At 42.4% G+C, this 64331-nt stretch overlaps 1 protein-coding gene across 1 annotated transcript; it reads right to left on the reverse strand.

The window, feature by feature from the left end:
- Nucleotides 1–57143: 57143 nt before the first annotated feature.
- On the reverse strand, nucleotides 57144–60477 carry LOC119304295 (metalloendoproteinase 4-MMP-like). The gene has a single exon (XM_037581475.1). The coding sequence runs from the start codon at nucleotides 58765–58767 to the stop codon at nucleotides 57409–57411; it is 1359 nt and encodes a 452-aa protein (XP_037437372.1). The 5' UTR covers nucleotides 58768–60477; the 3' UTR covers nucleotides 57144–57408.
- Between the last annotated feature and the right edge of the window lie 3854 nt (nucleotides 60478–64331).

Below are 64331 nucleotides of genomic sequence, written 5' to 3' on the forward strand. Positions count from 1 at the left end.
GTCCTAAAGAAGTAGTGGGAGCAGGACTGGTCCTGAGATTTCGGGGGCCCGGGGCGAAACTGAAACTCGGGGCCCTTAATACAAACACCATAACAACAACTATCATTATATGTAGGCTGCGGATCTTTGAAACATAGGTCAAATGCACCTAAATTGGAAAAAACTATTAAAGAACTAAAGGAGTAACAAAAAATTGAAACTTTTTTGTAACTAACATGGCCTAATGTAATACTCATGTGAAAAGTTTCTGGCAGGAACGACTCTCATGGTATTCTCAGCAAAAATAAATACTTGCAAGCCCATATTCATTTGTGAACCTTTTCATGTGAGCATTACGAAAAGTCAGCTTTGTTAGAAGAAAGTTTCATTTTTTTGAGTCTTTACATTACTTTTAAAATAATAAATTCAGTTCGGGTGCAATGGGACCTGAGACGCATTTGCTACTCTATATATTTCTGTTATATATGGGACCATTACCAATTAACACTTGGATGCATCTAAAAGTAATATTTATATCACATAACCTTTACATATTACCTTAATATAATCCTAATGCAAAGCAACATATGATGCAAAGTTAACCTAAAATTAACTAGCGGACAGTGCCGTGCATCCAATGCATTAAGAGTGTTCTCAGTGTTTCTCCCTGTATTCCATTAGCCGGCGCATCCATACCTACTGTCGCAAAATCTATATTCGTCCAAGCATCAGTGGTATTCTCTAAATACCTATATAGATAACGAATTAGTGATTAATGGTATTACCGTGTACGTACAAATGTTTCGGCCGGCAAGACAAGAAGTGGTTAACTGCTGATCGATTGATGCCCTGGTTCTGATTGGATCCAAGGAGGCCCCTAGAGCCCTAGGCGAAGCATTAGAGAAGCGATCAGATCACACTATCACACAAAGAGGCGCGAAGCCGGAGCACTAGAGTAGCAAATCTCTCGCGGTTGGCCGTCACTCTCCGATCTCTGCACCGTAGCCGCCGCCGGTCGCCGCTTTCGTCGCGTACAGGTAGATCGTAGTCGTGTAGTTGTATCGATGATAGGCCACGAGCGAAGGAAAATCTTAGGAAAGGAGCGAAAGAAGATGGGAGGACGACCGGTCGACTGTAGATTGCTCCCGGGCTCCCGGAACGTGTGCCCTTTGACTATGTGATTTCCATGAACTGACAATCGTACGTCGTAGCAGCCAAAAATTAGGCCATGGGCTACCGGCCACATGCAAGCATACTAGGCGTGGGGGGCCCTGCAAAGGTGGGGGCCCGGGGCGGCTGCCCCTCCTGCCCCCCCTCAGGACCGGCCCTGAGTGGGAGTGCATGGTTATATATAAAGGAAGGCATAAGTGTATTACGGAGCGAAGAAGCTTTAGTGATAGTTCTACCTCGCGGGTGAAACCATAGATTGGAAGGTGTAGGTCACTTTCCATGTAAACAAAGCGAAATCATAGAGCATAGCTTATTTGTAATGCACGTGTCCGAACTTACCACAAGATTTAAGATGTCCGGGCCCTCTTCATGGCCCATTAGCTATTTGTTAGCTTTGAACCGAGAAGGTCCTTCAACCATAGCGTGATACGAACCGATGGCTTCCTTACTGAGGGGGTCCTGGATTAAGGGGTCCTCGGGTTTCCGGGCTGTGTAGCACGGGTCGGACTAATGGGCCATGAAGATACAAGATAGAAGGTCTTCCCCCGTGTCCGGATGGGACTCTCCTTTGCGTAGATGGCAAGCTTGACGTCCGGATGTGTAGTTTCTTTTCTATGTAAACTGACTCTATACAACCTTAGGCCCCTCCGGTGTCTATATAAACCAGAGGGTTTAGCCCGTAGAGGTTATCACAAATCACATAGGCTAGACATCTAGGGTTTAGTCATTACGATCTCGAGGTAGATCAACTCTTGTAACCCCTATATTCATCGAATACAATCAAGCAGGATGTAGGGTTTTACCTCCATTAAGAGGGCCCGTACCTGGGTAAACATCGTGTCTCCCCTGCCTCCTGTCACCTTCGACCCTCAGACGCACAATTCGGGACCCCGTACCCGAGATCGGCCGGTTTTGACACCGACATTGGTGTTTCATTGAGAGTTCCACTGTGCCATCGACGGTGGGATCGATGGCTCACCTCGTCATTAACGACAACATCACCTCGGGAGAAACCCTAGCTTCGGGGCAGCTCCTCCAGCTCGGCGGTTTCACCATGGGCGCCCATACGGCCTTTAAGTAAGGGCGGCCCTCGAAATCGCTAAACATCGTCTTCATGTCGGCCTCGAACACCCCGAAAAGATGGATCCAACAAATATTTCGTCTTTAAACGAACTACTTGATAGCATCGCCGCCCTGGGAGTAGCAACAGACTACGATCGGATTGGGCTTAAACCCGATCAGAGGGAAATCAGGTCCCCGCCGATCACCCATATGGTAGCGGTCATGGAAGAACAGGCCGATGATACTTCGCCCCCCAAGTTGAGAACAAGCTATGTTCGGATTTCCGAGTCACACGAGCCGGATACCCATCTCCGGGAATAGTCGTCTTGTCCTCCGAACATAGAACCGGGCGTTGAGCCCGAAGACCGCTAGGACGCTCCGGACCCTGGACCGGTGACTTCGCAGATTCCTCAAATTCCGGATGCAATAATGGGCCAGGATTTGGATTTCCGCCCGCCCACCCACCACATACAATGCTCCCCAAACAACTCAGGTCCTCCAGATGTATGCGACCTAATGTACGTGCGGTAGCAACCCGAGGAAACAGTCCACCACTTTTGGGTCAGGTTCCTCCTTGTTAAAGACAAGATCAAGGACTATCGTGATGACAATGCGATTTAGATATTTCACTAGAATTGCATTGGCGAGGGAATCCTTAATGCCCTCTACCGCACTTTTCAGATCTGGCACATATCGTCCAGAAGTTTAGTGCAATGGAAAGCACCTGGAAGGCACAAATAGCTCGGTCGGATCCTCTGGCCTTCAAGCAGCCCACCGGACGGACAAAAAGGATGCACCCCTATGGGGCACCCAATCATCATCCCATGGACAAAAAAGTGAAGCCCTTTACGGGACACAGAACTGTCCTCGACGACCTGTTCGATAGACCTTGCCAGATACACACAACGTCGAATACCGAACCAACACATAGCCTTCGGGCATGTCGGTTACTACGGCAGGTGGCCAAGAGTGGTGAGGCCATCCTCACAAGCATTCCTCAAGAGAGGCACTCTTCGGAAAACGCCGATCTCAACGTTTTTACGGTCTTCGAGACCTTTTCTTCCAACAACTAGCGCAAGAGGGCGTTGCGCAACCTTGCCGAAGTCAACCAGGTAGCAGCAGTAAATCCTTGGAATGACATGGCGATAACCTTCACTGCCGATGACAAGCCAAGGGCCAGATCTGTCCGAGCACCAGCCGCTTTTGTCTTAAACCCAATAGTAGATGGCTTTCGGCTCACAAAAGTACTCATGGACGGTGGCAGCAGATTAAACCTCATCTACGAAGACACACTCCAAAAAATGCAGGTGGACAAAAGTCGCATTGAGCAAAGCGGCACCACTTTCCGAGGCATCATCCCCAGTCGAGAAGCAATAAGCTCGGGGAGGATCAAACTTGACGTCGTATTCGGCACGCCGGAAAACTATAGGTCCGAAGGGTTGCTCTTCCACATGGCACCTTTCCACAACGGATATCATGCCCTGTTAGGGCGAGAAGCATTCATCCGCTTTCAAGATATACCCCATTACGGGTACATGAAGCTCAAAATGCCAGGGCCCAATGGAGTTATCACTATCACCAGTGATCCGGATATAGCACTCCGCGCCGAAAACAAAACCGCATCACTAGCCCTCGAGGCGCTATTCGAGGCCTTGGCGGCCGAGGAACTGACTACTCTGCGCTCTACAGTGGACAAGGACGATGTAATCCTTGACAAGAGGCCCAAATCCACTTCCTTTAAAACAGCAGACAAAATAGTCAAATTTCAAGAGCACCCAACGGATCCTAATAAAACTGCAGCCATTGGAGCACAGTTGGATCCAACGATTGACGCTGCCTTAAGAGCGTTTTTGCGTGAAAATTGGGACATCTTTGCCTGCATACTTTGGATATGCCAGGAATCCCACGTAGACTGGCCGAACACAGCCTCAATACAATTAAGGGTGTTAAACCAGTCAAGCAAACGCTGCGGCGCTTTTTCGAACCCAAGCAACAAGCCATGGGGGAAGAGCTAGCCAAACTACTTGAAGCCGGATTCATTAGAGAAATCAAACACCCGAACTAGCTAGCAAACCTGGTCATGGTGCCAAAGAAGGATAAGTCCCGGCGCCTCTGTGTCGATTTCAAAGACCTAAACAAGGCTTGCCCTAAGGACCCCTTCCTACTGCCCCGCATTGACCAAATCATTGATGCAACCGCAGGGCACGACTCACTGTGCTTCCTCAAAGCATACTCCGGATACCATCAAATTAAGATGAAGGAATCCGATCAGGCCATGATGGCATTCATCACTCTGTATGGGCCTTTTTGCTTTAACACTATGCCTTTCGGGCTCAAAAACGCCGGTGCCACCTACCAACACATGATCCAAACATGCCTGGAAAAACAAATTGGCAAGACGGTGGAGGCATATGTAGATGATGTCGTCATCAAAACCAAACATGTCGAATCATTGGTGGACGACTTGTGCCTCACATTCGACAACCTCCGAACATCATACGGCTCAACCCGGAAAAATGTGTTTTCGGCATCCCGGCGAGAAAACTGCTCGGGTTTATTTTTTCCAATAGAGGAATCGAAGCAAATCCGACCAAAATCCGAGCCTTATCACAATTGGCGACACCAATAGACCTAAAGCAGGTCCAAAAACTAGCTAGGTACGTGGCAGCCCTGAGCCGCTTTATCTCCAGACTGGGAGAAAAGGCACAACCACTTTATCGCTTGCTCCGACGTACCGATCACTTCGAGTGGATGGATGCGGTGACGGCTGGTTTGGAAGAAATAAAAACTTTGTTAGCAAACAACCCAATACTGGCTGCACCAAACGTCGGTGAACCCATGCTTCTGTACATATCAGCAACTCACCAAGTAGTGAGTGATGTGCTAGTTGTCAAACGAGAGGAAGAGGGACACGAATTCCCACTCGAAAAACCAGTATATTACGTGTCGGAGGTCCTTACACCATGCAAATCCTGATACCAGCACTATCAAAAGATAGCATATGCGGTCTTCATGGCATCTCAAAAGCTGCGGCACTACTTTTGAGAGTGCTCGATCACGGTGGCCTCTGAAGTACCACTCAATGATATCATAAACAACTGAGATGCCACCGGCCGCATTGCCAAATGGGCTATAGAGCTCTTACCATTCGAAATAACATACAAGCCACGCCAATCTATTAAATCTCAGGTGTTGGCTGACTTCGTCGCCGAATGGACAGAAGCTGAACTCCCTAAAGAGTACAACACATACTCCAACTGGGTGATGTACTTCGACGGCTCCAAAATGTTAGCCAGACTGGGGGCTGGTGTCATCCTAATATCCCCTACAGGGGACACAATCCGTTATGTATTACAAATCATGTATACGGATTCCAATAATGCAGCTGAATATGAAGTGTTCCTGCATGGACTCCGGATGGCCTTTTCTATGGGCATACAACGCCTCGAAGTGCGTGGGGATTCGAACCTCATGATATCCCAAATAAATGGAGAATTCGACGCAAAGGATCCAAAGATGGCGGCCTACCGCAATGCCATACTTAGAATATCCGCTCGATTTGAGGGGCTCGAGTTTCATCATGTGGCTCGAGATAGTAATCAAGAAGCAGACACCCTTGCTCGTCTGGGCGCTAAGCGCGACCCCGTCCCGCCTAACACCTTTTTGGAGAGACTTCTCAAACCAGTCATGGTATGGCAGGACGAGAGTGGAAATAATAGTCCGGCACCGATCATACCCCCGGACGCCGAACATGATTCGGATATCATAGGGGGCTCGAGCACTGAGCCAACACATTTCGCTCATGTAATCATAGCGGTTATTGCTCCATGGACCGAACCCTTCTTGGCCTACCTTAATAGGCAGGAGATCCCTAATGATCAGAATGAGGCCTGTCGCATAGTCCGACGCTCTAAAGCCTATAAAGTCCACGAGGGAGAGCTCTACAAGAAAAGCACCACCGGAGTCCTTTAAAGATGTATCTCCGAAGAGGAGGGGCGGCAGCTCTTGGCCGAAATACATGCTCGCCTCGGTGGCCATCACGCCGCAGCCCGAGTCCTAGTAAGTAAAGCCTTCCATACAGGCTTCTTCCGGCCCACGGCCCGAGCAGATGCATAGGTCCTTGTTCAGCACTCTGTAGGATGCCAGCTCTTCGTCAATCAAAGCCATATGCCGCCCAATGCCCAAAGAACTATCCCCATTACCTAGCCTTTTGCAGTCTAGGGGTTAGATATGGTCGGGCCCCTTAAAGGGGGAAGCCATAAGAAAAAATACCTGCTGGTTGATAACCCACAAGTATAGGGGATCGCAACAGTTTTCAAGGGTAGAGTATTCAACCCAAATTTATTGATTCGACACAAGGGGAGCCAAAGAATATTCTCAAGTATTAGCAGCTGAGTTGTCAATTCAACCACACCTGGAAACTTAATATCTGCAGCAAAGTGTTTAGTAGTAAAGTAATATGATAGTAGTGGTAACGGTGGCAAAAGGTAATGGTAGCAAAAGTAATATTTTTGGGTTTTGTAGTGATTGTAACAATAGCAACGAAAAAGTAAATAAGCAAAGAACAATATATGAAAAGCTCGTAGGCATTGGATCGATGATGGAGAATTATGACGGATGCGATCGATCATGTAACAGTCATAACCTAGGGTGACACAGAACTAGCTCTAGTTCATCAATGTAATGTAGGCATGTATTCCGAATATAGTCATACGTGCTTATGGAAAGAACTTGCATGACATCTTTTGTCGTACCCTCCCGTGGCAGCGGGGTCCTAATGGAAACTAAGGGATATTAAGGCCTCCTTCTAATAGAGTACCGGACCAAAGCATTAACACATAGTGAATATATGAACTCCTCAAACTACGGTCATCACCAGGAGTGGTCCCAATTATTGTCACTTCGTGGTTGCCGGATCATAACACATAGTAGGTGACTATATACTTGCAAGATAGGATCAAGAACTCTCATATATTGATGAAAACATAATAGGTTCAGATCTGAAATCATGGCACTCGGGCCCTAGTGACAAGCATTAAGCATAGCAAAGTCATAGCAACATCAATCTCAGAACATAGTGGATACTAGGGATCAAACCCTAACAACACTAACTCGATTACATGATAAATCTCATCCAAACCATCGCCGTCCAGCAAGCCTATGATGGAATTACTCACACATGGTGGTGAGCATCATGAAATTGGTGATGGAGGAAGGTTGATGATGACGATGGCGACGGATTCCCCTCTCCGGAGCCCCGAACGGACTCCAGATCAGCCCTCCCGAGAGAGTTTAGGGCTTGGCGGTGGCTCCGTATCCTAAAATGCGACGAATCCTTCTCCCTGATTTTTTTTCTCCACGAAAGTGAATATATGGAGTTAGGGTTGAGGTCGGTGGAGCATCAGGGGGCCCACGAGGCAGGGGGCGCGCCCAGGGGGGTAGGCGCGCCCCCCACCCTCGTGGAAAGGTGGAGGCCCCCTGACGTGGATCTTTCTTCCAATATTTTTTATATATTCCAAAATAATTCTCCATTGAATTTCAGGTCATTCCGAGAACTTTTATTTCTGCACAAAAATAACACCATGGCAATTCTGCTGAAAACAGCATCAGTCCGGGTAAGTTCCATTCAAATCATGCAAGTAGAGTCCAAAACAAGGGCAAAAGTGTTTGGAAAAGTAGATACGACGGAGACATATCAACTCCCCCAAGCTTAAACCTTTGCTTGTCCTCAAGCAATTCAGTTGATAAACTGAAAGTGATAAAGAAAAACTTTTACAAACTCTGTTTGCTCTTGTTGTTGTAAATATGTAAAGCCAGCATTCAGGTTTTTAGCAAAGATTATGAACTAACCATATTCACAATAACACTTAGGTCTCATGTTTACTCATATCAATGACATAATCAACTAGCGAGCAATAATAATAAATCTCGGATGACAACACTTTCTCAAAATAATCATGATATGATATGACAAGATGGTATCTCGCTAGCCCTTTCTGAGACCGCAAAACATAAATGCAGAGCACCTTTAAAGATCAAGGACTGACTAGAGATTGTAATTCATGGTAAAAGAGATCCAGTCAAGTCATACTCAATGTAAACTGACAGTAATGAATGCAAATGACAGCGGTGCTCTCCAACTGGTGCTTTTTAATAAGAGGATGATGACTCAACATAAAAGTAAATGGATAGGCCCTTCGTAGAGGGAAGCATGGATTTGTAGAGGTGCCAGAGCTCAGTTTTGATATAGATATGAATAATATTTTGAGCTGTATACTTTCATTTTCAACATAACAACCAAGAGATCTCGATATCCTCCATGCTACACACATTATAGGCGGTTCCTAAACAGAATGGTAAAGTTTATACTCCCCCTCCACCAACAAGCATCAATCCATGGCTTGCTCGAAACAACGAGTGCCTCCAACTAACAAGAGTCCCGGGGGAGTTTTGTTTGCATTTATTTTGATTTGATTTGCATAAAGCATGGGACTGGGCTTCCTGGTGACCAACCATTTTCTCGTGAGTGAGGAGCGGAGTCCACTCCTCTTGAGAATAACCCGCCTAGCATGGAAGATACATACATCCCTAGTTGATACACGAGCTATTCGAGCATACAAAACAGAATGTTTATTTGAAGGTTTAGAGTTTGGCACATACAAATTTACTTGGAACGGCAGGTAGATATCGTATATAGGTAGGTATGGTTGACTCATATGGAACAACTTTGGGGTTTATGGAATTGGACACACAAGCAGTATTCCCGCTTAGTACAAGTGAATGCTAGAAAAAGACTGGAAAGCGACCAGCTAGAGAGCGACAACAGTCATGAACATGCATTAAAATTAATCAAGACCGAATGCAAGCGTGAGTAGGATATAATGCACCATGAACATAAATATCGTAGAGGCTCTGTTGATTTCGTTTCAACTACATGTGTGAACATGTGCCAAGTCAAGTCACTCAAATCATTCAAAAGAGGATACCACCCTATCATACCTCATCACAACCATTTTAATAGCATGTTGGCACGCAAGGTAAACCATTATAAGCTCCTAGCTAATTAAGCATGGCATAAGCAGCTATAATCTCTAATTGTCATTGCAAACATGTTTATTCATAATAGGCTGAATCAGGAACGATGAACTAATCATATTTACAAAAACGAGAGAGGTCAAGTTCATACCTGCTTTTCTCATCTCAATAAGTTCATTATATAATCATCATTATTGCCTTTCACTTGCACGACCGAATAGTGTGGATAATAATAATAGTACACGTGCATTGGACTAAGCTGGAATCTGCAAGCATTCAATTCAAGAGAGAAGATAAGGTAATATGGGCTCTTTGTTAGATCAACAATAATGCATATGAGAGCTACTCAACATTTTCATTATGGTCTTCTCCTCTTGACCCCCAAAGAAAAGAAACAAAACTATTTACACGGGAAAGCTCCCAACAAGCAAAAGAAGAACGAGAAATCTTTTTGGGTTTTCTTTTTAATTATTACTACTACAGGCACGGAAAGTAAACTAACTAAAAGCTACAACTAATTTTTTGTTTTTCTTAAGGTTTATCAAACACACAAGAAGAAAGCATAAAAAGGAAAATAAACTAGCACGATATTACAATGAAAAAGTATGAGCACCGACAACTAGCATGAGTGTGTGAACATGAATGTAATGTCGGTGAGAAATATGTACTCCCCCAAGCTTAGGCTTTTGGCCTAAGTTGGTCTATGGCCACGGCTGGCCTGGCGGATATCCAAAGTAATAGTTGGGGTCGTACTGAGAAGAATCCCCCTGGTGCCACTGCTTGGCGATCTCTTCCGGATTCCACTGATAAACAGACTGCCGGTGAGGATCAAATTGTTGTTCCGGCTCTGGCTCTGTAGCTGGTGTGGGGTTTTGGTAGGCGTGAATGGCCTCCGGCGGAACAAGGTACTTGCCTGCAGATAAGTCAAACAAGGAAGGAGCAGGCAAAGTAATAGTCTCAGGGTGATTTTTATCAAATATCAGCTTGTACTTAAGCATCTTTTCCTTATTCTTAACTACAAAATCATGCGCTACCATACTCTTATAGTCTAGAAAAACATGAGGCAGCAATTTCTCTTCCTTCTCATAATGCCTAATAGGTATGTTAAAGTGTGCAGTGAGGCGCGAGGCGAAGATGCCTCCAAGGACAGGGCCCTTAGTACGGTTAAGATTTAACCGCTTTGCAACAATAGCTCCCATACTAAATGTGTCATCACGGAACAAGGTATGGCACAAAATAACAATATCAGGGGCACTAAGGTTGCCACAGTTTCCGTGACCAATTAAGCATCTACTAGCAAATATTGCGAAGTAACGTAAAATAGGAAAATGTATGCTAGTGATTCTTGCATCAGAAACTCTCCTCGTTTCCCCTATAGAAATTGTATCAATAAAACCTTCCACATCGTCACGATGCGGTTCCTCTACACTGCCCTCAAAAGGGTTCAAACAAATCCGACAAAAGTCACGAAGTGACATCTCCTTATGCCCATCATATAAATAAAATTCCACCGTAGGTGGTGAGCTCCTAGAATGGAAACAAAAGTTTTGCACAAAGATATTGGTGAGTAAGAGATATTGTTCGCATTGGTCGTGGAGGAAGGCGGTGAGGCCTGCATTCTCAGCCAACTCATAGAAATCATCATAAATCCTGACTGCTCTCAAGAAATCATCAGAAGGCCATTCACATGGCCAAACTTCTGCGGTGCAAGGGAGAATATATTTGGGCCTCTTATTCAGTAGGTTTCAACTTATTCAAATCAAGTCTACACTATAAAGAGAGGGGCATAACACTAACACCGACTCCAACATCACATAAAGCAGTTTTAACATAGTTTCTTTTAATGGAGCATGGTATAGTTGGTACTCCTGGATCTCCAAGTTTCTTTGGTATTCCACCCTTAAAAGTATAATTAGCAAGCATGGTGGAAATTTCAGCTTCCGGTATCTTTCTCTTATTTGTAACAATATCCTTCATATATTTAGCATAAGGATTCATTTTAAGCATATCATTCAAACACATACGCAAAAAGATAGGTCTAATCATTTCAGCAAAGCGCTCAAAATCCTCATCATCCTTTTTCTTGGATGGTTTAGGAGGAAAAGGCATGGGCTTCCGAACCCATGGTTCTCTTTCTTTACCGTGCTTCCTAGCAACAAAGTCTATCTTATCATAACGTTGATTCTTTGATTGTGGGTTATCAAGATCAACAACAGGTTCGATCTCTACATCATTATTGCTAGGTTGAGCATCAACATGAACATCATCATTAACATTATCACTAGGTTCATGTTCATTACCAGATTGGGTTTCAGCATCAGAAATAGAAATATCATTGGGATTCTCAGGTGTGTCAATAACAGGTTCACTAGAAGCAGGCAAAGTCCTATCATTTTTCTTTTTCTTCCTCTTAGAAGGACTAGGTGCATCTACATTCGCTCTTTGAGAATCTTGCTCAATTCTCTTAGGGTGGCCCTCGAGATACAAAGGTTCCTGAGTCACTTTACCTCCTCTAGTTGCGACTCTAATAGCAAAGTCATTATTTTTACTATTCAATTCATTGAGCAAATCATTCTGAGCTTTAAGTACTTGTTCTACTTGAGTGGTAACCATAGAAGCATGTTTACTAATAAGTTTAAGTTCACCTTTAACATTAGCCATATAATCACTCAAGCGTTCAATCATATAAGCATTATGTTTCAATTGTTTACCAACATAAGCATTGAAATATTCTTGCTTAACCATAAAGTTATCAAATTCATCCAAACATTGGCTAGCAAACTTAGCAGGAGGGATTTCAGCTTTATCATATCTATAGAGAGAATTTACCTTTACTACCTGTGTCGGGTTATCGAGACTGTGTGTTTCTTTAATAGGTGATGAATTAAGACCATGTATTTCTTTAACAGGGGGTAAATTCTTAATATCTTCAGCTTCAATACCCTTTTCATTCATAGATTTCTTTGCCTCTTGCATATCTTCAGGACTGAGAAATAGAATACCCCTTTTCTTCGGAGTTGGCTTAGGAGTTAGTTCAGGAAGTGTCCAGTTATTTTCATTGGTCAACATATTATTCAATAGAAATTCAGCTTGATCAACAGTTCTTTCCCTGAAAACACAACCAGCACAACTATCCAGGTAATCTCTGGAAGCACAGGTTAGTCCATTATAAAAGATATCAAGTATTTCATTCTTCTTGAGAGGATGATCAGGCAAAGCATTAAGTAATTGGAGAAGCCTCCTCCAAGCTTGTGGGAGACTCTCTTCTTCAATTTGCACAAAATTATATATTTCCCTTAAGGCAACTTGTTTCTTATGCGCGGGGAAATATTTAGCAGAAAAGTAGTAAATCATATCCTAGGGACTACACACACAACCAGGATCAAGAGAATTGTACCTTATCTTAGCATCATCCTTTAATGAGAACGGAAATAATTTAAGGATATAATAGTAGCGAGTTTTCTCATCATTAGTGAACATGGTAGCTATATCATTTAATTTAGTAAGATGTGCCACAACAGTTTTAGATTCATAGCCATAGAAAGGATCAGATTCAACCAAAGTAATTAACTCAGGATCAACAGAGAAATCATAATCCTTATCAGTAATAAAGATAGGTGAAGTAGCATAAGCAGGATCATATTTGATTCTAGCATTCAGAGTTTTTTCTTTCAGCTTAGCTAATAATTTCTTAAGATCACTTCTATTAGTGCAGGCAAGAAAGTCTCTAGCAGTTTCCTCATCCATAACATAACCCTCAGGAACAAGAGGCAATTCATATCTAGGGGGAGAATCTTCATCATCACTTTCATCAATATTATCAGTTTCAATAATTTCATTCTCTCTAGCCCTAGAAAGTTGTTCATCAAGAAACTCACCAAGTGGCACAGTAGTATCAAGCATAGAAGTAGTTTCATCATAAGTATCATGCAAAGCAGGAGTGGCATCATCAATAACGTGCGACCTATCAGAATCAATAGCATGTGTAGGTGTCGCAAGTTTACTCAAAATAGAAGCTGAATCAAGTGCAGAGGTAGATGGCAGTTCCTTACCTCCCCTTGTAGTTGAGGGGAAAATCTTGGTTCTTTGATCTTTCAAGTTCTTCAAAATGATAAGCAGATATAAATCCCAAGTGACTCAAAGAATAGAGCTATGCTCCCCGGAAACGGCGCCAGAAAATGTTCTTGATAACCCACAAGTATAGGGGATCACAACAGTTTTCGAGGGTAGAGTATTCAACCCAAATTTATTGATTCGACACAAGGGGAGCCAAAGAATATTCTCAAGTATTAGCAGCTGAGTTGCCAATTCAACCACACCTGGAAACTTAATATGTGCAGCAAACTGTTTAGTAGCAAAGTAATATGATAGTAGTGGTAACGGTGTCAAAAGGTAATGGTAGCAAAAGTAATATTTTGGGGTTTTGTAGTGATTGTAACAATAGCAACGGAAAAGTAAATAAGCGAAGAACAATATATGAAAAGCTCGTAGGCATTGGATCGGTGATGGAGAATTATGCCGGATGTGATCGATCATGTAATAGTCATAACCTAGGGTGACACAGAACTAGCTCCAGTTCATCAATGTAATGTAGGCGTGTATTCCGAATATAGTCATACGTGCTTATGGAAAGAACTTGCATGACATCTTTTGTTCTACCCTCCCGTGGCAGCAGGGTCCTAATGGAAACTAAGGGATATTAAGGCCTCCTTTTAATAGAGTACCGGACCAAAGCATTAACACATAGTGAATACGTGAACTCCTCAAACTACGGTCATCACCGGGAGTGGTCCCGATTATTGTCACTTCAGGGTTGCCGGATCATAACACATAGTAGGTGACTATAGACTTGCAAGATAGGATCAAGAACTCTCATATATTGGTGAAAACATAATAGGTTTAGATCTGAAATCATGGCACTCGGGCCCTAGTGACAAGCATTAAGCATAGCAACATCAATCTTAGAACATAGTGGATACTAGGGATCAAACCCTAACAAAACTAACTTGATTACATGATAAATCTCATCCAACCCATCACCGTCCAGCAAGCCTATGATGGAATTACTCACGCATGGCGGTGATCATAATGAAATTGGTGATGGAGGAAGGTTGATGATGACGATGGCGACGGATTCCCCTCTCCGGAGCCCCAAACGGACTCCAGATCAGCCCTACCGAGAGAGTTTAGGGCTTAGCGGCAGCTCCGTATCGTAAAACGTGATGAATCCTTCTCCGTGATTTTTTTCTCCCCGAAAGTGAATATATGGAGTCAAGGTTGAGGTCAGTGGAGCATCAGGGGGCCCATGAGGCAAGGGGCATGCCCAGGGGGGCAGGCGCACCCCCACCCTCGTGGACAGGTGGAGGCCCCCTGACGTGGATCTTTCTTCCAGTATCTTTTATATATTCGAAAATAATTCTCCGTTGATTTTCAGGTCATTCCGAGAACTTTTATTTCTGCACAAAAATAACACCATGGCAATTCTGCTGAAAACAGCGTCAGTCTGGGTTAGTTCCATTCAAATCATGCAAGTTAGAGTCCAAAACAAGGGCAAAAGTGTTTGGAAAAGTAGATACGACGGAGACGTAACACTGGTCATGGTGGATAAATTCACTAAATGGATAGAGGCCAAACCAGTAAAAACAGCTGAATCCGGACGAGTGATAGATTTCATATCCGGCGTCGTACACCGTTATGGTGTCCCACACAACATTATCACTGACAACATTTCTAACTTTACAGCCGATGAGGTAAAAAATGGTGTGCTAACCTGCGCATCAAGCTCGATTACGCCTCTGTATATCACCCTCAAACAAACGGTCAAGTCGAGCGGGATAATGGCCTGATAATGAGTGGCATCAAACCCAGACTAGTGCGATCCCTAAGGGAATCAGATAAGCACTGGGTTGAGGAACTCGATTCCGTACTCTGGGGGCTGCGGACCACGCCCAATTGCACGACCGGATACACACCATTCTTTATGGTGTACGGCGCAGAGGTTGTCTTGCCTTCCGACATTATTCATGACTCACCTCGAGTGCGCATGTATGAAGAGAGAGAGAAGCCGAGCTTGATCGGCAGGACGATCTAGACGGCCTGGAGGAGGAGCGCAATGTTGCGAAGGCACGTTCCACATTTTATCAGCAACAGGCTCGGAGATATCAAAGAAGAGAAGTGTGGGCAAAGACTTATAATGTCGGTGAGCTCGTTCTACGCCTACCAGAGAAGAAAAAGGACAAGCTCAAACCCCAATGGGACGGTCCCTTCATTATAGATGAAGTTCTCACTGGAGGAGCCTATCGCCTTCATAATGCATTGGATAACCGCTTAGAGTCGAACCCATGGAACGCTGCTCGGCTCCGAAGATTCAATGCCTAAGTCCGGAGATATACCTTTGTTCTTCCCTTTTTCTCCTTTTCAATTTTTCCTTTTTTCCTTTTTATACGATTTCTAACATGTGTTCGGGTAAGCCGCATTCTTGCCGGGTATACATCCTTAAATGTACACACCCCACCACAATTGGCGGCTTCTCTGAATAGAAGCTTATTATTATTTTGAGCATAGATCTCACCATATTTATGTGTCGTCTGCTCATATATGTCCTTTCTCCGCCATTATATGCACCTCTATGACTTAAATTTTTGCCAAGCTGGGTTGCCTGGCTCCTGTGCTTATGCCCTACGTTCCCGCTTGTTCGGCTAGGGCATAAAGGGAGCACCTCTGTCATTTTTACAACTGGGGTATCCGGACATGTACCTCAGATGGGTGAAGCCTAAAGCTAGCATTCTTAAGAGAATAATAGGTCGGCGGACAAACGACGAACTGCCTTCATTGCAATATAAAACTCCCAAAATAAAAAAGCGTCCTGTGGGTTTTTAGCATAACAGCCTAGGCATGCATAAATAATGCATGATGACCCAGGGAGAGGAACCCTTAACGAAACTATTCTCTCTGTAAGATGTTTCTTACGTTAAAAAGTAATATAACATAACTCCCCGAATACAATTTGTCTGTTCAAGCCCCATGACTGGATTGTCTGGTTTCCTAACATACTTGGTGTTTACCACATGTATAGTATTCAGAAACACTCCAACCCTTGAGTTTCGAAGGTTGAAGCGGAAGGTCTGCCATGATAATCTTTTCAAACTCAGCCGGAGATAAGTTTGGTGATAAAGTGCATTGTTACATGGAATCAAATGCCTACTCTTTATCTATACCATCTATAAGGCTGTCTAGTTTACAGTCCCGTTGGGAAAATTTGGCGGTTGTCTTTACTTGGTCGTACACCAAGCTAACCAGAATTTCTTGTCCGTCTGGTCCTCGAGGTCCGACCCAGGCCATATGATTCGGATCAAGTTCGGTATACCGCATTTTCACCATGGCCCAGGCTTCTCGTGCACAATCTCGACATGCTGATGCCTTCCATAGTTCAAAGCGGTGTTGAGCTCCTTTGAATGAATTCATGAGCTCCTCCATAATTTTCGGAGAAGAATCGGATGGCCACAAAGCCTTAGCCATGTTCCTCATGGCTTTCCGAGCTCGCTCATGCACTTGGGATAGCTCATGCAGCAAGTCGCCTTGAAATCCGAACGCTTCTCCCTCGGGCCGCTCGGCTAGCAAACCTACAGGAACAATTTCCTAAAACTTTCCATCAGGGGACCGTATGAAAGTCAGGATAAAGGACATACTAAATATGCAGCCTTTCAGTTTTTTGTTCTCCTTCAAGGCATCCGACAGTTGGGCTCGTACGTCCTTTAGCTCTTCGGCTTGCTTAATGTTTGCATCCTGTAATTTGTTCCTCTCATCAATGGTTCGTGTTAATACACGTTGATCAGTGGCTTCTTGCCCTTCGGTATGTTGTTTATCCGCCTGAGCATCCCTTAGCCTCTCCTCTAACTGCTCTGTCGATCCTGCCGCTGAAAACAAAACAATGCATATTTAAAACTCATTGTTGGCGCAGAATCGTATTTTTGAACACTATTGTGCTTACCATCAAGTGCCTTTTTGGAATTCTTCAATTTTTTTAATTCGGCGGTGACAACAGTTAGCTTAGTCCGACATTCTTCAAGCTCCTTGGACAATGTGTTATTCTTCTCCTTGAGTACCTGATGATATAACAACCCTTAAATTAGTTGGGCCAACTGCTTCAAGTATCGGGGGCTACTGGCATACGACCATGCAAAATTGTGTCAAACTTTACCTGTATTTTCGTTAAGAACAGCCGTATAACTCCGGCAAGGCCGTCTCGAGCGGCTCGGATATAAGCATCTGTCGAACTCAATGCGGTGAATTCTGGTTCAGACAAGGCAGAACCACGCATAGCTTCCTTCAAGTGACGGTGGTTCATCACGCTCTCCACTTCGGAATTCGTGACCGACACATCATCTGAATCCTCTTGAGGAGGCGAAACGGGTGCGTCATTTGCTTGCGTCCTAATCGGCGAGTTCGGCACCGGATTAGTGGGCATTTGGCTAATTGGGTGTTTTCCCACTGTTTGCCGCGTACTCCTCCTAAAAATAAAAAGGGGGAGACTCTTAACAATCCAGACTCATGCCTAGGCATGCATCAAGTATACATACCTCTTGGAAGACTGTGAAGTCTCCATGGTACTCCCGGTCATTTTCTGTTTTGAACGACAGCCTTGTGGGGGGGCACCCTCAAGGAGACAGGGTCCCTGGAGCGTCGATCCTGTTAAAGATCCATGTCAGTACAAATGAGCTGAAACTTCATGAGGAATTTTTATGGAATAAATAAGAAATACTGTAGAAAATAACTACCGGAGGGGGGGGGGCACCTGGTGAGCATAAGACACCAGGGCACGCCTGGTCCCCCAGGCGCGCCCTGGTGGGTTGTGCTCAGCCCAGCCCACCTTTGTGTTGGGTTTCCTAGTAATTTCAAAAAATTTCCTACGCACACGCAAGATCATGTGATGCATAGCAACGAGGGGAGAGTATTGTCTATGTACCCAACGCAGACCGACTGCGGAAGCGATGACACGACGTAGAGGAAGTAGTCGTACGTCTTCTCGATCCAACCGATCAAGCACCGAAACTACGGCACCTCCGAGTTCGAGCACACGTTCAGCTCGATGACGATCCCCGGACTCCGATCCAGCAAAGTGTCGGGGAAGAGTTTCGTCAGCACGACGGCGTGGTGACGATCTTGATGAACTACAGCAGCAGGACTTCGCCTAAACTCCGCTACAGTATTATCGAGGAATATGGTGGCAGGGGGCACCGCACACGGCTAAGGAATAGATCACGTGGATCAACTTGTGTCAACTTGTGTGTCTTTGGGGTGCCTCTACCTCAGTATATAAAGGAGCCAAGGGGGGAGGGGGCGCCGGCCAAGAGAGAGAGGCGCAGGAGGAGTCCTACTCCTACCGGGAGTAGGACTCCCCCCCCCCAATCCTATTCCAACTAGGATTCCCAAGGGGGAAAGAGGGAGAGGGGTGGCCGGCCACCTCTCCTAGTCCTAATAGGACTAGGGGAAGGGGGGAGGCGCGCAGCCCCCTTGGTCTGCCCCTTTCTCCTTTCCACTAAGGCCCATGAAGGCCCATATGGCTCCCGGGGGGTTCCGGTAACCTCCCGGTAACCCGGTAAAATCCCGATTTCACCCGGAACACTTCCGATGTCCAAACATAGGCTTCCAATATATTAATCTTTATGTCTCGACCATTTCGAGACTCCTCGTCATGTCCGTGATCACATCCGGGACTCCGAACAACCTTCGGTACATCAAAATGCATAAACTCATAATATAACTGTCATCGTAACCTTAAGCGTGCGGACCCTACGGGTTCGAGAACAATGTAGACATGACCGAGACACGTCTCCGGTCAATAACCAATAGCGGGACCTGGATGCCCATATTGGCTCCTACATATTCTACGAAGATCTTTATCGGTCAGACCGCATAACAACATACGTTGTTCCCTTTGTCATCGGTATGTTACTTGCCCGAGATTCGATCGTCGGTATTCCAATACCTAGTTCAATCTCGTTACCGGCAAGTCTCTTTACTCGTTCTGTAATACATCATCTCGCAACTAACTCATTAGTTGTAATGCTTGCAAGGCTTATGTGATGTGCATTACCGAGAGGGCCCAGAGATACCTCTCCGACAATCGGAGTGACAAATCCTAATCTCGAAATACGCCAACCCAACATGTACCTTTGGAGACACCTGTAATGCTCCTTTATAATCACCCAGTTACGTTGTGACGTTTGGTAGCACCCAAAGTGTTCCTCCGGCAAACGGGAGTTGCATAATCTCATAGTCATAGGAACATGTATAAGTCATGAAGAAAGCAATAGCAACATACTAAACGATCGTGTGCTAAGCTAATGGAATGGGTCATGTCAATCAGATCATTCAACTAATGATGTGACCTCGTTAATCAAATAACAACTCATTGTTCATGGTTAGGAAACATAACCATCTTTGATTAACGAGCTAGTCAAGTAGAGGCATACTAGTGACACTTTGTTTGTCTATGTATTCACACATGTATTATGTTTCCGGTCAATACAATTCTAGCATGAATAATAAACATTTATCATGAAATAAGGAAATAAATAATAACTTTATTATTGCCTCTAGGGCATATTTCCTTCAGTCTCCCACTTGCACTAGAGTCAATAATCTAGTTCACATCGCCATGTGATTTAATAGCAATAGTTCACATCACCATGTGATTAACACCCATAGTTCACATCGATATGTGATCAACACCCAAAGGGTTTACTAGAGTTAGTAATCTAGTTCACATCGCTATGTGATTAACACCCAAAGAGTACTAAGGTGTGATCATGTTTTGCTTGTGAGATAATTTTAGTCAACAGGTCTGTCACATACAGATCTGTAAGTATTTTGCGAATTTCTATGTCAACAATGCTCTGCACGGAGCTATTCTAGCTAATTGCTCCCACTTTCAATATGTATCCAGATTGAGACTTAGAATCATCTGGATCAGTGTCAAAAAACTTGCATCGATGTAACCCTTTACGACGAACCTTTTTGTCACGTCCATAATCGAGAAACATATCCTTATTCCACTAAGGATAATTTTGACCGCTGTCCAGTGATCTACTCCTAGATCACTATTGTACTCCCTTGCCAAACTCAGTGGTAGGGCATACAATAGATCTGGTATACAGCATGGCATATTTTATAGAACCTAAGACTGAGGCATAGGGAATGACTTTCATTCTCTTTCTATCTTCTGTCGTGGTCAGGCTTTGAGTTTTACTCAACTTCACACCTTGTAACACAGGCAAGAAACCTTTTTCTTTGACTGTTCCATTTTGAACTACTTCAAAATCTTGTCAAGGTATGTACTCATTGAAAACTCATCAAGTGTCTTGATCTATCTCTATAGATCTTGATACTTAATATGTAAGCAGCTTCACCGAGGTCTTTCATTGAAAAACTTTTATTCAAGTATCCCTTTATGCTATCCAGAAATTTTATATCATTTCCAATTAGTAATATGTCATCCACATATAATATCAGAAATTCTACAAAGCTCCCACTCACTTTCTTGTAAATACAGGCTTCTCCGAAAGTCTGTATAAAACCAAATGCTTTGATCACACTATCAAAACGTTTATTCCAACTCCGAGAGGCTTGCACCAGTCCATAAATGGATCGCTGGAGCTTGCACACTTTGTTAGCACCCTTTGGATCGACAAAACCTTCTGGTTGCATCATATACAACTCTTCTTCCAGAAATCCATTCAGGAATGCAGTTTTGACATCCATCTGCCAAATTTCATAATCATAAAATGCGGCAATTGCTAACATGATTCGGACGGACTTAAGCATCGCTACGGGTGAGAAGGTCTCATCGTAGTCAATCCCTTGAACTTGCCGAAAACCTTTTGTGACAAGTCGAGCTTTGTAGACAGTAACATTACCATCAGCGTCAGTCTTCTTCTTAAAGATCCATTTATTCTCAATTGCTTGCCGATCATCGGGCAAGTCAACCAAAGTCCATACTTTGTTCTCATACATGGATCCCATCTCAGATTTCATGGCTTCAAGCCACTTTGCGGAATCTGGGCTCACCATCGCTTCTTCATAGTTCGTAGGTTCATCATGATCTAGTAGCATGACCTCCAGAACAGGATTACCGTACCACTCTGGTGCGGATCTTACTCTGGTTGATCTACGAGGTTCAGTAGTATCTTGATCTGAAGTTTCATGATCATTATCATTGGCTTCCTCACTAACTGGTGTAGGTGTCACTGAAACAGTTTTCTGTGATGAACTACTTTCCAGTAAAGGAGCAGGTACAGTTACCTTGTCAAGTTCTACTTTCCTCCCACTCACTTCTTTCGAGAGAAACTCCTTCTCTAGAAATGATCCATTCTTAGCAACGAATGTCTTGCCTTCGGATCTGTGATAGAAGGTGTACCCAACAGTTTCCTTTGGGTATCATATGAAGTCATATTTCTCCGATTTGGGTTCGAGCTTATCAGGTTGAAGCTTTTTCACATAAGCATCGCAGCCCCAAACTTTAAGAAACGACAACTTTGGTTTCTTGCCAAACCACAGTTTATAAGGCGTCGTCTCAACGGATTTTGATGGTGCCCTATTTAACGTGAATGCAGCTGTCTTTAATGCATAACCCCAAAACGATAGTGGTAAATCAGTAAGAAACATCATAGGTTGCACCATATCCAATAAAGTACAATTATGACGTTCGGACACACCATTGTGGTGTTCCAGGTGGCATGAGTAGTGAAACTATTTCACATTGTTTTTTAACTGAAGGCCAAACTCGTAACTCAAATACTCTTCTCTACGATCAGATCGTAGAAACTTTATTTTCTTGTTACGATGATTTTTCACTTCACTCTGAAATTCTTTGAACTTTTCAAATGTTTCAGACTTGTGTTTCATTAAGTAGATATACTCATATCTGCTCAAATCATCTGTGAAGATCAGAAAATAATGATACTTGCCACGAGCATCAACACTCATTGGATTGCATACATCGGTATGTATTATTTCCAATAAGTCAGTAGCACGTTCCATTGTTCTGGAGAACGGAGTTTTAGTCATCTTGCCCAAAAGGCACGGTTCGCAAGCATCAAATGATTCATAATGAAGTGATTCCGAAAATCCATCTTTATGGAGTATCTTCATGCGCTTTACACCGATATGACCCAAACGGCAGTGCCACAAATAAGTTGCACTATCATTATTAACTTTGCATCTTTTGGTTTCAATATTATGAATATGTGTATCACTACGATCGAGATCCAATGAACCATTTTTCATTGGGTGTGTAACCATATAAGGTTTTATTCATGTAAACAGAACAACAGTTTATTTTCTTACTTAAATGAATAACCGTATTGCAATAAACATGATCAAATCATATTCATGCTCAACACCAACACCAAATAACACTTATTTAGTTTCAACACTAATCCCGAAAGTATAGGGAGTGTGCGATGATGATCATATTAATCTTGGAACTACTTCCAACACTCATCGTCACTTCCCCTTCAATTAGTCTTTGTTTATTCTGCAACTCCCGTTTCGAGTTACTAATCTTAGCAACTGAACTAGTACCTAATACTAAGGGGTTTGCTATAAACACTAGTAAAGTACACATCAATAACATGTATATCAAATATACTTATGTTCACTTTGCCATCCTTCTTATCCGCCAATCACTTGGGGTAGTTCCGCTTCCAGTGACCAATCCCTTTGTAGTAGAAGCCCTTAGTCTCAGGCTTAGGACCAGACTTGGGCTTCTTCACTTGAGCAGCAACTCGCTTGCCGTTCTTCTTGAAGTTCCCCTTCTTCCCTTTGCCCTTTTCTTGAAACTAGTGGTCTTTGTCTACCATCAACACTTGATGTTTTTCTTGATTTCTACCTTCGTCGATTTTAGCATCACGAAGAGCTCGGGAATTGTTTACGTCATCCCTTGCATTATAGTTCATCACGAAGTTCTACTAACTTGGTGGTGGTGACTAGAGAATTCTGTCAATCACTATCTTATCTGGAAGATTATCTCCCACTTGATTCAAGCGATTGAAGTACCCAGACAATCTAAGTACATGCTCACTAGTTGAGCGATTCTCCTCCATCTTTTAGCTATAGAACTTGTTGGAGACTTCATATCTCTCAACTCGGGTATTTGCTTGAAATATTAACTTCAACTCCAGGAACATCTCATATGGTCCATGACGTTCAAAACGTCTTTGAAGTCCCGATTCTAAGCCGTTTAAGCATGGTGCACTAAACTATCAAGTAGTCATCATATTGAGCCAGCCAAACGTTCATAACGTCTGCATCTGCTCCTGCAATAGGTCTGTCACCTAGCGGTGCATCAAGGACATAATTCTTCTGTGCAGCAATGAGGATAAACCTCAGATCACGGATCCAATCCGCATCATTGCTACTAACATTTTTCAACACAATTTTTCTCTAGGAACATATCAAAATAAACACAGGGAAGCAACAATGCGAGCTATTGATCTACAACATAATTTGCAAAATACTATCAGGACTAAGTTCATGATAAATTAAAGTTCAATTAATCATATTACTTAAAGAACTCCCACTTAGATAGACATCCCTCTAATCTTCTAAGTGATTACATGATCCAAATCAACTAAACCATGACCGATCATCACGTGAGATGGAGTAGTTTTCAATGGTGAACATCGTTTATGTTGATCATATCTACTATATGATTCACGCTTGACCTTTCGGTCTCCGTGTTCCGAGGCCATATCTGCATATGCTAGGCTCGTCAAGTTTAACCTGAGTATTCTGCGTGTGCAAAAACTGGCTTGCACCCGTTGTAGATGGACGTAGAGCTTATCACACCCGATCATCACGTGGTGTCTGGGCACGACGAACTTTGGCAACGGTGCATACTCAGGGAGAACACTTCTTGATAATTTAGTGAGAGATCATCTTATAATGCTACCGTCAATCAAAGCAAGATAAGATGCATAAAAAGATAAACATCACATGCAATCAATATAAGTGATATGATATGGCCATCATCATCTTGTGCTTGTGATCTCCATCTCCTGAGCACCGTCATGATCACCATCGTCACCGGCGCGACACCTTGATCTCCATCGTAGCATCGTTGTCGTCTCGCCAATCTTATGCTTCCACGACTATCGCTACCGCTTAGTGATAAAGTAAAGCATTACATCGCGATTGCATTGCATACAATAAAGCGACAACCATATGGCTCCTGCCAGTTGCCGATAACTCGGTTACAAAACATGATCATCTCATACAATAAAATTCAGCATCATGCCTTGACCATATCACATCACAACATGCCCTGCAAAAACAAGTTAGACGTCCTCTACTTTGTTGTTGCATGTTTTACGTGGCTGCTACGGGCTTAAGTAAGAACCAATCTCACCTACGCATCAAAACCACAACGATAGTTTGTCAAATAGACTCCGTTTTAACCTTCTCAAGGACCGGGCGTAGCCATACTCGGTTCAACTAAAGTTGGAGAGACAGTCGCCCGCAAGCCATCTATGTGCAAAGCACGTCAAGGGAACCGGTCTCGCGTAAGCGTACGCGTAAGGTTGGTCCGGGTCGTCTCGTCCAACAATACCGCCGAACCAAAGTATGACATGCTGGTAGGCAGTATGACTTGTATCGTCCACAACTCACTTGTGTTCTACTCGTGCATATAACATCAACATAAATAACCTAGGCTCGGATGCCACTGTTGGGTTTCGTAGTAATTTCAAAAATTTCCTACGCACACGCAAGATCATGTGATGCATAGCAACGAGGGGAGAGTGTTGTCTACGTACCCAACGCAGACCGACTGCGGAAGCGATGACACGACGTAGAGGAAGTAGTCGTACGTCTTCACGATCCAACCGATCAAGCACCGAAACTACGGCACCTCCGAGTTCGAGCACACGTTCAGCTCGATGACGATCCCCGGACTCCGATCCAGCAAAGTGTCGGGGAAGAGTTCCGTCAGCACGACGGCGTGGTGACGATCTTGATGAACTACAGCAGCAGGGCTTCGCCTAAACTCCGCTACAGTATTATCGAGGTATATGGTGGCAGGGGGCACCGCACACGGCTAAGGAATAGATCACGTGGATCAACTTGTTGTGTCTTTGGTGCTAGCCCTGCCCCTCTATTTATATGTTGAGCCCCGGGGTCGAAACTTGGAGCAAAAGCCTCCTCAAAATCGGTTTTGCCCGAAAGGCAAGAGTCCCACTCGGACTCCAGGACCAAACGCCACAATCCTTGGCGTCTGGCCCAGACGCCATGGGCCTCAGCGTCTGGCCCAGGGCCAGACGCCAGGGTCTCCGGCGTTTGGCCCCCTGGCCTCCGCAAAACTCCTTTTTGCATCGATCTAAAGCCTCATGGGCTTGACCCCTTGGCCTAACCATATCATCCAATATATGAATCTTTACGTCTCGACCATTTCGAGACTCCTCGTCATGTCCCCGATCTCATCCGAGACTCCGAACTCCTTCGGTTCATCAAAACATGTAAACTCATAATATAACTGTCATCGTAACCTTAAGCGTGCGGACCCTACGGGTTCGAGAACAATGTAGACATGACCGAGACACGTCTCCGGTCAATAACCAATAGCGGGACCTGGATGCCCATATTGGCTCCTACATATTCTACGAAGATCTTTATCGGTCAGACCGCATAACAACATACGTTGTTCCCTTTGTCATCGGTATGTTACTTGCCCGAGATTCGATCGTCGGTATCCAATACCTAGTTCAATCTCGTTACTGGCAAGTCTCTTTACTCGTTCCGTAATACATCATCTCACAACTAACATATTAGTTGCAGTGCTTGCAAGGCTTATGTGATGTGCATTACCGAGAGGGCCCAGAGATACCTCTCCGACAATCGGAGTGACAAATCCTAATCTCGAAATACGCCAACTCAACATCGACCATTGGAGACACCTGTAGTACTCCTTTATAATCACCCAGTTACGTTGTGACGTTTGGTAGTACCCAAAGTGTTCCTCCGGCAAACGGGAGTTGCATAATCTCATAGTCATAGGAACATGTATAAGTCATGAAGAAAGCAATAGCAACATACTAAACGATCGTGTGCTAAGCTAATGGAATGGGTCATGTCAATCAGATCATTCAACTAATGATGTGACCTCGTTAATCAAATAACAACTCATTGTTCATGGTTAGGAAACATAACCATCTTTGATTAACGAGCTAGTCAAGTAGAGGCATACTAGTGACACTTTGTTTGTCTATGTATTCACACATGTATTATGTTTCCGGTCAATACAATTCTAGCATGAATAATAAACATTTATCATGAAATAAGGAAATAAATAATAACTTTATTATTGCCTCTAGGGCATATTTCCTTCACTTTGGTGCCCATTTTCTGGTATATAACTTCACGGAGGACTTTCGGGATGAAGCACCGGCGTCTCGAGGTGGAACTTTGGAAGGAGCACTTTTGCCCTCCGACGGAGCGATTCCACCGGAGGAGCTTCCCTCCCGGAGGGGAAAATCATCCTCATCATCATCACCAACAACTCTCCCATCTTGGGGAGGGCAATCTCCATCAACATCTTCAACAACACCATCTCCCCTCAAACCCTAGTTCATCTCTTGTGTTCAATCTTTGTACCAGAACTATAGATTGGTACGTGTGGGTGACCAGTAGTGTTGATTACATCTTGTAGTTGATTACTATATGGTTTATTTGGTGGAAGATTATATGTTCAAATACAATATGCTATTTAATACCCCTATGATCTTGAGCATGATTATCATTTGTGAGTAGTTACTTTTGTTCTTGAGGTCACGGGAGAAATCTTGTTGCAAGTAGTCATCTGAATTTTATATGTGTTCGATATTTTGATGGTATGTATGTTGTGTTTCCCTTAGTGGTGTCATGTGAACGTCGACTACATGACACTTCACCATATTTGGGCCTAAGGGAATGCATTGTGGAGTAGTTATTAGATGATGGGTTGCGAGAGTGACAGAAGCTTAAACCCTAGTTTATGCACTATTCCGTAAGGGACCGATTGGATCCAAAAGTTTAATGCTATGGTTAGAATTTATTCTTAATAATTTTCTCATAGTTGCGGATGCTTGCGAGGGGGTTAATCATAAGTAGGAGGTTTGTTCAAGTAAGAACAACACCTAAGCACCAATCCACCCACATATCAAATTATCAAAGTAGCGAACACAAATCAAACCAATATGATGAAAGTGACTAGATGAAATTCCCGTGTACCCTCTAGAACACTTTGCTTACCATAAGAGACTGTTTTGGCCTGTCCTTTCACTCAAAAGGATTGGGCTACCTTGCTCCACTTTTGTTACTATTATTGTTACTTGCTCGTTACAAATTATCTTGCTATCAAACTACTCGTTACTTATAATTTCAATGCTTTGATGACCCACAAGTATAGGGGATCTATCGTAGTACTTTCGATAAGTAAGAGTGTCGAACCCAACGAGGAGAAGAAGGAAATGATAAGCGGTTTCCAGCAAGGTATTCTCTGCAAGTACTGAAATAAGTGGTAACAGATAGTTTTGTGATAGGATAATTTGTAACGAGCAACAAGTAACAAAAGTAAATAAAGTGCAGCAAGGTGGCCCAATCCTTTTTGTAGCAAAGGAAAAGCCTGGACAAACTCTTATATAGAGAAAAGCGCTCCCGAGGACACATGGGAATATCGTCAAGCTAGTTTTCATCATGTTCATATGATTCGCGTTCGGTACTTTGATAATTTGGTATGTGGGTGGACCGGTGCTTGGGTACTGCCCTTACTTGGACAAGCATCCCACTTATGATTAACCTCTATTGCAAGCATCCGCAACTACAACAGAAGTATTAAGGTAAACCTAACCATAGCATTAAACATATGGATCCAAATCAGCCCCTTACGAAGCAACGCATAAACTAGGGTTTAAGCTTCTGTCACTCTAGCAACCCATCATCTACTTATTACTTCCCAATGCCTTCCTCTAGGCCCAAATAATGGTGAAGTGTCATGTAGTCGACGTTCACATAACACCACTAGAGGAGAGACAACATACATCTCATCAAAATATCGAACGACTACCAAATTCACATGACTAGTAATAGCAAGACTTCTCCCACGTCCTCAGGAACAAACATAACTACTCACAAAGCATAAACATGTCCATAATCAGAGGGGTATTAATATGCATATAGGATCTGAACATATGATCTTCCACCAATTAAACCAACTAGCATCAACTACAAGGAGTAATTAACACTACTAGCAACCTACTAGCACCAATCCTGGACTTGGAGACAAGAATTGGATACAAGAGATGAACTAGGGTTTTGAGAGGAGATGGTGCTGATGAAGATGTTGATGGAGATTGCCCTCTCCCGATGAGAGGAGTGTTGGTGATGACGATGGTGATGATTTCCCCCTCCGGGAGGGAAGTTTCCCCGGCAGAACAGCTCCGCCAGAGCCCTAGATTGGTTCCGCCAATGTTCCACCTCGTGGCTGCGGAGTTTCATCCGAGAAGATGGCTTGTTATTTGTTTCCCATTGAAAGACTTCATATAGCAGAAGATGGCCACCGGAGGGCCACCAGGGGCCCACAAGGTAGGGGGGCGCACCCAGGGGGGTAGGGTGTGCCCCCACCCTCGTGGGCAGGGTGTGGCCCCCCTGGTGAATCTCTTCCGCTGACTATTTTTTATATATTCTGAAAACGTCTTCCGTGAAGTTTCAGGACTTTTGGAGCTGTGCAGAATAGGTCTCTAATATTTGCTCCTTTTCCAGCCTAGAATCCTAGCTGTCGACATTCTCCCTCTTTATGTAAACCTTGTAAAATAAGAGAGAATAGGCATAAGTATTGTGACATAATGTGTAATAACATCCCATAATGCAATAAATATCGATATAAAAGCATGATGCAAAATGGACGTATCAACTCCCCCAAGCTTAGACCTCGCTTGTCCTCAAGCGAAAGTCGAAATCAAAAAATATGTCCACATGTTTAGAGATAGAGGTGTCGATAAAAATAAAATACGGACATGAGGGCATCATGATCATTCTTAGAACAACAACTTATATAATTCTTGTCATATAATCTCTTATGCCAAAGTAATAATTCAATCACAATTTCAAGTATGAATTGTAAACTTCATTGAAAACTAACAAACTATAATCTCAGTCATTGGAGCAATTGCAATTTATCATAACATAGGAAAGAGTCAATATATAAGAGCTTTTCAACAAGTCCACATACTCAACTATCATATAATCTTTCACAATTGCTGACACTCACGCAATACTTATGGGGTATGGAGTTTAAATCGGACACAGAGAAAGATAGGGGCTTATAGTTTTGCCTCCCAACGTTTTACCTCAAGGGTAATGTCAACAATAATAGTTCATGAAAACTCACATCCAATTAGCCATATATACCAGGATCTTTCCAACATACCGTGCTTGCGAAAGGTTAAAATGTAAAAAGGAAGGGTGAAGATCACCATGACTCTTATGCAAGGTAGGAAGTGAAAGTAAAAGATAGGCCCTTCGCAGAGGGAAGCAGAGGTTGTCATGCACTTTTATGGTTGGATGCACAAAATCTTAGTGCGAAAGAACGTCACTTTATATTGCCACTTGTGATATGGACCTTTATTATGCAGTTTGTCGCTTTTATTTCTTCCATATCACACGATCGTATAAAGTTTATTTTCTCCCACACTAATAAGTCATACATATTTAGGGAACAATTTTTATTGTTTTCACCGATGACAACTTACTTAGAGGATCTTACTCAATCCAGAGGTGGGTATGGTGGACTCTGATGGCAAAACTGGTTTAAGGGTATTTGGAAGCACAAGTAGTATCTCTACTTGGTGCGATGAATTTTGTTAGCACGAGGGGGAAAGGCAAGCTCAACCATGTTGGATGATCCATGACAATATAATTTATCTCAGATGTAAGAAAACATAACCCATTACGTTGTCTTCCTTGTCCAACGTCAACTCTTTTAGCATGTCATATTTTAATGAGTGCTCAGGATCATAAAAGATGTCCAAGATAGTATATCTATATGTGAAGACCTCTCTTTCTTTATTACTTCCTATTAATTGCAACGATGACCAAAACTATGTTTGTCAACCATCAACAACTTTTATTCATCATACTTTTTCTATGTGAGCTAATTACTCTCCATAATACTCACATGATCTCTTTGTTTCTTTTTATTTCTTTCTCTTTATTTTATTCCCTTAGGATCATGGCAAAATAATCAAGCCCTTGACTCAACACTAATCTTTATTATATAGCTCACAGACTTGATTACATAGAAGGATTATAAAGCAAAACTCACAACTAGATCATATTAAGAACTTTTATTCTACTAGATCAAGATATTACCAAAAGGATCGAACTAAGAAAAACGGTAAAGATAAAAGTGATGGTGATACGATACCGGGGCACTCCCCCAAGCTTGGTAGTTTCCAAGGAGAGTGCCCATACCAGATACTCAATTCTTCTTTGTTGGTGGAGACGGTGGTGATTTTGTTGATGACGTAGGCTTGTCGTCCTTCTTCCAAGGCATAGGCTCACCATCATAGAAGGATGACCGAGTCTCCTGGAACCTCAAATCTGCAGTCAAACTCATCCTCTTGAATCTATATTCATACTCACAGTTTTGATTTTGCAGGTCATAGATCTGGGCTTGGAGGTGCTCGTTTTTCTCATGAAGCTTCAAGATCGCCTCCCCAATGTCCTTGGCGTCCAACTTGTGGTTATTGGTGAACTCCGTGATCATGATGTGATGGGAATCGAGTCCACGCTCCACCATCTCCTGACACTTGAAAACTTCTTGCTCCAAGGCCTCGAACCTTGCCTCCGTGCTTCCGGTCTTCCTTGGCCCCTCAGCATCGCGGATGTGCAACAACCCCTCACGCATCTCAATGGTTTGAGGGTGTTGCAGCACTTCTGTGAGGTAGGGGTTGATGACCTTCTCGAAGAATTGGTCCTTGGGGGTGCTTGAAGACAACATGACGACCTGGATCTGTCAGGAAAATAGCTCGAAACAAAAACAGGAGATTTTGCGTGATACGGGAGTCAAAACCTCCGGGAGATTATATAATGATTTTTTGCCGACCAAAATACGTGTCGTGTACGAAAACGGAGTCCAAAGAGCACACGAGGTAGGGGGCGCGCCCTCCACCCTCGTGGAGCCCTCGTGTCCTTCCCAGACTGCTTTTTATTTTTTCTATTTTTCTAAATATTCCAAAACTGAGAAATATTGCCTTAAAAACTGTTTTGGAGTCAGTTTACTTACCGTACCACATACCTATTCCTTTTCGGAGTTTGAAACGTTCCGAAAAGTGTCCCTTATGTATTCCTCCGGGGCTACAGTTTCAATAACATCGGTTTCAACATTTATGGGATTACCTGAGATATAATGTTTGATTCTTTGACCGTTCACCACCTTCGGATTTGTGCCTTCGAAGTTGTTGATTTTTATGGCACCGGAACGGTAGACCTCTTCGATAACGTGAGGACCTTCCCATTTAGAGAGAAGTTTTCCTGCAAAAAATCTGAAACGCGAATTCTATAGCAATACATAATCACCTACATTAAACTCACGCTTTTGTATTCTTTTGTCATGCCATCTTTTAACCTTTTCTTTAAAAAACTTGGCATTTTCATAGGCTTCGGTTCTCCATTCATCAAGCGAGCTAATATCAAATAGCCTCTTCTCACTGGCAAGTTTAAAATCATAATTGAGTTCTTTAATGGCCCAATATGCCTTGTGTTCTAGTCCGAGAGGTAAGTGACATGCTTCTCCATAAACCATTTTATACGGAGACATGCCCATAGGATTTTTATATGTAGTTCTACAGGCCCATAATGCATCATCAAGTTTCTTGGACCAATTATTTTTAGACCTATTAACAGTCTTTTGCAAAATTAATTTGAGTTCTCTATTACTCAATTCTACTTGACCACTAGACTGAGGGTGATAAGGGGATGCAATTCTATGATTAACGTCATACTTAGCAAGCATTTTACGGAAAGCACCATGAATGAAATGTGATCCACCATCAGTCATTAAATATCTAGGGACTCCAAACCTTGGAAAAATAACTTCTTTAAGCATTTTGATAGAAGTGTTATGATTAGCACTACTAGTTGGAATAACTTCTACCCACTTAGTAACGTAATCAACAACAACTAGAATATGTGTATAACCATTAGAGGAAGGAAAGGGTCCCATATATTCAAAGCCCCAAACATCAAATGGTTCAATAATGAGTGAATAATTCATAGGCCTTTCTTGACGTCTACTAATATTACCAATTCTTTGACATTCATCACAAGATAGGACAAACTTACGGGCGACCTTGAAGAGAGTAGGCCAATAAAAACCAGATTGCAATACCTTATGTGCAGTTCTATCTCCAGCATGGTGTCCTCCATAAGCTTCGGAGTGACACTTGCGTAGGATATGTTCCTGTTCATGCTCAGGTACACAACGTATAATAACACCATCTACTCCTTCTTTTTAAAGATGTGGGTCATCCCAAAAGTAATACCTCAAATCATAGAAGAACTTTTTATTTTGCTGGTATGTGAAACTAGGTGGTATAAACTTAGCAACAATGTAATTAGCATAATCAGCATACCATGGAGCAGTATGAGAGGCATTTATGACATTTAATTGCTCATCAGGAAAGCTATCATCAATAGGAAGTGGGTCATCAATCACATTTTCTAACCTAGACAAGTTGTCTGCAACGAGGTTCTCAGCTCCCTTTCTATCAACAATATGCAAATCAAATTCTTGTAGCAAGAGAACCCATCTAATAAGTCTAGGTTTAGCATCTTTCTTTTCCATAAGATATTTAATAGCAGCATGATCAGTGTGAATAGTTACTTTAGAATCAACAATATAAGGTCTGAACTTATCACAAGCAAATACAACTGCTAAGAATTCTTTTTCAGTAGTAGCATAATTTCTTTGAGCATTGTCTAGGGTTTTAATAGGATATTGAATAACATTTAATTTCTTATCAACTCTTTGTCCTAGAACAGCACCTACAGCATAATCACTAGCATCACACATAATTTCAAAGGGTAAATTCCAATCAGGTGGCTAAACAATGGGTGGAGAGATCAATGCTTTCTTAAGTATTTCAAATGCTTCTACACAATCATCATAAAAAACAAATGGTATATCTTTTTGTAATAAATTAGTCAAAGGCCGAGAAATTTTTGAGAAGTCCTTAATGAACCTCCTATAAAATCCGGCGTGACCAAGGAAACATCTTATACCTCTGATGTCCTTGGGACATGGCATCTTTTCAATAGCATCAACCTTAGCTTTATCAACCTCAATACCTCTTTTAGAAACTTTGTGCCCCAAGACAATACCTTCATTAACCATAAAGTGGCACTTTCCCAATTCAAGACAAGATTAGTTTCTTCACATCTCTGTAAAACTCGATCAAGGTTGCTCAAGCAATCATCAAACCATAGACAGAGAAATCGTCCATGAAAACCTCACAAATCTTTTCAGAAAAGTAAGAGAATATAGCCATCATGCATCTTTGAAAGGTAGCAGGTGCATTACATAAACCAAAAGGCATACGTCTATAAGCAAAAGTACCAAAAGGGCAAGTAAAAGTAGTCTTTGATTGATCTTTGGCTGACACAGGTATTTGAGAGAAACCAGAATAACCGTCTAGAAAGAAAAAATGTGTATATTTGGATAATCTTTCTAGCATTTGGTCGATAAAAGGTAAGGGGTAATGATCCTTTTTAGTTGCCTTATTTAATTTGCGGAAAGATAATCTTTCTAAATCAATTACCATCCTATAACCTGTAATAATTCTTTGAGGAATCAATTCATATTTATCATTAGGAACAATAGTAATACCTCCCTTCTTAGGGACACAATGGACAGGACTTACCCACTGACTATCAGCAACGGGATAAATTATACCTGCCTCAAGGAGCTTTAGTATTTCCTTTCTTACCACTTCTTTCATTTTAGGATTCAGCTATCGTTGATGGTCACGAACTAGTTTAGCATCTTCTTCCAAATTAATTTTATGTTGACATAGAGTGGGACTAATGCCCTTAAGATCATCAAGAGTATACCCAATAGCAGCATGATGCTTCGTCAGAGTTTTCAATAATCTCTCTTCCTCATGCTCTGAAAGGTTAGCACTAATAATAATAGGATATATCTTTTTCTCCAAGATAAGCATATTTAAGAGTATCAGGTAACGGTTTAAGCTCAAACACGGGATCACCCTTGGGTGGAGGAGGATCCCCTAGGATTTCAACAGGCAAATTGTTTTTCAGAATAGGTTCCTGTTTAAAGAATACTTCGTCTATTTCCCTTCTTTCATTCATAAACATATCATTTTCATGGTCTTGCAAATATTGTTCTAAAGGATCACTAGGAGGTACGGCAATAGAGGCAAGACCAATAGTTTCATCCTTACTAGGTAATTCTTCTTCACGGTATTGTCTACTAAATTTAGAAAAGTTAAATTCATGAGTCATATCATCTAAACTGATAGTAGCAACATCCCTTTTGCAATCTATGGTAGCATTAACAGTGTTCGGGAAATGTCTACCAAATATAATGGGACAAAAGCTATCTTGTGGGGAACCAAGAACAAGAAAATCAGCAGGATATTTAGTTTTCCCACACAAGACTTCAACATCTCTAACAATTCCCATTGGTGAAATAGTATCTCTATTGGCAAGTTTAATTGTGACATCAATATCTTCTATCTCAGCAGGTGCAATATCATGCATAATTTCTTTGTATAAGGAATAAGGTATTGCACTAGCACTAGCACCCATATCACATAAGCCATGATAACAATGATCTCCTGTTTTAACAGAAATAACAGGCATGCCTACCACCGGTTTGTTTTTATCTTTAGCACAAGGTTTAGCAATTCTAGCAGTTTCATCAAGGAAATGAATGACATGCCCATCAATATTATCAGACAAGAGATCTTTAACAATAGCAATATCAGGTTCAACTTTAATTTTCTCATGAGGTGTATAAGTTTTAATATTGCTTTTACGAACCACAGTTGACGCTTTAGCATGATCTTTTATCCTAACAGGGAAAGGTGGTTTCTCAACATATGCAATAGGAACAATAGGATCATTATAAGTGACAATCTTTTCTTCAACTTTAATAGGTGCAGCTACTTTTACTTCTATGGGAGGATGATATTTAAACCACTTCTCCTTGGGGAGATCAACATAAGTAGCAAAAGATTCACAGAAAGAAGCTACTATCTTAGAGTCAAGTCCATATTTAGTGCTAAATTTATGGCAAACATCAGTATCCATACAAGATTTAACACAATGAAAACTAGGTGTCATACCTGACTCCTTACCTTTGTCGATGTCCCAATCTTCAGAGTTGCATTTAATTCTTTCCAATAAATCCCATTTGAATTCAATAGTCTTCATCATAAAAGAGCCAGCACAAGAAGTATCGAGCATGGTGCGATTGCTATCAGAAAGCCGAGCATAAATTTTTTGAATAATCATTTTTCTTGAGAGATCATGATTGGGGCATGAATATAACATTAATTTAAGCCTCCCCTAAGCTTGAGCGATGCTTTCTCCTTCGCGAGGCCAAAATATATATATATAATTGCGATCACGATGAACAAGATGCATAGGATAAAACTTCTGATGAAATTTCAATTTCAATCGTTTGTAATTCCAAGACCCCATATCATCACATAGCCTATACCATGTCGATGCATCTCCCTTCAAAGATAAAGGGAAGACCTTCTTCTTAACAACATCTCCGGATACACCTGCAAGCTTAAATAATCCACAAACTTCATCCACATATATTAGATGCTCATCAGGATGTTTTGTTCCATCTCCTAAAAAAGGATTAGTTAGCAGTTTCTCTATCATACCCGAAGGAATTTCAAAGCAGACATTTTCATTTTCAGTAGGTTCAGTAGGTTGAGGAGCAACTCTTTGCTCTACTGGTCGGGGTGAAGATACCCCAAACAAGCCCCTCAGAGGATTACTTTCCATAGTAACAAGTGACAGTAAATTTCAGCACACTATATAAATTTTTCCTTACCAAATTCCACCTACCAAAGGCGGATCACTCCCCGGCAACGGCGCCAGAAAAGAGTCTTGATGACCCACAAGTATAGGGGATCTATCGTAGTCCTTTCGATAAGTAAGAGTGTCGAACCCAACAAGGAGCAGAAGGAAATGATAAGCGGTTTCCAGCAAGGTATTCTCTGCAAGTACTGAAATAAGTGGTAACAGATAGTTTTGTGATAGGATAATTTGTAACGAGCAACAAGTAACAAAAGTAAATAAAGTGCAGCAAAGTGGCCCAATCCTTTTTGTAGCAAAGGAAAAGCCTGGTCAAACTCTCATATAGAGAAAAGCGCTCCCGAGGACACATGGGAATATCGTCAAGCTAGTTTTCATCACGTTCATATGATTCGCGTTCGGTACTTTGATAATTTGGTATGTGGGTGGACCGGTGGTTGGGTACTGCCGTTACTTGGACAAGCATCCCACTTATGATTAACCTCTATTGCAAGCATCCGCAACTACAACAAAAGTATTAAGGTAAACCTAACCATAGCATGAAACATATGGATCCAAATCAGCCCCTTACGAAGCAACGCATAAACTAGGGTTTAAGCTTCTGTCACTCTAGCAACCCATCATCTACTTATTACTTCCCAATGCCTTCCTCTAGGCCCAAATAATGGTGAAGTGTCATGTAGTCGATGTTCACATAACACCACTAGAGTAGAGACTACATACATCTCATCAAAATATCGAACGAATACCAAATTTACATGACTACTAATAGCAAGACTTCTCCCATGTCCTCAGGAACAAACGTAACTACTCACAAAGCATAAACATGTTCATAATCAGAGGGGTATTAATATGCATATAGGATCTGAACATATGATCTTCCACCAATTAAACCAACTAGCATCAACTACAAGGAGTAATTAACACTACTAGCAACGTACTAGCACCAATCCCGGACTTGGAGACAAGAATTGGATACAAGATATGAACTAGGGTTTTTAAAGGAGATGGTGCTGATGAAGATGTTGATGGAGATTGCCCTCTCCCGATGAGAGGAGCGTTGGTGATGACGATGGCGATGATTTCCCCCTCCGGGAGGGAAGTTTCCCCGGCAAAACAGCTTCGCGAGAGCCCTAGATTGGTTCTGCCAAGGTTCCGCCTCGTGGCGGCGGAGTTTCGTCCGAGAAGATGGCTTGTTATTTGTTTCCCATTGAAAGACTTCATATAGCAGAAGATGGCCACCAGAGGGCCACCAGGGGGCCCACGAGGTAGGGGGCGCGCCCAGGGGGGTAGGGTGCGCCCCCACCCTCGTGGGCAGGGTGTGGGCCCCCTGGTGAATCTCTTCCGCTGAGTATTTTTTATATATTCTGAAAACATCTTCCGTGAAGTTTCAGGACTTTTGGAGCTGTGCAGAATAGGTCTCTAATATTTGCTCCTTTTCCAGCCCAGAATCCCAGCTGCCGGCATTCTCCCTCTTTATGTAAACCTTGTAAAATAAGAGAGAATAGGCATAACTATTGTGACATAATGTGTAATAACAGCCCATAATGCAATAAATATCAATATAAAAGCATGATGCAAAATGGACGTATCATGCTTGCAGACATTACCTTGCTGAAAACCACTTGTCATTTCCTTCTGCCCCTCGTTGGGTTCGACACTCTTACTTATGGAAAGGTCTATGATTGATCCCCTATACTTGTGGGTCATCAGTGCTCACTTTTGTTACTTGTTGCTTTGCTGTTTTTTGCTGTTCCAATTCCAAAAATCAATATCTACTATCCATATTACACTTGTATCACCATCTCTTCGCCAAACTAGTGCACCTATACAATTTACCATTGTATTTGTTGTGTTGGGGACACAATAGACTCTTTGTTATTTGGTTGCAGGGTTGTTTGAGAGAGACCATCTTCGTCCTATGCCTCCCACAGATTGATAAACCTTAGGTCATCCACTTGAGGGAAAATTTCTACTGTCCTACAAAACTCTGCGCTTGGAGGCCCAACACGAGTCTACAAGAATAAAGTTGTCTAGTAGACATCAAGCTCTTTTCTGGCGCCGTTGCTGGGGAATTGAGTGCTTGAAGGTATATCTTTAGATCTTGCAATTGAATCTTTTAGTTTCTTGTTTTATCACTAGTTTAGTTTATAAAAGAAAACTACAAAAAATGGAATTGAGGTTGCCTCATATTATTCATCTTTATCATGTCTTTCTTTAAAATGATGGAAAGAGAAATTGTGCTCAATTATTAGAAGAAGAATTCAATAAAATGTTTGGCATAAAATGTTTGAATGATGAGCATGATTGCAATGTTGTTAGTATGAATTCCTTGAATATCCATGATGCTAATGATACGCAAAGCCATAAGCTTGGGGATGCTATGTTTGATGAAGACGATATTTTTAGTCCCCCAAGTTTTGACTAGAAATTTTATTATGATGAAAGAATGCCTCCTATTTATGATGATTATATTGATGAAAGTAGATTTGTAGAGGTCATGACTTTATTTAATGATGATTCCACTATCTTGGAAGATGTTTCAATTGATTATGAAAACAAAGTTCCTATCTATGATGATTATGGTGATGACATGTATGATATAAAGAATAAAGATATCCATGAAACTTGTCATCATGATTTTAATGTCAAATTGATTATGTCAATCAAGTATCTCATGATAGTTATTTTGTTGAGTTTGCTCCCACTACTATTCATGAGAATAAATTTGCTTATGTGGAGAGTAATAAAAAATATATGCATGTGGATCATGAAAAGAATGCTTTATGTGATAGTTATATTGTTGAATTTCTTCAGGATGCTACTGGAAATTATTATGAGAGAGGAACATATGCTTATATACATCTCAATAATATCAAATTTCCTCTCTTTATGTTGAAAATCTTGAAGTTATACCCGTTTTGCCTTCACATGCTAGTTGATTCTTGCTCCCATAAATTGTTTTCTCACAAAATCCCTATGCATAGGAAGTGGGTTAGGCTTAAATGTGCTTTCCATGTGCTTCATGATGCTCCATTACGTTTCAATTCTTTACATTTATGTGAGCATCATTGAAATCATCATGCCTAGCTAAAAAGGCATTAAAGAAAACCGCTTGTTGGGAGACAACCCAACACTTTTACCTATTGTATTTTTGTGTTCACATGATTAGTATACTGTAGTAACAATGTTTTATTGCTTTTGTTTCAACAAAGTGCCAAGTAAATCCTTTGGGATAGTGTGGATGATAGTTGACTTGATTCTGTGCAAAAACAGAAACTTTTGCCTCCAGTACAGAATTATTTAAATTCAGTGGAGCGTGATAAAATTCTGAATTTTTGTACAAATGATTGATATACGAATTTCCTACGTTGCCCTGATTTTTCAGAATTTTTGGAGTAACAGAAGTATAGTCATTGTCTAGATCATTACAGACTGTTTTGTTTTTGACTGATTCTGTTTTCAATGCATAGTTTGATTTTTTTTCTAGTTTCTATGGCTTATGTTGCTCAATATAAATTGATTAAATTATAAGGTACAGTAGGAATTATGTGAGAACAATTATTAATCTTGTCTTTGACAGTACCAAAGTGAACGATTTGCTTTATCATACTAGCCTATCTCACGAAGTTCCGTTAAGTTTTGTGTGGTTGAAGTTTTCAAATTTTGGGTGAGATATCGATATGAGGAGAATACGGATTGTAAAGACCCTAAGATTGGGGATTCCCAAGGCACCCCAAGGTAATATTCAAGGAAGACCCAAGCAACTAAGCTTGGGGATGTCCTGGAAGGCATCCCCTCTTTCATCTCCAACATTATCGGTAACCTTACTTGGAGCTATATTTTCATTCTTCAAATGATATGAATTTTGCTTGGAGCATCATTTTCTTTTGTTGGGATTTTCTTGTTGTTATTTAGAATAATGTTTTGTATCTTTTACTTCAATAAAAATGTCAATTATAGCCTTTGCCATGCTTATTTTGCAAGTCTATATGTGGCTGTTTGAAAATAGAAAGTTGCACGCTAGTGTGTGAATTCTTGAGAAAATTCAGAATGTGATAAAATGTTGAAAGTTTTTGCAAAATAAGCTATGATAAATTTTCTATGGTGTGGTAATTTTTCAGAATTTTTGGAGTCAAAATAAGTATGAATATTCTTGCATTCTTTATAGACTGTCCTGTTTAGACAGATTGTTGTTATGTTTGCATATGTTTGCTTGTTTAATGATTCTATTTGAGGATAGGAGTATTAAATATGCAGAGGCATTCAGTGTGCAATGTTGAATTATAATTTTAGTGATTTGCTACAGTAGAGAACGATAAGGTTATTGCATTGGTTTATACTAACTTATCTCACGAGTTCTTGTTGAGTTTTGTGTGAATGAAGCTTTTAAGATTTAGGGAAACAATGATATAAAAGGAATTAAGGGCATCCCAAGATAATATTCCAAGAAGTCTCAAGCATCTAAGCTTGGGGATGCCCCGGTAGGCATCTCACCTTTCTTCTTCAACAATTATCGGTTAGTATCGGTTGAGCCTAAGTTTTTGCTTGTTCGCATGATGTGTGCTATTGTTGGAATGTCATTTTATTTTGTTTTGCTTGCTATTTTAGTAAAATACTTAGATCTGAAAGTTTTTAAATGAGAGAGAGTCCTCAAATAGCTACCCATTTACTTAACTACTCGCTTGATCTTCACTTATATCTTTTTGGGGTAGTTTGTCATTTACTCTTGTGCTTCACTTATATCCTATGAGTAAATTGTTGAATGAATTGAATATTATGAAGTTGTTATATGTTCATATAATCCTAGTAGTAGCTTCACATTGGGTTTAGAAAGTGAAATGTATTGAAGCTTTACAATCACAATATTGGTCATACAAGCAATTCATGAATGATTAGTATAAGGAAGAGAACTTTCACATACAAATATATTATCTTGGACATCTTCTATGATTATGAATACCCATTAATTATTTTAAAACTTGAGCAAATTAGTTGAAGTTGGACAAGGAAGACAACGTAATGAGTTATGGTTGTGTATATTTGCATAGAAGTTATATTGTTATGGATCCTCCAACATGTGGTGTTTGCTTAGGATCTTTTGCCAGCCAAAAATTCGTACTAAGTAGAGATACTACTTGTGCATCCAAAAACCCTTAAACCCAGTTTCTAGCCATGAGAGTATGATATGTCTCCGTCGTATCTACTTTTCCAAACACTTTTTCCCTTGTTTTGGACTCTAACTTGCATGATTTGAATGGAACTAACCCAGACTGACGTTGTTTTCAGCAGAATTGCCATGGTGTTATTTTTGTGCAGATATAAAAGTTCTCGGAATGACCTGAAAATCAACGGAGATTATTTTTGGAATATATAAAAAAAATACTGGAAGAAGAATCCATGTCAGGGGGCCCACACCCTGTCCACAAGGGTGGGGCGCCTACCCCCCTTGGGCACGGCCCCCTGCCTCGTGGGCCCCCTGACGCTCCACCGACCACAACTCCAACTCCATATATTCGTGTCCGGGGAGAAAAAAAATAGAGAGACGCATTCATCGCGTTTTATGATATGGAGCCGCCGCCAAGCCCTAATCTCTCTCGGGAGGGCTGATCTGGAGTCCGTTCGGGGCTCCGGAGAGGGGAATCCGTCGCCATCAGCATCATCAACCTTCCTCCATCACCAATTCTATGATGCTCACCACCGTGCGTGAGTAATTCCATCGTAGGCTTGTTGGACGGTGATGGGTTGGATGAGATTTATCATGTAATCGAGTTAGTTTTGTTAGGGTTTGATCCCTAGTATCCACTATGTTCTGAGATTGATGTTGCTATAACTTTGCTATGCTTAATGCTTATCACTAGGGCCCGAGTGCCACGATTTCAGATCTGAACCTATTATGCTTTCATGAATATATGTGAGTTCTTGATCCTATCTTGCGAGTCTATAATCACCTACTATGTGTTATGATCCGGCAACCCCAAAGTGACAATAATCGGGACCACTCCCAGTGATGATCGTAGTTTCAGGAGTTCATGTATTCACTATGTGTTAATGCTTTGGTCTGGTACTCTATTAAAAGGAGGCCTTAATATCCCTTAGTTTCCAATAGGACCCCGCTGCCACGCGGGGGGAGGGGGGTAGGACAAAAGATGTCATGCAAGTTCTTTTCCTTGAGCACGTATGACTATATTCGGAATACATGCCTACATTACATTGATGAACTGGAGCTAGTTCTATGTCACCCTATGTTATAACTGTTGCATGATCGATCGCATCCTACATAATTCTCCATCACCGATCCAATGCCTACGAGCTTTTCATATATTGTTCTTCACTTATTTACTTTTCCGTTGCTATTGTTACAATCACTACAAAACCCAAAAATATTACTTTTGCTACCGTTACCACTACTATCATATTACTTTGCTACTAAACACTTTGCTACAGATATTAAGTTTCCAGGTGTGGTTGAATTGATAACTCAGCTGCTAATACTTGAGAATATTCTTTGGCTCCCCTTGTGTCGAATCAATAAATTTGGGTTGAATACTCTACCCTGAAAAACTATTGCGATCCCCTATACTTGTGGGTTATCAAGACTATTTTCTGGCGCCGTTGCCGGGGAGCATAGCTCTATTCTTTGAGTCACTTGGGATTTATATCTGCTTATCATTATGAAGATCTTGAAAGATCAAAGAACCAAGATTTTTCCCTCAACTACGAGGGGAGGTAAGGAACTGCCATCTAGCTCTGCACTTGACTCACCTTATGTTTTGAGTAAACTTGAGACACCTACACATGCTATTGATTCTGATAGGTTACATGTTATTGATGATGCCACTTCTGCTTTGCATGATACTTATGATGAAACTACTTCTATGCTTGATACTACTGTGCCACTAGGTGAATTTCTTGATGAACAACTTGATAGGGCTAGAGAGAATGAAATTATTGAAACTGATAATATTGATGAAAGTGATGATGAAGATTCTCCCCCTAGATATGAATTGTGTGTTGTTCCTGACGGTTATGTTATGGATGAAGAAACTGCTAGAGATTTCTTAGCTTGCAATGATAGATCTGATCTTAAGAAATTATTAGCTAAGCTTAAAGAAAAATCTTTGAATGCTAGAATGAAATATGACCCTGCTTATGCTACTTCACATATCTTTGTTACTGATAAGGATTATGAATTCTCTATTGATCCTGATATAATTACTTTGATTGAATATGATCCTTTCTATGGCTATGAATCTGAAACTGTCGTGGCACATCTTACTAAATTAAATGATATAGCCACCCTATTCACTAATGATGATAGAACTTGCTACTTTTACATCCTTAAAATATTTCCGTTCTCATTAAAGGGTGATGCTAAGATATGGTTTAATTCTCTTGATCATGGTTGTGTGCCTAGTCCCCAGGATATGATTTATTACTTCTCTGCTAAATATTTCCCTGCTCATAAGAAACAAGCTGCTTTAAGGGAAATATATAATTTTGTGCAAATTGAAGAAGAGAGTCTCCTACAAGCTTGGGGGAGGCTTCTCTGATTACTTAATGCTTTGCCCGATCATCCACTCAAGAAAAATGAAATACTTGATATCTTTTATAATGAACTAACCGGTGCTTCCAGAGACCACCTGGATAGTTGTGCTAGTTGTGTTTTCAGGGAATGAACTGTTGATCAAGCTGAATTGTTATTGAATAATATGTTGACTAATGAAAATAATTGGACACTTCCTGAACCAACTCCTAAGCCAACTTCAAAGAAAAGGGGTATTCTATTTCCCGGTCCTGAAGATATGCAAGAGGCAAAGAAATTTATGAAAGAAAAGGGTATTAAAACTGAAGATGTTAAGAATTTACCACCTATTGAAGAAATGTATGGTCTTAAATTGCCACCTGTTGAAGAAACACATGGTCTTGATAACCCTACACATGTAGTAAAGGTAAATTCTCTCTATAGATTCGATAAATGTGAAATCCCATTTACTAAGTTTGCTAGCCCATGCTTGGATGAGTTTGATGACTTTATGGTTAAACAAGAAAACTTCAATGCTTATGTTGGTAGACAATTGAAACACAATGCTGATATGCTTGAACACTTGGGTGATTATATGGCTAATGTTAAAGGTGAACTTAAACTTATTAGTAAACATGCTTCTATGGTTACTACTCAAGTAGAACAAGTACTTAAAGCTCAGAATGATTTGCTCAATGAATTAAATAATAAGAAGAATGATAATGCTGTTAGATTTATGACTAGAGGTGGTAAAATGACTCAGGAACCTTTGTATCCTGAAGGCCACCCTAAGAGAATTGAGCAAGATTCTCAGAGAGCTAATGTAGATGTACCTAGTCCTTCTAAAAGAAGAATCCCAATGATATTTCTATTTCTGATGCTGAAACACAATCTGGTAATGAACATGAACTTAGTGATAATGTTAATGATGATGTTCATGTTGATGCTCAACCTAGTGATGATAATGATGTAGAGATTGAACATACTGTTGATCTTGATAACCCACAATCAAAGAATCAATGTTATGATAAGAGAGACTTTGTTGCTAGGAAGCACGGTAAAGAAAGAGAACCCTGGGTTCAGAAACCCATGCCTTTTCCTCCTAATCCATCCAAGAAAAAGGATGAAGAGGATTTTGAGCGCTTTGCTAAAATGATTAGACCTATCTTTTTGCGTATGCGTTTGACTGATATGCTTAAAATGAATCCTTACGCCAAGTACATGAAAGATATTGTTACTAATAAAAGAAAGATACCGGAAGCTGAAATTTCCACCATGCTTTCTAATTATACTTTTAAGGGTGGAATACCAAAGAAACTTGGAGATCCAGGAATACCAACTATACCATGCTCCATTAAAAGAAACTATGTTAAAACTGCTTTATGTGATCTTGGAGCCGGTGTTAGTGTTATGCCTCTCTCTTTATATCGTAGACTTGATTTGAATAAGTTGACACCTACTGAAATATTTTTGCAAATGGCTAACAAATCAACTGCTATACCTGTCGGTATTTGTGAGGATGTGCCTGGTTGCAAACATTACTATTTTAACGGACTTTGTTATTCTTGATATTCCCGAGGACGATAGTATGTCTATTATTCTTGGAAGACCGTTTTTGAATACTGAAGGGCTGTTATTGATTGCACCAAAGGCAATGTCACTTTTCATGTTAATGGTAAGCATACGGTACACTTTCTGAGGAAACAACCTCAAGTACAAAGTATCAATTCTATTGGAAAATTTTCAACTATTACTATTGGAGGTTTTGAATTTCTTCTTCCTACTGTCAAGAAGAAATATGATATTCTTATTGTTGGGGATGTACATATCCCCGTTGAGGTAACCTAGTGTTATTCGAAAATTCTCCGGTTTCATGTTACTCGAAATGAGTTTGTTAACAAGACCTGATCAACCTTGTTAGTGGATTCCTTTTAATGAGCATGAGATGGATGAATTTAGAAAACACAACTCTCTGTACCCTCTTTTTACTTTCTGTTATTTATATTAAATAAAGAAGAAAAAATAGTATTTTCCGTCTGTTTTCTGAATTTCCATGCAATAAAAAATACCCCGAAAATAAAAGTTCTCAAAATGCCCTGAATTTAAATATGATGTTTTATAGAATATTTTAGAATATCTGGCACTGAAAACACAGCAGGGGGAACAGCCACGTGCCCACGAGGGTGGAGGGCGCGCCCACACCCCTGGGCGCGCCCCCCACCTTGTGGACCCCATGTGGGTCCCCTCCACTTATTCCAGCCACCACACACTCCTTCCTCCCAAAAAAATCACCAACCAGCTCAAACCCGAGTTCTTGCTCATCTTGCTGCCATTTTCGATCTCCTTGCTCAAAGCTCCATTCACAAAACTGCTTTGGGGGATTGTTCTTTGGTATGTGACTCCTCCAATGGTCCAATTAGTTTTTGTTCTAGTGCTTTATTCATTGCAAATTTTTGCTGCTTAGATGACCATGTTCTTGAGCTTGCATGTCAAATTTATATGATCAAAAAGTAGTTTTAATGCATGATATATACTCTAGGCACTTGTAGGAGTAGTTGCTATCAATTTTGTTGAGTTTGGTTCACTTCTATTGTTGAGTTACTAAAAATTTCAGAAATTTTTCAGAGGAAGAAATATGTTTAGGAAAATGTATCAAGGTGGTTCCTCAAGGAAGCAAGGACCCAGGCCTGCAATACGCGAGCCGGACAATGAACCACCAAGGGATGCTCAAGTGCGGCCTTGTGAATGGCCATAAGAGGACTTCATGGTTCGAGCAGAAATCAAGGAGGAATTTGAAGCATATGTGCATAATGCCGATCTTGAGAGCTTCATGGCAGATAAGTGCCGTCAGTACCACTACCTCACTGATTCCTTTGTGAGAAGGTTTGAATTTTCATCATCGTGCAATTCTCAAATTGTCCTGTTTGATCTTTATGATAAATCTTATACCATGGACTTAGAGGACTTTAACACTGCTTGTAAACTCCCACAGTGGGGTAATGTTAGTGAACCTTGCAAATCTGAATATAGAGACTTTCTTGCTAGTATAACTATGGGGGAATCTAGAGAAATCACGCAAGCTACCATAGGGAGCATTCATTTTCCTGCTATACATTATTTTGCTCTCTTTATAGGTAGATGCATAAATGGTAAGGATGAGGCATGTCACAATATAGCTTGGGGGCCATTCTTGCACGCAGGTTGCATAATAACAAAATTAATGGAGATTTCTTCGATGGAATTTATGCAACCCGTTTAGCTGATTTTATTGAGATACCCATACGTGGAGATGATATTGAGTTGCCTCCTGCTTATTTAGATTATAATGCCATGGTTCGTCATCAGTTTGTTGAGAGGAACAATCAGTTCCTTCAGTACCGACTAATCTTTTATAGACGACGCACCTATCATGTCGCTCTCCCTGCTCCTGCCTTCTTTGACTTTCAGGCAAAAGGGAGATATGTTATAACCAGTGAGGAGGTGACCAAGTACGAGAGGAGGACGGAGGCAGCTCGCGTCCAAGCTGCACCTCGTCTCCAAGCTGCAGCTCGTCAGGCAATAGCTGATGCATCTCAGTATGACCCCAGCTTCAACTTCGGATATCCACCAGGCCATCCATGGGCATAGACCAACTTAGGCCAAAAGCCTAATCTTGGGGGAGTACGTATCTCTCACCAACATTACATTCATGTTCACACACTCATGCCAGTTGTCGGTGCTCATACTTTTTCATTGTATCATCCTTGCTAGTTTATTTTCCTTTTAAGCTTTCTTCTTGTGTGTTTGAAAAACCTTAAGAAAAACCAAAAAAAATAGTTGTAAATTTTAGCTAATTTACTTTCCATGCTAGTAGTAGTAATTAAAAATAAAACCCAAAAATATTTCCCGTTCTTCTTTTGCTTGTTGGGAGCTTTCTCGTGTAAATAGTTTTGTTTCTTTTCTTTGGGGGTCGAGAGGAGAAGACCATAATGAAAATGTTGAGTGGCTCTCATATGCATTATTGTTGATCTAACAAAGATCCCATATTACCTTGTCTTCTCTCTTGAATTGAATGCTTGCAGATTCCAGCTTAGTCCAATGCACGTGCACTATTATTATTATCCACACTATTCGGTCGTGCAAGTGAAAGGCAATAATGATGATATATGATGAACTGATTGAGATGAGAAAAGCTGGTATGAACTCGACCTCTCTTGTTTTTGTAAATATGATTAGTCCATCGTTCCTGATTCAGCCTATTATGAAAGAAACATATTTGGAATGAAAATTAGAGATTATAGTTGCTTATGACATGCTTAATTAGCTAGGAGATTATAATGGTTTACCTTGCGTGCCAACATGATATTAAAATGGTTGTGATGTGGTATGATAGGGTGGTATCCTCCTTTGAACGATTCGAGTGGCTTGACTTGGCACATGTTCACGCATGTAGTTGAAACAAAATCAACATAGCCTCCACGAAATTTATATTCATGGTGCATTATATCCTACTCATGCTTGCATTCGGTGTTGATTAATTTTAATGCATGTTCATGATTTTTGTCGCTCTCTAGCTGGTCACTTCTCAATCTTTTTCTAGCCTTCACTTGTACTAAGCGGGAATACTGCTTGTGCATCCAATTCCATAAACCCCAAAGTTATTCCATATGAGTCCACCATACCTACCTATATACGGTATCTACCTGCCGTTCCAAGTAAATTTGTATGTGCCAAACTCTAAACCTTCAAATAAACATTCTGTTTTGTATGCTCGAATAGCTCATGTATCAACTAGGGCTGTCTGTATCCTTCATGCTAGGCGGGTTATTCTCAAGAGGAGTGGACTCCGCTCCTCATTCATGAGAAAATGGCTGGTTACCAGGATGCCCAGTTCCATGCATAAATCAAATCAAAATAATTGCAAACAAAACTTCCCCAGGATTGTTGTTAGTTGGAGGCACCCGTTGTTTCGGGCAAGCCATGGATTGATGCTTGTTGGTGGTGGGGGAGTATAAACTTTACCATTCTGCTTGGGAACCGCCTATAATGTGTGTAGCATGGAAGATATCGAGATCTCTCGGTTGTTATGTTGACAATAAAAGTATACCGCTCAAAATATTATTCATATCTATTTCAAAATCAAGCTCTGGCACCTCTGCAAATCCCTGCTTCCCTCTGCGAAGTGCTTATCCATTTACTTTTATGTTGGGTCACCATCCTCTTATTAAAAAGCACCAGTTGGAGAGCACCGCTGTCATTTGCATCCATTACTGTTAGTTTACATGGAGTATGATTGTGACTGGATCTCTTTTACCATGAATTACAATGTCTAGTCAGTCCTTGATCCTTAAAGGTGCACTGCATTTATGTTTTGCGGTCTCAGAAAGGGCTAGCGAAATACCATCTAGTTATATCATATCATGATTGTTTTGAGAAAGTGTTGTCATCCGAGATTTGTTATTATTGCTCGCTAGTTGATTATGCCATTGATATGAGTAAACATGAGACCTAAATGTTATTGTGAATATGGTTAGTTCATAATCTTTGCTGAAAACTTGAATATTGGCTTTACATATTTACAACAACAAGAGCAAACATAGTTTGTAAAAGTTTTTCTTTATCACTTTCAGTTTATCAACTGAATTGCTTGAGGACAAGCAAAGATTTAAGCTTGGGGTGTTGATACGTCTCCGTCGTATCTACTTTTCCAAACACTTATACCTTTGTTTTGGACTCTAACTTGGATGATTTAAACGGAACTAACCCGGATTGACGTTGTTTTCAGCAGAATTGTCGTGGTGTTATTTTTGTGCAGAAATAAAAGTTCTGGAATGACCTAAAAATCAACGGAGATTATTTTTGGAATATATAAAAAGTACAGGAAGAAGAATCCACGTGAGGGGGCGCACACCCTGTCCACGAGGGTGGGGGCGCGCCTACCCCCTTGGGTGCGCCCCCTGCCTCGTGGGCCCCCTGACGCTCCACCTACCTCAATTCCAACTCCATATATTCGTGTTCGGGGAGGAAAAAAATCAGAGAGAAGGATTCATCACGTTTTACGATACATAGCCGCCTCCAAGCCCTAATCTCTCTCGGGAAGGCTGGTCTAGAGTCCGTTCAGGGCTCCGAAGAGGGGAATCCGTCGCCATCGTCATCATCAACCTTCCTCCATCACCAATTCCATGATGCTCACCGCCGTGCGTGAGTAATTCCATCGTAGGCTTGTTGGACGGTGATGGGTTGGATGAGATTTATCATGTAATCGAGTTAGTTTTGTTAGGGTTTGATCCCTAGTATCCACTATGTTCTGAGATTGATGTTGCTATAACTTTGCTATGCTTAATGCTTATCACTAGGGCCCGAGTGCCACGATTTCAGATCTGAACCTATTATGCTTTCATGAATATATGTGAGTTCTTGATCCTATCTTGCGAGTGTATAATCACCTACTATGTGTTATGATCCGGCAACCCCAAAGTGACAATAATCAGGACCACTCCCAGTGATGATCGTAGTTTCAGGAGTTCATGTATTCACTGTGTGTTAATGCTTTGGTCTGGTACTCTATTAAAAGGAGGCCTTAATATCCCTTAGTTTCCAATAGGACCCCGCTGCCACGCGGGGGGAGGGGGGTAGGACAAAAGATGTCATGCAAGTTCTTTTCCTTGAGCACGTATGACTATATTCGGAATACATGCCTACATTACATTGATGAACTGGAGCTAGTTCTATGTCACCCTATGTTATAACTGTTGCATGATCGATCGCATCCTACATAATTCTCCATCACCGATCCAATGCCTACGAGCTTTTCATATATTGTTCTTCACTTATTTACTTTTCCGTTGCTATTGTTACAATCACTACAAAACCCAAAAATATTACTTTTGCTACCGTTACCACTACTATCATATTACTTTGCTACTAAACACTTTGCTACAGATATTAAGTTTCCAGGTGTGGTTGAATTGATAACTCAGCTGCTAATACTTGAGAATATTCTTTGGCTCCCCTTGTGTCGAATCAATAAATTTGGGTTGAATACTCTACCCTGAAAAACTATTGCGATCCCCTATACTTGTGGGTTATCAGAGTCCACCATATCTACTTATGGATTGAATAAGATCGTTCAAGTAAGTTGTCATGGTGCATAAAGCAATAAAAATTGCCCCCAAATATGTTTGATCTTTTATTGTAAGGGAAAATAAGTGTTGTACAACTTGTGATGGTAAACTAATAAAAGCGACGGACTGCATAATAAAGGTTGCTATCATAAGGGGCAATATAACGTCACGTTCCTTTGCAAGATCTTGGGCATCCAAAAATTAAAAGCGCATGACAACCTCTGCTTCCCTCTGTGAAGGGCCTATCTTTTACTTTTCAGTATTTACTTTTATGCAAAGAGTCAATAGTATGAATTCTCATTTCAACCTCAAATATTCTCTAGTTAGCAAGCATCATGTGGTGGGTATCTCTATTATAAATGAGTAGGGAGGCGAAACATTAAGCCCCTATCATTCTCTGTGTTTGATGGATGCCATTTGTTCTAAAAATATGCTTTGAGTACTAGCAATCATAGAAGACTATGTGATGATTGAGTATGTGGAGCTCTTACTTAGACTTTGTTGAATAAGTTGAATTGCAATTGTTTGGTGATTAAGAACATAGGTTGTTAAGTTTCAAGAGAAGGCATTGTTTGAACCATAACATGTGAATTGACTACTACTTTATCATGATGAGTTTTATGAGAAAGATTTGTTGTTATGATGCTAGGAAAAGTGATTGAAATTATCATTGATCAAACTTATGCACTATGCTAGCATTCACACTTCATAAATTATTTCTTTTATCATTTACCTACTCGAGGGCGGGTAGGAATTAAGCTTGGAGATGCTGATACGGCTCCAACGTATCTATAATTTATGAAGTATTCATGCCATGTTTACAACAATTTTATATAATTTGCATGGAACTAACCCAGACTGACGTTGTTTTCAGCAGAACTACCGTCGTGTTGTTTTTGTGCAGAAATAAAAGTTCTCCAAATGCAACGAAACTTTTTGACGATTTTTTTTGGAACAAAAGAGGCACTAGAAGCTTCGTGGGAGGGCCAGAAGAACCACGAGGTAGCCACAACCCACCAGGGCGCGCCAGCCCCCTCTGTCGCACCCTGGTGTCTTGTTGGTCCCTTGTGGCCCATCTTCGCGTGAAACCGATGCGCCAAAATCCTATATATCAAGAAACTCCCAAAAATAACCCTAGATTATAAGTTCCGCCGCCGCAAGCCTTTGTAGCCACGAAAAACCAATCTAGACCCTGTTTCGCACCCTGCCGAAGGGGGAAATCATCATCGGTGGCCATCTTCGTCATCCCCACAGCCACCATGATGGGGCGGAGTAGTCCATCCTTGGGGTTGAGGGTTTGTACCAATAGTTATGTGTTTAATCTCTCTCTCTCTCTCTCTCTCTCTCTCTCTCTCTCTCTCTCGTTCTTGATTTGGCACGATCTTGATGTATTGCGGGCTTTGTTAATATAGTTGGATCATATGGTATTTCCCCCTCTCTATCTTGTTGAGATGAATTGAGTTTTCCCTTTGATTTCACTTTTATCAGATTGTATACTTTTATGGATCTGAGAACACTTGTATGTCTTGCTATGAATACCCGTGGTAATAATGGAGTATCATATTGATTCACTTGATGTGTGTTTTGGCAATCAACTTGCAGATTCCCGAGATGACATTGGGATAATCTATGCATAGGGTTTGATGCACGTTCTCGTTTTTGTTTCTCCGGTAAAAATCTTGGGGCACTCTTTGAGGTTCTTTGTGTTGGATTGAGTATTGTGAATCTGAAATTGTTTGATGTATATCGTATAATCAACTCACGGATACTCACGATGACATTGAAGTATCTAGGTGACATTAGAGTTGGTTGATGTGTATCATATGGTGTTATTTTAGTGCGAACTCTTAGATAGATTGATCGGAAAGGATAACTTGGTGTTATTTTAGTACGAACTCTTGGATAGATCGACCGGAAAGGATAATTTTGAGGCGGTTTCGTACTCTACAAACAATTTCTTCTTATGTTCTCCGCTAGATAACAACTTTGGAGTGATTCCTCATCGCACATTGAGGGATGGTTATATGATCCAATTATATTAGCATTGTTGAGAGATTGCACTAGAGAAAGTACGGACCCTAGCTAGGCCTCATTTTCAAGCATTGCAATACCGTTTGTGCTCACTTTTGTTACTTGCTACCTTATTTTTTTGTTGTTCCAATTACAAAAATCAATATCTACTATCCATATTGCACTTGTATCACCATCTCTTCGTCGAACTAGTGCACCTATACAATTTACCATTGTATTTGTTGTGTTGGGAACACAATAGACTCTTTGCTATTTGGTTGCAGGGTTGTTTGAGAGAGACTATATTCATCCTATGCCTCCCATGGATTGATAAACCTTAGGTCATCCACTTGAGGGAAAATTGCTATTATCCTACAAAACTCTACGCCGGAGGCCCAACACGAGTCTACAAGAATAAAGTTGCATAGTAGACATCAATCGTCATGCAAAGGTCTGAATCCTTTTACTCCAGATTATGAAGACCCGGTCGTATTTGTGAAGAATGAGCTAAGAACTACAGGGGAAGCGGCTCAGTATCAACATACCACCTACCCGTCTTATCAATGACAATCAGCCGTTTGGATGAGGCCATTCTAAGGGTTGTTTTGGATTGGTATCTGCTCTCTTCCCACGGAGTTCTTATCCCCATGACCAGTATTAGTAGAGGCAAGACCAGTAAGCATCAAGCAAACCAAGAAATAAAAGTTGGTAAAGATGGCACAAACAAAAGACGAAAGGAACTTGGTTGATGAACTGACATACATGAGGCCTTTAAATAGCTATTTTTCTATAGATACTGGGATCGGAAAATGGTAGTGGATGTGGACGCTAAACACGTGGCACGAAATGCTCGTTTAACGGACGGAGTCATACCACCGCCTCCTCCTGCAAACGAGTAAGTTCTAAGCTTTATCGATCTTCTCTGGCTCATGAAACTCTGGTCTAATGCCTGCCTTTAGAAAGGACATGTTTCTTCCTATTATTCATATCTGCTAGGGGTATGAAGGAGAAGGATACCAGATGTGTTAAGCTAGTTGGTAAGAGTTCTTATCATTATTGATAGTGGCCCTAGAGAAAGAGCTTACACTGATTGTTCTAACTTCATTCATGTTTCATTCTGCAACTGAGACATTTTCCCACATTTGTGCGAGGAGGGCAAGCGATCAAAGCAGAATGGGTTCTCGCTTCTCTGTCTGGAAGGACATCAGATGCACCAAATCCTATCGATCTTTCCGTATGACTCGACTTTATAAAAAGACCGCAGAGGGCTAAAGGCGGTATCTTTAGTCTACCCAACTCCCTTGATGCATATTTCCATTTATATAGTCATTCCATGGGGCCACAAGCACCATCAATTGCATTATTCCCAGTACCACACATCACTCCAATCAGAATAATCGGGAATGCTGGTTGGAAAGACAGAGAAATAGAATAATGAGAATCATATGGTCTTGTTGGGAAGATAAACGAAGAAAGCTCTAAGGTTTCCCTTCCTGCATTCAGAGCTTATCAATTCGTCCCACACTATATATTTAAGCAAAGCTATCTATAAATCAATCATATCTTTTATATGCAAGGTAGTGGGCTTTCACCCGTACTCGCCCTTCCAATTCACACATACTAAATTAGGCTGAGTGTATGCGCGCATGAAAACAAATAGAAAACGAGTGAGCACTTTCTTTCTATAGATAACGGTCAAGTCTGCGATCCAAATAGTGATGAAAAGAATTATCAAATCATTCGCAGATGGACGTGAAAGAAGGAAGAACCAAATGGCGCTACTTCCTCAAAGCGAGCTTAGGGTACCTAATCAAGGGACTAATGAAACACCAGTACATGTCATATAGAAGCTCAACTCATCCCTCCGCCAGCCCAACCTAAGTTTCTATTGGACTGAGCTATTCTTCAATCTAGTGCCCTAATCCTTTCGAAATTGGGTCCAGAAAATAATGCTATTGTACAACCTGTGGAAGTCAAAGCACATTTTAAGTGGGACGCATGGGTCGGCCCTTTCACCTCATTCTTTTCTGCTTCCACGCTCTGAAACCGGGTTCTTTCACTTCAATCTCTCTCATAATCAAGTTGAGATATGATGTTGTTTCATCCTAGAATTATGAGAAATCCCTTGTTGGCTGGGACGGGCCCTTAGTATAAGATAAGTCAATACAACAGGTTGTGTCAGATTCTCAAAAGACATGGGCTCGCCTTTCGGGGTGACTAGCTGCATTCATTTGTTTGCTTTCTTCCACCAACTTCACAACCATCCTTCGTTGATAATAGGCAAGCTCAACCACAGTTTTCGTAGTTTGGTTCAATTCATTCGGCATTTCCATTTCCAATTGGGAAGTTATATTTTCTCCGACCCAAGGAAGAAGATCACAAGCGGGAGTCCCTACTAGAAAGAGATGCTTTCCAAAGGTCGCACGCTACTGTTGAATGGCCAAATAGGGATTGAAACAGACTAAATAACTAGAGTATTCCGTCGTAGTGGTAGCTGCATTTACGCGACTGGATCCGAGCCATGGGACAAGACCAAATTGGATTGGATTTGTCACATCAGCGGATGGAAGACTGTAGATTTCTCACTTTACCAACTCGGAGAGCACGTGTATGTAATCTGCCTGTATCTACTTATTTATTCGGAGAGGGCCATTAGTAGGATTCAGAAGTTGGACAAGCTATGGCGGAGCCGTTTACCAATGCACCCAGTTCTCCTCATATTTGATTCTTTTTTTGGTATCATTGGTTCCACGTACGTCTTTTGTGTGAGCTTTCTTCACTGTCATCAAAACAACGCTCAAATTGAACCTTTTCAAGCAGTTGTTTATTTCATCCGAGCCAAGAGATGTTGAGAGCATGAATTCAATACTATAAAGCACGTCTAAACATAATAATAAAAAAATACATCATGGTTCTTGGACCTGCAACGAGCCCACACCGAAGCCGGCCAATACTTTTCGTTGGGAAACAAATTTAGTAAGTCAAAAAAATCAACAAATTTAGCAATTCAGAAGAAAAAAAGTCAAAAAGATCTGAATTTTGTTTGGAACAAACTTGACTTTATTTTGTACTGTATAGAGAATTTCGTCAACAAAAAACTCATGTGGCCTTCTGGAAAAAAAATTGAAGGACAGAAAGTGTGAATAGTGACATGTATATAGTGGTGATTTTTTTCACCCGCAATACCAGGAAATCCGTTCCTTGACGAAACTTTTTACAGGAGTACAAACCCTTGATTATTGTTATCTTTCTTGTGCAGGATACAGTCTCTGTCTCATCGATCTTCCTCACCGGGCCCGTGGATGAAAGGAGGCGGCCACCGCTTCGACGCGTTGGCTCACCACCTGCGGCCGGCGCGCGCACTGCTCAGCGCACGCACCAGAATCGGTGGATGCGGCGGCCGTGCGGACGAAGCCGAAGCCGGCCGGAAAAGTCAGTTTGGACGACACTGACCCGCCATTGCTCAACTGAGGAGAAAGTCCGCCCGTCACTACCGGTTCCATGGCTGCCGGCCTCACTACGCAAACGCAACACGGATTCCACGCGTTTATGCGTGTGTGGAGCATGCGAACGCGACGTCGTTGGTGCAACTTTTTTGATCCTCAACTGAAAGAAAGGATATCGATCCATCCATCGTGTCTGTCCCGTCGTGCATGTTGCTTTCGTCTCATCTCTTTACTTTACCTTTGCTCCTAGCTAGTTGCTACTACACGATAATATATGCCTTCCTCTCATAGTGCATGCATGCTAGCCTAGCCAGGTCCGTGAAATGCAAACCGAGAAAAACTAGTCACACACAACACAAGTGGCTGTGTTTGGTTGAGCTGCAGATTCTGGAAAAGCTGCTGTGAAAAAGCTGCTGTGGAAAAGCTGGAAGCTGGAAAGTTGAGGTACCCCCAGCTTTGAAATTTATACTAGAGAGAAGCTACAGATTCTCAAAAGCTGCTTTGAACATTTACCCCTTTGGTTAGCTTTTGGTTTTTCAAAGCAGAAGTTGGTAAAAAAAGCTAAAGAAAGCAACTTAGTTTCTTCTCCAAAATCAAACCATACTCAACTCATCAATCATCTGTCCATCAACCAAGTCAAGAAAGAAAGAAAATGTTGCTCATCTGTCCTGTTAGCTTCAGAAACAACAAAGTAGTACCACGACATGCTTCTTAACTTGTGCTTTCTCATTTCTCTTTCCCCTTCTTGTTGTATAAATATATCCAATCGGAATAAATTGCTTCTTCAATTCAAAGCAATCTAAACCACCCCACCGGCCCGAAGAAAACACATGAGAAACTCGATCGACCCACCTGATAAAATCCTGGCCGATCGATCAGTCTCACAAATTAATTACGACGTGTCATGCACTCATGTCTACAGTAGCGTATGATATGTATCTACCTAGCAGGCTAGCAGAGCTTAATCAAGCTAGCAGAGGAGTGTGATGGCGACGAGCAATAGGAGCGGGATGGCCGTCGCCGTCGTCGTCTTCCCGGGCGACCTGGTATTGGTGTAGGCCGCCGCGGGGGAGGCGGAGGAGGTGTCGGGCTCTGAGAGGGAGCTGAGGCTGAACCGCGGGTTGGAGCCGTAGAGCGCCTGCACGCCGCGGACGTCGTCCAGGGTCAGCTCCGTCTTCCTGGTCCGCGGCTTGAGGCTCGGGTACATGATGGCGTCCGGGACGGACGAGTGCGCCAGGCCAAGAACGTGGCCGATCTCGTGCGTGGCCACCGACTCGAGGTCCACGGCGCCGGCGTCCGCGTCGGCCATGTCTCCGACGGCCCAGCGCTCGGCGGCGTCGAGGTGCAGCTGGCCGCTGGGCGGGGAGAAGGCGTGGCCGAGCACGCCGAGGGGCCCGTCGAAGGGCTCGCCGTCGCCGTGGTCGCCGGCGAGGAACCCCACGCGCACGTCCGCCATGTTGTAGTCGCGCGTCTCGCGGAACCGCACCGGGATGACGCGCGCCCAGCGCGCGAAGGCGCGGCGGAAGGCCCTGCGCACGGCCTTGCGCGGGAGGGGGAGCGGCTGGTAGGGCGGCGAGGAGGAGACGACGGCGTAGGTGAGCAGGAAGTGGCCCGGCTGGCGCGCCCAGCGCGGCTGGCCCTCGAAGAAGGCGAAGCGGGCGGTGGCGTTCGGTTGGAGGTGCTGGTCCGGGACGCCGCAGCGCGGGGTGGCGAGGAGGTCGAGGGTGCGGTTGTCGAGGCGGCCGGTGACGGGGAGGCCGAGGGTGGACTGGTAGAGCCTCACCACGAGCTGGCCGTCGGCGTCGTCAGGGACGGAGGCGTAGCCGAAGCGCGCGAGGTAGCGCCTGAGGCCGTCGGTGACGTTGGCGCCGTCGCCGGCCTGGACCTGGAGCATGTCCGCGAGAGAGGAGGAGGAGGAGGAGTTGGCGCCGGCGTGGAGGAGGAGGTGGCGGGAGCAGCCGGTGCAGCATGGCGGAAACAGGAGGAGGAGGAGGTGCAAGAAGAAGAAGGGGAGGGGGAGGGGGAGAGCAGAGGAGGAGGACATGGGCGCGCGCGCATGCGTGCGTGTATGGGTGGACTGGCCGGACTCCCACTTTGACTGCAGATTTGCATATAAAGAAGAGGAGAAGGAGGAGGAATGTCGAGTCGAGGGTCTACTTGTGTTGGGCCAAGCCGCACAAACCAGTAGACAAATAATAATGCTTGGGAAAAGGAGCAAGAGAATATGGACATGGGGTGTCCGTTGATTGGAGCTTGCTGCGTGTCCTCTCCTCTTCTCAGACGGAGCTTTCACTTTGAGCTTGAGCTTGGTGGCCACCTGCTGTGCCATCTATCTTTTTTTTCCTGGCACCTGCTGACCTGCGCTGCGCCCTCGATCAATCATGCATCCGATTAAGAGATGCTGCAGGCAGACAACATCCATCAGCAGACCAAAGCGGCATTTGTGTCGCCTGCCCAGCCCTATGAAGCTGATGCCTGGTCTCCTCTCTTTGGTCTTTGGAGTATGGATGTGTCCTACTCCTTCCTACCCTGCTCTTCATCTCCTTGGTCTTCATTCAGCTAAAAACTTGCTTTCTCAGCACACACAAAGCAATCTACTCCCCAGACAATTAGCCTGGCCCGTCCAAGCCCAACCTTGGAGCCGTCGCCGTCCGGGAGCATGTCGGTGACCGTCAAGGAGGAGTTGCCGCCCGCCGTGGAGAAGAAGAGGAAGAAAAGAAGAAATGGGCTTGGAACTTACGCCTGTCCTCTCCTCTCCTCTGCTCCCATAGTTCGTTGCCACCTGCGCTGCGTGAGTCCGCATCCGGTTGAGAGATGATGCTGCACTGCAGACGACATCACTGTCATCATCAGTATCACTATGGTGTCTGCACACTGAAATCGAAATATATACTCCTCTAGCTAATACGTATCTTAGCACTATCTTTCTGAAGCCGATGGATGGTCGATCGGTCTTATTTGGACGGACACGCCTCAACCCTGCCTGCTGATTCTGTGGGGATTTGCTTTATTTCACTAACAAGTACACCAATAAGTGTCCCACTTTATGTTCCTTTCATTGTTGACCTCTAATTCCTCCTCTCTCTTTTTTTACACAATGTCCCAACCATCACCCTTATATATCCCATGTAATATACGGGTACAATATTAAGTTTCTAGATAGACTTAGAAGTTGAGGGAACGACCTAAGCTTCTTTCTGCAGTTCCAAATTTGATCCAAAACATTATGGAACGGAGGGAGTACTTTAGCTTCATCATACAATTAACCTTTTAGATATGCATGGTACCTCCCCACCACCCTTATATCTATCTAAGATACCTTACCTCACCAGACCAGACCAGACAGACACAGGTTTAGCCAAACAAACTCAGCCTCTTTCCGCAGCTTGTTCCCTCGTACTTTTGTTGTTTCATAAAAGCCAAAACAAAACAAGATAAAATAGTACCATCTTGAGGTGAGCCAACTTTCTCAGCAAACAGAAAGGGAACTCGTTACTACAGTTGCATTGGAGGGCTCGAGGCAATCAATATGACCCCCGTCCCAGTGTCCCACCCACCCCAATCTTGACTCGTCCCTTCTTTCTTTCTCTCACAAATTCATCATCATATATAGACACACAGGCTACACATAGAATTTCTCAACATCTAGGAGTACGTACCTATCCATAGAATGATGCCATGCCAGCTAGTAAAGCCTGAAACCTCGGAGACACTAGATAGGCTGGTCGTAATGATAGTATCATAACTAGTATCATACATGCCAACTAGACAATTTTGATGAGATAGCATAGCTTTAAATGAAGAAAGAAAAGGTGTAGTATCATATCATGATACCATATCATAATAAATGTTATGCTACTTTGTGTCATGCATGGCAATAAATAAAATATTATATGATACTAATATATGATGCTATGCATTAGGGAGGTAGTATCATACACTAGTATCATATACATGATACCAGTATATGATACTCCTCATTACAACCAGCCTAGCCTAGTAGGTGAGCAGGAAGTGGCCCGGCGGGCGCGCCCAGCGCGGCTGGCCCTCGAAGAAGGCGAAGCGGGCGGTGGCGTTCGGTTGGAGGTGCAGGTCCGGGACGCCGCAGCGCGGGGTGGCGAGGAGGTCGAGGGTGCGGTTGTCGAGGCGGCCGGTGACGGGGAGGCCGAGGGTGGACTGGTAGAGCCTCACCACGAGCTGGCCGTCGGCGTCGTCAGGGACGGACGCGTAGCCGAAGCGCGCCAGGTAGCGCCTGAGGCCGTCGGTGACGTCGCCGGCCTGGACCTGGAGCATGTCGGCGAGCGAGGTGGAATAGTTGGCGCCGGCATGGAAAAGGAGGTGCCGGGAGCAGCAGCGGCAGCATGGAGGGAACAGGAGGAGGAGGAGGAGGAAGAGGAAGGGGAGAGGGGAGGAGGAGGACATGGGCGCGCGCGCATGCTATGCGTGTATGGGTGGACTGGACTACTGGACTCCCACTTTGACTGCAGATTTGCATATAAAGAAGAAGAAAGAGGAGGAGGAGGAATGTCGAGGGTGTTGAGCCAAGCCGCACAACTAGTAGACAAAATAATACTGCTTGGAAAAAGGAGGAAGGGAAAATGGAATGGGGTGTCCGTTGTGTGGAGCTTGATGCGTGTCATCTCCTCTCCTCTCCTCTTCCTCAGACAGAGCTTTCACTTTCAGCTTGAGCTTGGTCGCCACCTGTACCATCTTTTTTCTGGCACCTGCTGCCGCTGCGTCCTCAATCATGCATGCATCCGATTAAGAGATGCTGCAGGCAGACAACATCGATCAGCATCAGCATCGGGAGGGGGCGCGCGTGCTTTGACCCCTCACTCCTACTTTTCTTTCGTTCAAGCCAAACCAAGGGTCTTCATTCATTCCGCTAAAACTTGCTTTCTCAGCACACACAAAGCAATCTAGCTACTCCACACAATTAACAACATGGCCCGTCCAAGCCCAACCTCGGCGCCGTCCCGGAGCATGTCGGTGATGGGGGAGTTGCCGCCCGCCGTGGAGAAGAAGAGGAAGAAAAGAAGAAATGCCCGTCCTCTCCTCTGCTCTGCTCCCATAGTTCGTTGCCACCTGACCTTTGCACTATAGTATCTTGCACTATCTTCCTGAAACCGATGGATGGATGGTCGGTCTTGTTTGGACGGACACGGCTCAACCCTGCCTGCTGATATGATTCTGTTCTGTGGGCATTGTTTCCACTAACAAGTAGGAGTAGGTACGTACACCAATAAGTGTCCAATTTTACGTTCCTTTCATTGTTGACTCTAGTTCCTCCTTTTCCTACACAATGTCCCAACCCAACCATCACCCTTCTATATCCCATCAGACAAACAGACAAGTTCAGGGAACGACCTAGGCTTCTTTCTACATTAAGTGATCAGACCATTTAAAATGGGGAAACTAGCAGAGAACAGAACATGTACAAGCAGAGAGAGTTTAGTATGCCGCGACACATGAGTTGGTCGTTCCCAAATCAATTCCAATAACCTCATTTCCAATTGGCTTTGCACTGAGGAATAAAAGCAAACAAAAGAGTTAGTTAGATATGCACGCTGCAAGGATCTTCCCCAAATTTCATACTGTATACACCAAAAATAAGAAGGTTGTTACCTGAAAGTTCTTGCAAAAGTACCCCATCTGGAGCACACATTTGCAGCAGCATATGTTGATTGGACGTTGGCCATCAGCTGGTATGTAAACAATCAATTGTCAGAAAGTCACATCATTGACAATATTAAGCCCTAAAACATTTTGGTGTCCTGGTGGGCAGATCAATTCTCTGCACAAACAACAAACGGAACATATTCCAAACAGAAGAAAGATGCACATTAGTCAAAATACAGTATTAAACCCTGTTGTTATTAGCACATAATACACCAATGGGCATCGTCCGCTTACTATTGCGTCCTCTGTTTACCCCACTCATTTGCATGAAAAATTGTTCCAAGTGAATGACCGGTTGCTAATGAAAAACAATCATCCACTCCTAGAAGTCCATACTTGCATGTATAGAACAAATTCAGAGTCACCTCTACAGCAATACAAACACATAGTAATCCTGGACACTAGCGGTTAAGGGCATGTTTTTTTTTCAGAGAGGTAATAAGGCATACTACAAGGAGATGAGAAATCAAAATGGAAACATGGTAATACAGAAACCGTTCCCAGTAACTGACCATTTGGGTTAATTTAGAACATGGCATATGATCGAAGTACTAACAAACAACAGTCCATACTTGCATGTATATAGAACAAATTCAGAGTCACCTCTACAGCAACACAGGGACACAATCACTGGTGGGCAGTACCAGTAAAGGACATGCTTTTTTCAGAGGGTTAAACACATCATTGACAATAGTCAATATTAAGCTTGTGTAAGGTAAACAATCAATATTCAGAAATTCACATGATTGAAAATATTAAGGCCAAAATCATTTTAGTGGCTTAGTGGGCAGACATATGCACAAAATGGGCGGCATTTTTCAAAAGAAATCACACATATCACAGTACCAATCCCTGTAAGTGCATAATACAACAATGGGTAAGCATACAGGATTGAGCGTCCTCTGTTTTACCCCACCCCACCCATGACCCACGGGCATGATAAATTGTTACAAGCCACTAATGGTTGGCTACTCTAGAACATGCACATGATTGCAGTGCATAGCTAGGAAACAAACACTTGCATCATGTGTAGAACAAAAACAGGGTCACCTCTACAGCAGCACTAGAGAGCCATGACCCATGATTCTTCTAGAGTGAAGTGCATCATAGGTCCTCGAACTATTTCAGAGGTGTCACATAGGTCCTCGAACTATGAAAGTCATCATCTAGGTCCTCAAGGTGCAATATGTGTGCCATTCTGGTCCTCAAACTATTTCGAAGGTGTCACGTAGGTCCTTGAACTATTTCAGAGGTGTCACATATATACACACTTATTACACTTCAAGGATTTCTGAGGACCTATATGGCACTTTTCATAGTTTAAGGACCTATGTGACACCTTAAAAATAGTTCAAGGACCTAGGATGCACTTCACTCAAACACAGAGTCACACCGTTGACATATTATTAAGCACTAACTAAAACATTCTGGTGGCTTAGTGGGCGGATGTATGTATGCCCAAAAAGGGGGGCATTTCTCAATCGAACTGAAGGAAGACGCACAACATTCAGTAACCAGTACGTACAACAAATCCCTGTAGGTGCGTGCATGCATGTTGTAAGAATGAGTAATCATTAGCAAGCATTTCAGAGTTGTGCAGTTACTAGTGCGTCGTCCTCTGTTTACCCAACCCCACCGCACCCATGGGCATGAGAAAATCGTTACAAGCCACTGATCGTTTGCTAATCTACTTAGAACATAATATGGCACATGATGGCAGGCAGTACATATGAAACAAACAGGACACCACGCATGCAGCATGTATAAACAGAACAAAGTCAGTCGCCTCTACATCACTAGTACAGAGGCATGATTCTACCAGGAGACAGACAACACTTTAATATTTTTCAGAGGGGTAAAAAGGCATGCCCTTGGTGGAGATCGGGAATGCAAATCCGAAGGTAATTAAGCAGTTTGCAAATCATGAGATCGGGAACCATTTCGCAAACCCTCGGTGGAGACATCCGGGGGTGCATAATCCGACAGAGAACCATCGGATCCGACGAAATCCATCCGCGCATAAAAGGATGACGGGACGCGGGCACCAAAATCCACCGCACGCGCAACAGAGGATCATCACCATCACGACAAAAGAAAAAAAACACAGAGGCGACGGTACGGTACACTAGGGGAGGGCGGAGCTTACGGTGGCGAGCGGCGAGGCGAGGTCTCGGCGGTGCACGGCGCGGAGGAGCAGCGAGGCCGCCATGGTCT

This window comes from Triticum dicoccoides, chromosome 5A (genome assembly GCF_002162155.2).
Source record: "Triticum dicoccoides isolate Atlit2015 ecotype Zavitan chromosome 5A, WEW_v2.0, whole genome shotgun sequence".
NCBI lineage: Eukaryota > Viridiplantae > Streptophyta > Magnoliopsida > Poales > Poaceae > Triticum > Triticum dicoccoides.

Bases quoted from the DNA above. Each gene is read 5' to 3' on its own strand.
- LOC119304295 (XM_037581475.1), bottom strand. From the start codon at position 58,767: ATGGCACAGCAGGTGGCCACCAAGCTCAAGCTCAAAGTGAAAGCTCCG.